The sequence below is a fragment of the Taudactylus pleione genome, unplaced genomic scaffold, assembly GCF_031769625.1.
Source record: "Taudactylus pleione unplaced genomic scaffold, aTauple2 ptg000036l, whole genome shotgun sequence".
NCBI classification, from domain to species: domain Eukaryota; kingdom Metazoa; phylum Chordata; class Amphibia; order Anura; family Myobatrachidae; genus Taudactylus; species Taudactylus pleione.
In genome coordinates, this window is record NW_028284438.1 from 4971904 (window position 1) to 5043992 (window position 72089).

Here is a 72089-nt window from a genome sequence, read left to right on the forward strand (position 1 = left end):
GTGGCGATGTGTGTGTTAGGACCTCTCTCCCATAATGCAGAGCGGTACCGAGCAGGAGGACGGAGATGGAGGAGCAGCGACAGGAGCAGGGATTCAGGTAAGCCTGTTTTTTATGTTTTGTATGTGTATGTCTTTGTGTGATAAGGGGGACCACTACTGGGGGGGCACTGTGTAAGGGGCACTAATGGGGACTGGCCTGCATAAGGGGGATCACTACTGGGGGGCACTAATGGGGGTCTAGCTGCATAAGGGGGGGTCACTACTGGGGGCTCTAATGGTGGCCTGCATAAGGGGGACCATTACTGGGGGGGCATTGGACACTAATGGGGACCACTACTGGGGGGGCACTGTGCAAGGGGCAATAATGGGGGCCTGGCTGCATAAGGGGGATTACTACTAGGGGCTCTGGACACTATTGGGGGCCTACATAAGAGGGACCACTACTGGGGGCACTGTATAAGGGGCACTAATGGGGACCTGCATAAGGGTGACCACTACTGGGGGGCATTGCATACTGGGGGTATTGTATAAGGAGCACTACTGGGGGCCTGCATAAGGGGGACTGTATAAGGGGCACTGCATTAACGGTGTAAATTGAATGGAATGTTCCCAGAGTGACAAGAAAGGGGTGTGTCATGTTGAACATTTTCAGTGGCCACGCCCCTTGTGGAATGTGGCTACGCCCATTTTTCAGCACGCGCACATGGGGCGGGCTCCTTTTTTAAATTTGCCCTGGGCTCCAAATACCCTAGTTATGCCTCTGCCCCCAGTAGTGCCCCTTATACAGTGCCCTTAGTAGTACCACTTATACAGTGCCCCCAGTAATGCCCATTATACAGTGCCGCTAGTAGTGGTCCCCCTATGCAGTGCCCCCAGTAGTAGTCCCCCCTATGCAGTGCCCCCAGTAGTGGTCCCCCCTATGCAGTGCCCCCAGTAGTCCTCCCCTATGCAGTGCCCCCAGTAGTAGTCCCCGCTGAGCAGTGCCAGACAAAGACACACATAAAAAAAACCCACTTACCTGAATCCCCGCTCTTGCACCCGCTGTCGTCCGCTCCTCCGTCCTCCCGGGCTGGTCCGCTCTACACTATGGGAGAGACGTCAAGACATCTCTCCCATCACCCACTGCGGGAGCCAGAAGATGGAGCTCATGAGTGAGCTCCAGCAGCGCAGCAGTCAATGAGAGTCTGTCTGACTCTCATTGGCTGCCAAAACAAACACACTGCCGCCGGGTAGTACGAGCCGGCAACGGTGTTTGTTACTGTGTAGTGCACTACACTGACCAGTGTCCTGGACCGCGACCACCGGCGCCCCCCCCACCCGATTTTGCCCAAGTTACGAGCCCTGCTTGATCCCCCCTAGATGTGCCACTGTTAGGAACTGATTGGTAGTAACTTTATCTCTCACGATTTTATCTCTCTTCAAGCTTTGATAAATAACCATATGTTAAAGTGTGGCTGTGCTACCTCTCAGCACGGAGAAGACACTGGGGGAGATGTATTATAGCGGCACGCATTGTGCCGCTATAACTCTTCCTGCTTTGTCTCTTTACCGAGGCAAAACAGAACCGATAATATGTATTAGCATATTTTCTGTTAGAATGGGGGAGTGAAAACTTCCCCCTCAGGCGATCCCCGTCTGAGCACACAGCGCATCAGCCTAGTGCTCTGTGTCACCCTTTCCGGCCGGCTCCACAGAGCATGCGCTAGATCTCTCAATCATCGTGAGAACTCACAGCAGCTGCCGCAGTGGGGACAATGCTGTCCCTATTGTGGTGATGGGGCATCAACAGCTGCAGCTGTCGAAATTGATAGACCGTTCATACATTGCCCAGTACATCAGTGTGCTATATAGTACATAGAAGAGCCGATAATGACAGGGGCGTATAGCACCACTATCATTTAACACTGAACCCCACAATAATACATGGGGAAGAAGCAGTATCAGCGTGCATAACGTGTGTTGATACTGCTTCTTCATACATCTCCCCCACTGTTCTCAGAGTCTGTATGGACAGAGAGTTGCAGGGACCTAATAGAAACCTGAGTCAAAAGATAAGGTCACAGTGGACAGGAAGCTAGGCTAGTTTCGGCCCGGGAGAAAGCCTATGTGACCCTCCTCCTCCCAATGTCACTGACACACTGCCTGCCCCCACACATACAACGGTCTGACTGAGAGCTCATGGGAGACCCGCCCACTACCTGCCCATCATATGGCAGCGGCCAAAGGGAACGGCGGCTGATACAGGCCACACCCCCGCAGCGTCATGCACAGGTGAGCGCCCGGCCGGAACACAGGAGACAACAACAACACAAAGACCAACAATTGGGCGGTGTCACGTGCTGCGTGCGTCCTACTGACACGCACTCAGGGAGAGGAGAGACGGTAGCGACGGGGACAGTAGTGTCGGAGTCACCGGGCAACAGGAGTCAGACACGGCAGCGGTCTCTGTGTGACAGACAGGATATCCCCGAGCTCCTCCTCTCGCTTCCTGAAATCAGAGAGCGGCTCCGGCCCTCCCCCACTCCCACCACCCCCGGGCTCCCAACACGTCTTCTCCGCTCCCGGCTCTCACTGTACGGAGAGGGCACCGGAGGATGATGGGCACCTGTATGACCCGGGGCTGCGCTCTCCTGCTGTGCCTTCCACGCCGGGTGCTGTAACGTCCCTTCATCCCGTGCCGCTGGGGTACTCATGGCCTGGGTGAAGCTGTTCCGCCGCCAGGCGGGGGGGAACCTGGGGAAGGTCTACCAGCCGGGCAGCGTCCTCTCCCTGGCCCCGGCCAAAGGCCTCTTCAACGAGCCCGGTCAGAACAGCTGTTTTCTGAACAGCGCAGTGCAGGTGAGCCGCTCCTATCTACCTGCTGTGTATGTGCCTCCGCTGCTCACCCCCGGGGCGTCCCTGTGTCCGTGCACTGTGCCTCCTAGTACATGTGTTCCGTTATGTCACTCCTTGTGTGTGCTCCTTCACCGCTGCCGTGTGTGTATTGCGCTGTATGTAGCGTGTGATCCCTGCTGTCATGTGTATTGCGCTGTATGTAGCGTGTTTTTCCTAACGACTGTGTGTACAGTGCTGTACGTAGCGTGTGCTTCCCCACAACCGTCATGTCTGTGTACTGTGCAGTATGTAGTGTGTGCTCCCCACTGCTGCCATGTGTATATTGTGCTGTATATAGCATGTGACTACTGCCATGTGTATACTGTGCTGTATATAACATGTGACTACTGCCATGTGTATACTGTGCTGTATATAACATGTGACTACTGCCATGTGTATACTGTGCTGTATATAGCATGTGACTACTGCCATGTGTACACTGTGCTGTATATAGCATGTGACTACTGCCATGTGTACACTGTGTGCTGTATATAGTATGTGACTACTGCCATGTGTACACTGTGCTGTATATAGCATGTGACTACTGCCATGTGTACACTGTGCTGTATATAGCATGTGACTACTGCCATGTGTACACTGTGCTGTATATAGCATGTGACTACTGCCATGTGTACACTGTGCTGTATATTGCATGTGACTACTGCCATGTGTATACTGTGCTGTATATAGCATGTGACTACTGCCATGTGTATACTGTGCTGTATATAGCATGTGACTACTGCCATGTGTATACTGTGCTTACTCACTGCTTCCATGTATTTACTGTGCAGTATGTAGCATGTGCTCATTCACTGCTGTCATGCATGTGCTGTATGTAGTGTGTTCCCTCACTACTGACGTGTGTACTGTCCAGTATGTAGCGTGCTACTGCATGTGTATGATCAAGTTTGTTCTGTGTACTATCCAGTATGTAGCATGTGCTTCTTCATTGCTTCAGCGCTTGTCCACAGTCACTACTTCCATGTGTGTAAAGTTCTGTATGTAGCGTGTACTCTCGGTTGTTTTTTGGGCAGAGATAAGTAATGAGCGCTCGGCATAGAAATTCAATTGTTTTGTCGATCGAGAACAACTGCATTACTTATCCCGCTTGTCGTGTCCGAATGCATCTGGTTTAGCCGCATAAAGCCCTTTTTAGATATCCGCTCGCCACCTCATGAGGTAGTGAGTAGAAATCTGGGTGCCCGATTGGCGCGACAATTAAATAGCACCGTCAGGGGAACTGATTAACTGATGTGAATTCCCCCCAACTTGTGTACTGTGCTGTATGTAGCATTTCCTCTGTTACTGCTTTCCTATGTATTGTCCTGTATGTAGCATATCCCAAGTCACTGGCTCCATGTGTGTGCTGTATGTAGTGTTCCTAGACACTGGCTCCGTGTGTAATGTGCTGTATGTAGCATGTCTGTACTGGTGGTGTGTAGCCATCCACAGTGAATGTAATGCAATCTGTCTAATTTATTTAAACTGTATAGCTTGAATCCCATATAGATATGTGATATTACAATCGTGTAGACTAGAATTATAAAATGTGGTGGATAAGTGAGATATATATATATATATCTCTAATTTTTCAGCATTATTATAATTGTTTCCTCAATTATAGATTTGTATTCATTATATTTTCTGTTCCTTATTGCATCGTACAAAGTCACATCCTTTTGAGGTAATTTTCAGCTCAGCACTTGTATTTCCAGGTTTATGAAGAAAGCACAATAGACCTCCCTTTTCACCAGAAAACATGCTCTGATTGAAACTGTAAAGTTTCCCATTGCCCTGGTCCTTGGTTCATAGCTGTTCCCTGACCTAGTTGTGGACACACACCGTAGCCTAGCTAGTGACAACCTAATACAATAATAAAAACCACCTGTTGTAGCTTGGTATAACACTCTTTGTATTCTTATTACAGTATATTGTATTGCCTTTGTTGTAAGTAATTATGTAAAAACTGATTTCCTTGATTAATGCATATTGTCGTCAGATCAATAATGCTGTTTACCTTCTTAAAGATAATCTAGGTAATGATCACTGTTTTTGTAATTTCTCCTTAGCTTTTTTCCACATCGGGATACGTGTGTCTACACTAATGACAAAGTGTGCACATATTAAGTATGTTTAGATATGAAGTCTTTTTGCTGGAATCTGCTTTGCTTCTAAACATGATGTAGGTCAGAACTATATTGATATTTGCATATGGATAGGATTGGAGGTTAATGCTTAACTGGATGGGTGACATACCAACCATACCTTGTTGATGTTATGTCATAAGGAGCACTTTTCCTGCCAAGGTAGTTCAGGTTGCGAGTCTGAAGTTTCAGCACGTTTGTATTTTCTACTGTAATTCTGAATAGTGCTACAGATGAAGCAGAAATATACTACTGTTAATGGCAGTTTGCCGCTAACCCATGATAAATACCTCTTGTACGGTGGGCAAGGAGTTATGCTGGGCATACACTATACGGGAGGCAATCGGGAAGCCGACTGCCTAAATACCGTCAGCCGGCTTCCCGACTGCCATTTCCCGTCAAGGGTGAAATGCCGGCCGTCTAGATGTAGACGCCCACATTGCCCGGCATCCTGATCGTAGGGATGCCGCGCGCCGCGAGCGGACAGCCGTGGGGGGGAGGGTTAGGTTTAGGGCTCCCGGGGGGGACTTAGGGTTAGGCACCCCCCCAGGAGGGTTAGGGTTAGGCACCCCCGGGGGGGACTTGGGGTTAGGCACCCCCCCCGGGGGACTTAGGTTTAGGCAGCGGGGAAGGGGGTGGTTAGGGTTAGGCACTTAGAGGGGAGATTAGGGTTAGGCACTTGGGGGGTCAGGGCATAGATGAAATCAAACTTGTCTGATTTCACTGATATGCCGATCATGATCACAATATGATAGTGATTAGCATATCATGGATTTTTAACATGTAGAATTTCACAGATTCCCTGTCCGCATTTCTAACCAGTGAATCGATGTGTCCGATCGGTACCCTTAGAAACACATTTTCATTGATGTAAGGAAACCTTAAACATTCTGCTTTAATATTAATGCAAAACAAAAATAGAAAAAAGTAGAAAAGCGTTTAGGTGCTTTACAAAAATCATAAAAAAAGCTTCAGAGTAATCTAATCAAAATCAATTGGGTTGTTATCAAATCTGTTCTTAAGGTGGGTATCCACTACCCGACAGTGAAAACACCTGAATGATAATGATATCGTTATCGTTCAGTCATTCACTACACTGCAGGGTGCAGTGTAGTGTAATCCTCAGGTTGACCAGCATGTTTGCACGATGATAGATGTCTAAAAGACCAGATATTCGAACGATATCGTTATCGTCCAATCGCTCATTTTAACGTCTAGTGGATAGGCACATTTAAGGTGCATACACACGTAACGATTTTTTGAACGATTTGTCGTTGACGTAATCGTTAAAAAAAAAATTCAGTTTCCGAGTTATAACGAGGAACGATAATCGTTCAAGCGCGCTCCCATTTGTAGTTATTATTCATCGTCCATTTCAGACTGTCCAGCATAATGATTTTCGTTAAGGGAAGGTACATTTTTCATTAATCGTTGTAAAAATCAGTCATAATGGTGCATACACACGTGATAACTATTTTAAAAATCGTTCATATCTGAAAGAAAAATCTGCAATGTGTGAAACGATGAACGATATCTGCCATCTGATGTTTGCAGTCATCTTTGGACAATTTCCATTAATTTTAATATTCAAAAATCGTTAAATCGTTTGCAAATTGTTTGATCGTTCATCTGACACATCTGACTGTGTGTATGCACCATTACACTTCAAAAATCGTTCACTTTTCAAGGGAAAATCTGACAGAAAATCGTTGGTTACAAAATCGTTACGTGTGTATGCACCATTACTGTAGTCCTGTTGTGATCATGGTAACAGATCACTCTCAGACATCACTGGCCAAATCAGAAAGGGAACTAGTCATATTTGTTGGCATGGTTTATCGTAGGAAAAAAGAAATGGGTGCTAAAATTACCAAAAGTTAATTAAAAAGTTCTATACAGTATGTAACTTCAAAGCTTATAATTTCAAATACCTTGGGATCAATTCAGTTAGAAGCGATCTCACATCGCTCGTAATGGCAAGATGTAGTGAGGTGTGCAGTGAGTACAAATTCCATGCATACGGTAGGCATACATTGTGTGTTTTCTTGTGCACCCCGGGCTGCATGTTAAGATGGGCTATGTAGGATGCAGTTGTCTGTATTCAAACACTGGCACTACATACATACATAGTGTTCCCTCTAGCTCCGGCGGCAGGCAGGGCGCCGGAGCTAGATAGGGCGCGCGCGTCCGAAAAGGGTGCGTGGTTATGAAAAGGGGGCGTGTCTATAAGATGCGTCCCCTTTTTGTCATACTTTGGGGCGTGCCCGGCGCTTACGGACATGCCGGGCAGCCCCCAAGCGCTGCAGAAAGGGAGAATAGATGCCGGGCGCACGCGCCCGGCGTCTATTCTCCGGCGATGACCGGGTCACCGCATTTTTGTCCACCCGCGGGACACTGCGTCCCGCGGGTGAGAACGGCTCCCACAGGCTGTTAGGGCTGGGCGCTTTTTGCCCTCCAGAAGGAGGGCAGGGCGCCGCGCCCCGCTAAAACAGCCTAGCGGGAACGCTACATACATACATACATACATATATATATATATATATATATATATATATATATATATATATATATATATATATACACATATATACATATACACATATACATATATACACATATACACATATACACATATACATACATACATTGCAGTACCACTACAGTTGAACTGTCTTCAAACGGAGTGGCTGAAGTCGATACCATGTTTAATGGTGCGTACACATGTAGTGTTCTGCCAGCGATACGATATCGCTGGCAGATCGTTATGCACCCTCCCTGGTATGCGGGATGATCAATATCGATCATCCAACACACCACCAACTTACCGGCGACTATAGCAACCCTCGATCGCGGGTCTCTATAGTAACTTGCTCGAAATCGAGCAAGTTGACTGGCATGCACGACCGATGGACGGTATCGCTATCGTCCATACGTGGCCGCGCATCGCTAGTCCATTTAAAACAATTTGAAAGATAACGATATCATTATCGTTCTTTTAAATTGCTAGATGTATACACACCTTGAGATCACAGTCCTGGAATACAGTCCAACTTGGAAAGATTAAACAAAGTAGTACATGATGACCTTGTGAGCCAAGTACTTAAAAGTACAGTTTTGAAGAACACTACGTTTTTGTTTAGACATAGTTGATGGTTATTTTGTGTGCACATAATATTGCAGACAATACAATTTTTTTTTTTTTTTGGGTGAAGCAGCAGCTTATTGTAGTAATATTCCTTCATTGCCTTTGTCTCAACAACCTGTTTCTTCCACTATGCTACAATTACATGTCCATTAATTTATTAACCTTAACATTTGTTGCCCATACATTTGAAATGCATCTGGCACTCTTGTCTAAAAAGTACAGATAAGAGTTAAATAATCTATTGCTGTATACACACACATGCATATTTATTTTTGTTGTGCTTGCGCTCTTATACAGTTAGTTCACAAATGGTAAATATATCTGTTGCCATGGCTTTACCAATGGGAGATTGCAACTAATATCATCTGAAGATGGTTTGTTACTAGGGACAAGATCTGATAAGATAAGCTTTTAGAAGCTTGATAACGGGTAATTTTCCCGTCCCTATAGAGATATGTGGATAATGATTTTGGCCATTAAATCTCTGAAAAATCAGTGATTTATCTGGTGCTAGGATTTCATTAAATAGTCATTATCTTAATTGCACTTTCTCCAGTGAAAACTGCAGTTTTTCGATAGTTGGGGTTCAATAAATGTCTTCTATTTCAAATACAAATAACCATATGCCACATGATAGTTTCCCTTTGACATACTAATTAGAATACTTTGTGTGAAAGTGACAGATCCAATGTAACTTATTATGAAATTGTATATAGTATTGTTTTTAAATACCTTCTGAAATGTATAGCAGCATTCTGCTTTTACTTCTGTACTAAAAGGTTCTTGACTGAATAGAAACTGACCTGTTGATAGGTCTCGCATGGACCTTTCAAGTAAGGAAGGAAATTCTTCTGAACCCCAATTGACTCTGGAATACATTTCCATTATGAGGTTAAAGTAGAAAATGTTTTCTTAGCAAATCTATTGTTATAACCACATTTCTTGTGTATGTGTAGATCTAATAAAGTTTGAGAATGAACTCCGATATATGAAGAAGTGTTTGGATAAAAATAGAGCAGAGCAGTAGGTATTACTTTTTGGAAACTTGCTCACATTGCCAGTGACAACGTTTAAGTATTTAATTAGTCTTTTGAATGCTTGTTTTATAATGTAATTGACACTCTGTTAAGCATTTGGCAACCATGTTTTAGTATTGTAAGCAGATTGATTCAGCATTAAAACAAAACTTTGTTAGCTATACACTATTCAACGTTTTCATTAGACCAGACAACTGAACAATTTTATGATTACACAAAACTAGACTGACCAGGTTGGGTACAGGATGCCGGCGGTCAGGCATCCTGACTGGTTTCAAATACCAACAACAGTTGGTAAGTACACTAAACCTCCCCCTAGTCCCACCACTTACCATAGTGGTGCTGATGCCGCATTCTGACTGGTGTCGGGATTTCGGCGCTGGTATCCGAACAGCCGGTATTGACACCATCTGCGTATGTGTATAAAAACAGAATATAAATAAATAATGGGGAAAAATAAGTGTTGCGGTACCCCCATACTTATTATCCAGCACGGGTGCTTTCAGCCCATTGCTTGTTACCCCAAAATCATGAGAAAAATCAATGTGGGGACCCCCTGATTTCAGGATAAACCTTATAGCGCTTGGGCTGGTGGAACTATAGAGGTTCCCTTTCACCATGATTCCAACTTGCACCAGGTCAGTTACCACCAGGGCTGGTTTTCCTAAGGAAGTGGAGGCAATAATGATAATGTACATATGTGATCACAGAATTCGGCAGTTAAGTCAGCCAGATATGAAAGCTGATGGGTTATTTTGCAACAATTGCTGTCCAGGAGGTCCATTTTAGGGGTCAATCCAATTAGGTGCAAATTGTGAGGTATGAGTTCTCTTCAAATTCGCATAGCGAATTCTTTTTGCAATGCAATTAGCACTTAGCAACTCGCACTGAACCAGTCAGACTAAATTTGCATTTTTCCATTTGCACCTGAGGGTGAGATGGAAAGGAAATTTTTTATTTTAAGGTTAAAATGTCAGGACACTGTGCTGAACCCCCGCCCGTACCTTCTTAATGCCGACAAACAGCCTTCTATGTGGTCCTGCTAATGGAATTATCAAATTTGGGGGCTCCAGGTTGGTCTACCCACTGTATCATGCACTTCTCACGTCGCATTTGGCAGTTAATTTGCAAACCTCTGCTGTGAGTACCGCGAATAGGAATTTTTAATTGGATTGGAGAATTCTCGGGAGTGCAAAGTCTGCGATGTTCAAGAAAAAAACTCGCAATTCGCACCTAATTGGGTTGACCCCTTAAAATAAATTGATTACCTTTTTTTTCGACCTGCAGAGTAGGTGGTGTTTACACTGATCCAGTTCAGTGTTTTTTTTTGTTTGTTTGTTTTTTGCTTTTTACAGAAGTCTAGTCAAAGTAAGGTAGTCCTCTATTAGTTTGATGCCAGGATCATCCTTAACAAAGTATTTTGTATGTGTTGTTAGCCTGCAATAGGTGCATGCAGTGAGTGACTAGAGACTTCGCTCAGCTCTCTATAGAGTGTCTAGGCTTGAATGGCTGCTACTGAGACCGTACACTGGTCTAAGATGTTATATTCACATGACCGAATCATTACACAAGACCAAAGGATATCCTCCTGAAATCCATTTGTTAAAAAAAGATTTTTGGTTTAGAGAGGTACGGTACATTTGGGTTTGTCCATGGGTCAGTAGTAGAATGGTATTGATATAGTACCCAAATAGGCAGGGGTGGGTACAGGGATACCTGAAAGCTCCCAGAGATAAAACCTGGAGAGCATAAATGTTTCATTTGGAGATACTGAGATGATTAACTCCCTAGGGTTGTATGTATTGAAGTCAATTTGTCTACTTTTTAAAATATATTTGAAAATAAAAAAAATCAGCATCCATGTGTAATAGTGTCAGAGCTCATATTTTGGTAAAGTAAAGGGAAGTCGGAAGGCAATTTTAGGGCACCTGTGACCCAAAAGAAGAGCTTACTTTGGGATTTTAAATGGCATGCCTAGTACCACTGATGAGTAAATATAGATAATTATGTCTAGTTGACAAGCAGCATAACATTGATGCGGTAGGTATGAAGACTGCCAAGGGACCAGATTTTTGGTCCGTTTCCTGCTAAATACCTGTTTGTTTTTTTTGTTTTTTTTTGTTTTATTTAGTTCCCCAAACATTTGAAAACCTCTTCCTTTTTTTACCTTGCCCACTTAACAGGGAAGCAAAATATTTTAGTACAAAAACAAAATGAGGCGACATTTTAACTCTAGGTTTTATGACAAACTACACAGGTTTATTTGATTTTTACAATAGGCTTGGTGTTTAAACATTTAGAAGCAAACACTTTAGAGTAAAGCTGGGTACACACCGGAGCGATGTCGGGCGATGTTTGTATGCGCAAAATTTGCGTGCCCACAGTTGCTAGCATCGTTGTTAGGTTTGACATGCTGCACATCAAACCTGACTAGATCACACGCGACCTAATGTATATTAATGGAGGACTGAATGAGTGATTGTTTAGTCGTTCATTATTCGCTGTATAGTGTGTATCGGCAGTCATGCGATGTCCAGGGACACCCTGGACATTGGTACGATTACCGGTCGTCTCAGTGTGTACCCAGCTTAATTTTGGCCACAAAATATTTAATTTTCTTCCTATTGCAACTAGAGCTACAACAGTGGTTTTCCCTCTAGCCCCTCACCTTTTTTTGCAAATTTAAATTTTTAATATTGAGCCAGATGTGAGCTTTCTATTATATGTTAGTCCTGCTATCTTATGGTAATTTTTATATTCCTATGTGCTTATTTACATATGTTTTTGTGGGTATCTGGATGAGAGGTGCAAAAGGTCGACACACCAATGGTCAACACTTTTTTTTTTTTCTTAACATTTTAAAGGTTAGAGTGAGGCGCTGTGTGTGTGTGTGTGTGTGTGTGTGTGTGTTTTCCCCTGTTGATGGTGTGCCACAAGTTGAAAATCACTGTCACTGGTCTAGAGAATACAATTCGAGGCAATGGCCATCAGTTGGAATCTGTATGAATGACCACCGGACTACAGCCCGGCTGCTCAAATCCCGGCGCCGGCAGTCTGATGGTTCAAAACCCCAACAGCGCAAATAAGTATACTTTCCCTAACCCTCCCTTAGGGGTGCCTAACCCTAACCTCCCCCTGTTAGCGTTAAGCACCCCCCCATCCACGGCTAAGTTTATACTTACCCCCGGCTGAGGACAATTGGTCCGGCGTCCTGTCGGTGTTCCGGCGTCTGGATTAACATAGGCGTCAGTATTTAGACGCCTATGTTAAATCCCTTGCCGGGATTCCTGTGTCGGGATCGAGACCTACATCCCGATCAGTCCACTTCAAACGCCAAAATAATAAGTTAGTGTACTTTGGGGGGCACAAGAGGAATGTGGATAATCCAGTAGAGATGATGAAATCTCCCAAATGATGGTGGCAATGTTAGAGGATAAGAAGTGAGTGAGCCAGGCAGAGAAATGTTGAAGAAACAGTTGAGCTCAGAGAATAGTTTGAAAATCTAGAGAACATGTACCTTTTTTAAAAGATGTGAATGTGAATAATTGCACATTCACAGCACTAACAGATGTCCCAAGTGGGGAAGAGAGAAGTCCATCTTCACCTCCATTACGATCTCCAGGATAGAAGGTGTGGGTGAAGTAGAGACCACACATGTGAAAGGGATATAGGTGAGGCAGTGTCTGATTATGTGAGCCTTGTTTTTGTTATTGCCAGAAAATTGAGGTTTTGAGATGAAGAGTTCTCATGGATATACGTCAGTTTGTTTAAATAACCAGCGTGCATTCCATAAGGCAATATTTGAAGCAGTATTTCTTAACCCTGGTCCTTAGGACCCCTAAAGGTTCTTATTTTCTTGACTCCTTACAGGTGCACAGGTGTAGTACCAACTGTCGCCTTTTAAAAATACCACAGGTGACCTGGAAAATATGAACTATTTGGGGTCCTGAGGACTGAGCTTGACAACCATCTGTTTAAAGGATTTAGACTTGAGGGTGATGAGTTTGAGGTTTGTTGACTGTAGGATGTGTGCGCTTTTATATACCAAAGGTTCTCAATTGTATAGGAAACCGGTGACTGGAGGTCATTGGAGTACAAGGAGCTCCTTTTAATTTTCGTATAACCTGCTTGAGATTACATGCTTAGTGTTCTTCTGATGTATGTAGCCTTTAGAAGATAGGTAGACTGTAACAATGCTCTATTGGTATTAGGGAGCCTACTATGTGGTAAGCAATCATTTCCCACACCATTACTACTAAGGAAGGATTGATTCATGTGGCATACATCAAGTTCTGACCCTAGCACTTGCATTTTGTAGCAGAAATTGTGATTCATCTGACATTTTTCTACTCTTCACCTGTCCAGATTTGTTGAGCCTGTGCCCACTGTAGCCTCCATTTCCTGTGCTTAGCTGGCAGGAGTGTGGAACACAGTGTGGTCTCCTGATTCTGTAGCCCATCAAATATAAGGTTTCATGTTTTTTTGTTTTTTTTGTGTACTACATAACATTGTAACACATTATTATTTGAGTTACTGTCAGCTTTAATCAGTCTGGCCATTCTTCCCTGACCTCTATCATTAACCTGGCATTTTTGCCCACAGAACTGCCAGTCACTGGATGTTTTTATTTTGCGCACCATTCTGTTAACCCTAGAGGCTGTTCTCTATTCTGGTGTTTTGCTCTGAACAACAAATCCACCTCTTCACCATGTCTGTCACCACTGAGTGAATATCATGGTGGAAAACCAGAACCACTTATTTCTCATTTTAAACTAAACTACTTTTTCAATGTTAACGAACATTTGCAAACTGTTCATTCTGCAGGTTTTATGGCAGTTGGATATCTTTCGACGCAGTTTACGCGGACTGACTGGACATGTCTGTTTAGGGGAAGCTTGCATATTTTGTGCTTTAAAGGTAATTTTATTATGTTTACGAATATACCTTAAAGTGAACCAGTCGCTTTCATGTTCTGGCAGATTATATTTAATGTAGCTTGTAATTTCTTGGACACTGTTTTAATTGGCTGCAGTACCAGTGTTTTATAAAGGGTTTATATACTGTTTGACATTCAACGCCCATGATGGAATCGTGCAAGCTGGCATAATAAATTAACTATAAGAAATTAATGGGTTGAAATTAATTTGAGACTTGTGTTGCCGTGCAAATGGTTTTAAAGTAGTCTTACTATTTTGTTTGTGCCAAAATGTTAATCTTCTGAACAAACAGAATTTAAATTATATTGAGTTCAGAAAAATACATTTTTGTAATGTTATGGTTAACTAAAATATTGAGAGCTTATTTAATAAAGTTATTGGAGGTAATTCAATTGGTTTTTCAAATGGAGCAATTCAATTGTTGCTCCGATTAGGCCTGAGAGTCACCAACGTGGACATTTCTGGGCGCAACCTCCTAAGGTGGTGAGCAAAAATGTCTGAAAATTCTGTTGTTTTAGCCTCCAAATAGTAGTAGTTTGGGTGCCCTAACAGTACTTTACATGGGTTTAGCCGCTCTGCGCAGCTAAACCCAGTGTGTGACAAAGGTGATAATTAATGGGCACCCAAGATAATTGAGTTGCTTTGTCGGGTCCCCATTAATTATCTCCATTTAATTTCCGAAACCCCCCCCCCATTGTTTTCCTATGAGGACCTAGGCCCAAAGTGCATAGTTTATAGTAGTATGCAGTTGAACTTTACTTAATCTCATTCTTGATACCGTTAAGTTCAATCTATTTGAAACCTTAAGCCAGTGATTCCCAACCTCGGTCCTCAAGGCACACTAACAGTCCTGGTTTTAGTGATATACATGATTGTGCACAGATGGTTAAATCAAAATAACTGAGGCACTAATTAAGTCACTTGTGCTCAAGTATGGCTATCCCTAAAACCTGGACTGTTAGTGTGCCTTGAGGACCGTGGTTGGGAACCCCTGCCTTAAGCCCTTGGATAGTATATGATTTGTAATTTAATTGTTTGTTTTTTGGTGTTTTTTTTACACTTCTAGTCAATATTTGCACAGTTTCAAACTAGCCGGGAAAAGGTGCTCCCATCAGATGCCATGAGACATGCTCTGGCGGAGAGCTTTAAAGATGAGCACCGCTTTCAGCTCGGCTTCATGGATGATGCGGCAGAGTGCTTTGTGAGTCACGTTTTTGTGCTTTTTATCTGGTTTTATATTAAACCTCTTTGTAATGAAAGAAAGTAATCTTGGGTAACTTTCAGGCATATTATAATGCTAATGATCCTAAAACTAGAGCTAAGATATACCCAGATGTATTTTATCTTTGTGGTACTGTTTTTATGGGTTGGGTACGTGATCCCAGCAGTCAGAATCCTGGCAGCGTAAACCCAACTGTGGAAATACAGATGCTTGCGTACCTCTAAACCCACAATTCCTGCAGCCTAACCCTCACCCTCCCCCTTTTTGCTGCCTAACCCTAAACCTAATACTTATCGTTGGGATCGTAGCTGCCAGGATTCTGACTGCTGTCGGGAATCCATCGCCATGATTCTGTCCACCGGCATTGTGCGCGCTGAGATGCCGACTACATCCTCTTTTTATGTAGTAAAACTGAGCCTTATTGCAATTTCACATTACTGAAATAAGAAAATGCTGTTTAATTTTAATAAAAATACATGTCTGTACCAGTATACCTACAATGCATGATTTTCTATCTAGAAATTTTCAAAACCTCTTTATATTTAACGCTTATAGTTTTCTGTATTTTAATTTTATTTTTTTCAGGAGAACATACTGCAGCGAATTCATTTCCACATTGTGCCAAATAGTGAGGGTGATATGTGCACCTCAAAATCTTGCATCACTCATCAGAAGTTTGCAATGACTTTGTATGAGCAGGTAGGAAGATTCCATTACAGATAGTGGTAACATTTTCCATTTTAAACTGTTTTGAGAATATGTATATTTATTTTTGTTTTCAGTGTGTCTGTCGAAGTTGTGGAGCATCATCTGATCCTTTGCCTTTTACGGAGTTTGTGCGTTATATTTCCACTACAGCACTTTGGTAAGTTCAAGAGGATTTTGGTTACATTGGTACAACAATCGTGTACCCAGTGATCAGCATTGGTATTTAAATAAATAAATAGACCTCAATAGAGACCAAAGGTATAATTCCTAGCTAGACTGTATGAAAATGAGTTACAATTTAATTGTTTATTCCCCTTGCATTACATGGAAGTCTGCAGGTGGAAGCTTGATTAAATGGTACACACTCGCTCAAATGCTGTCCTCCATAATACTGAACCTTCCTAATGCCTTTTAAGCTTCTTGTCTTGCTATATAAAAAAAAGTGATTCATATTTGCTTTGTGTCTTTTTAAATACTATTAGCAGCTGGTGCTAACCATTGACGCTTGGTAAGGTATAATGGAAATGGATCGGAGCGCTTATTAAGTATATTTACTTGCAGGGAAGGTTTGAGCATGCCTTAATGATCCATACCACTGTAAGGTATAACTGCATGTTCCTGAAGTGGTTGGTCAGCCTCTTCCCTCCCCAGGGGCCACTCAGGTATCCAGAGACTCCACCGCATGCTGCCTTCCATGTTTACAGTAGTACCAGTGTGACTGGATTCTTTGATGTTTAGTAGACTCCTTACAGCTATTTACATAAAACACTCATAGTTTGGAGGGTCAGGATACTTATTTTTTCCTATTACATATGGCTATGCATATTTTACTAGTGTCACTGTTTTCCTCCCGCCTGTTTGCTTCAATGTTTCCCATCTCCAGTACTCGGGGAACCCCAACAGTGCATTTTTCCCATACTCTGTGCAGGAGTACAGCTGTATGCATTACTGACTGACACATTTTTAAAGATATATTATTTCACTGCGATGTGACCTGAAAAACATGCACTGTTAATGTTCCCTGAGAACTAGCATTGTGAATAACTGCACTAATTTGTTCTTTGTTTTAGTGTACATTTGTGTTTTCTAGTTCAGGGAGGCGCACATTTTTTATCCATTGACTTGAGACATTAGTTTGCCTTGTCTCATGATTTAGAATCCAGGTAGGGGAAAAAATTGGTAAATGAAAGCAGATATGTGCTCCAAACTCTTTGCTGTAAAGCAGTTATACAATCTGAGGGAATTTTCATGAATATCAATGGGGAACAGTGTTTCTTCATGATGAATCTGCTCTCAAAGCACTTGTAAGCTAAATAAGGAGATTGTCTTGCAGTAGAATGTACAAATGTTGCTTGCAGTAAGTAGAGTTATTGCTAATGGTGGTAAATGTATTGCAGTGCTACCTTTGCGCTGTGGCCATTTATCCCGGTCTAGGACACACTCTTTCTGAAGCTAAAATCTAGGGTCAGAAGTTAGGGACTCTGCCGTGGACAGAGGCCCTGATTCAGAGCCGGACTCTCTGACAGGGCGCTCGCTCTGAATCGGGGCCGGGCAATTTTTTTAAATTTTTTTAGAACGGCCTCCTGGCTGCTCGCATTGCTGTGGGTGACCACCCACAGCTATAGCGAGCGGCCAGGAAGATGGTCAAGACCATCGCGACCATCGGGCTTGCGACAAGACCCTTGTGGTAGGGTCTCGTTGCTTCAAGCCCCGGAGAGATTTCGGCTCTAACGGAGCCGAAATCTCTCCCACTGACATCACTCATGGTGTCAGTGGGGCCGCCCCCAAACAGAGGCGTTCACATGGGAACGCCTCCGTCTGGGCAGCCAACCCCTCCGGCCCGCCCACCAAAGGGGGTGTGCTGTCACTCAACATCGACAGCACGCCCCCTTTGGTACGGGACCCGGAGCGACGGATTGCCCGTCGCTATCCGGGTCTCACGCATGCGCACGACGGAGCCGGCTATATATATATATATATATATCTCCAGTTTCAGCTTCTCCAATTACATAAAAAAAAACATGCCTCTGCAAAGATATGCAGCATTGGTCATGCCTGCCATCAGTAGTCACACCTCTGCATCACATCGTGGGTCACACCACATGTGGCAGCACACAATAGGCCCTTCTCAAATGTCAGCTCCAGGCACATGCAGACCTTAATCTGGCACTGCTACTCACAGAATCACCAGTGAAACCATTAGCTCCACTTGTGGATCTTTTAAAATATCAGTGAGTAATGAATACAACTGTACACCTGCAAGGTGACCTGGAAAACATGACCTGTGTGGGGTCCTGAGGACAGAGTTTGAGAACCACTGAGTTAGGGCTATTATGAAATTAATATATACAGTCCAAACTATCTGCTAGGTACTGTCCACCACATTAGACCAGAACAATTACCACCACATAACAGACAATAAAATCCTCCCTCCTCACTTATTATAGCAGCCACCCAACCAGTGTACATACATAAGCTTATGCATGCTGATCACATCCTCGTTTACATAACTAGTAGCTGCCGACACTTCACCGCGTTAGCAGATTTAATGAAGACATCAGTTTTTGAAGTAACTGGCGACCGCCAGCACTCATTTAGCCGAATGGTAAATTGTATTCTGCTGTTGTCAAGGTTATCTTCATATATGAAGTAAAAGCGATTAGGGACCTGAAAGCCTCAAACGGCTTTTGGAAATATGACACGTTATTAATGTGAAAAGCAGCGCACATTACTTCAGCCTTTCATATGAGTGGCAGGAAATGGTTTCTCTCTACATTCTTATTTCAAGTGAGTCAGAGGCATTATAAGCTTTTGTTAGGAAAAGTTTTTCCAATCTTCAGATAAATAATGCACAGTTACAGAGCCGTGGGAGGTTTCTAGCATGTTAATGTTCTATTTAAATTGCAGCCTTTTTTTGAATTGTGACTCAAGCTGAAAGGTGCACCATGTTATTTGGGCCCAGGGTTCCAGACACAAGCAGATGTTCTTTCTGTGGCTGCTGTGCTGCCTCATTGTGTTTTTTTTTTTTTTTTTTCTTCAATTTACATTGAACTATAAGGAGTGTTTAGCTTATAAATGTTGACTTCCAGAATGGAAATCGCTTTTGCTGTCAACGTTTTCAAAAACTACTTACATCGTGTCTGAATAGATCATCCACAATTTAGCTATTGTGCCACTTGCTAATGTGCTCTAACCTTTAGTAGGTATGAGCACATAAAAATATAATTGTATGGTAGTGATCTGTAAATGGCTTCTCATGTTGTGTTGAAGCATGTACTCACATACTCCTAACTATACTGCTAAAGCTGTTGCAGGCTGCGGTGGTACTGTAGATCACTTCTCTAATCAAGAGAGTTCAGTAAAGTGATGCTGTCATTTATTGTGTGCATTTCCTAGATTTGTGAATTATTATTTAGTACATTCTTTTACACTTTTTTTTTTCTCATTCTGTCCTATACATACACTTATATACACACACTCATACTCACTCTCTCTCTCTGATATCTCAGGTTTATATTTAATATTCTATTTATAGCGGTGCGATTCTTTGTCCCATTACTCCTTATGCTTGACATACAGTCTATAATTTTGTTGCCTATCTGCCAGATATAATTGTGCAGTGTATTTCCACGAGCAACCACAAATTATCAGTATTAGACTGTGGAGGACAAACTCCACAACAAGGGGCAAAATAACAATAAAAACAAACTTGCTTGTCCCCCACCAGTCCTAACAAATGGTGGAGGCATCCAGCAATCCTTTGGTCGGATCGGGATGTGACAGCAACGCCACTTTTGGAAAAAAAAAAAATTGTTGTGGGGTTTGGGGAGTTACATTAAGTCCCTCTAACTCCCCAACCCCACCACCTAAGAAGATGGGTACCCTTGTTTCAAAGAGGAGATTCGCCTCTTAAAATGTGTGCCCACATAAAAGCTAATGGGACTCCCCACTTTCACATTTTGTGGCCCACTAGTTTCTATTCTTTGATCACCAAACTATTACCCTTCACTAAGAAAAAGAAGTTTTCCATATATGGGTGGTAGTATATTGCGCCCATAATCTGTAAATGTGGGCTACTCTCATATGAAAGAGGGTAGTCCCCACTGTCAAATGTTGTGGTCGTCCTACCCCCCCTTAACAGCTATTGTCTGGTGGTCACCAAACAATATCACCCAGCAATATGTAAAAATTTAGTTTACCATAGAAGGGGAAAGGCACAATGTGCCCTTCCATCTCCCCCATACTGTCCCGCACACACAGGGGCACCCTAACTTGAAAGGGGGGAGTCTCTTCTCACAAACTATGTGCCCCCTTAGTAATTCTTGTCTGTTGATCAACAGAGAATAACGGAAACCGTACGCAAATGTTGTCTAGATTTTAAAATGGTAGGCCTTGTTGGGCTTACCATATTCTTTCTGCACATCGGAACCATTTAAATCAAGCCAGCAAATTGCTTTATTTATTCATTTCTTTTTTTTTTTTTTTTTTTTCTTTTCTTTAAATATGCTTTTTTTCATTTCAATTGCAGATTTTTTTTTTTTTTTTTTTTAGTCATGGCCTACACACAGAATCCTGCTTGTTACTATTTTGGTAAGGTGGATTATTTTGCAAAACAAGAACCACAATTTTATGGTGTTTAGAAGACGGCAGAATAAAAATATATATTTTTTTCCCTTAATTGAATTTTCAATAAGAGACTCCTTTTTTTGGCCATTCGGGTTCAATTGTATAATGTATTAGAATGAGTAAAAGTTCTAATGGTATTTTCTGAAAATACAAAGTCCTGAAAAAAAGTATGATTTGTGTGGGTACCGCATAAAATAAACATTGATGTTGGAATGTGATCAGCACAAATGTGAAAAAGTTACTTCCGCACAAGGGTGCGAAAACCCTCAGCAGCAAAGTTGTTAATTTCGATTAGACATTTATATGTTTGCTTTCTAAACTGTTTGATTCCAATTCTGGTTAAAGGTCAGATTGTTAAATTGCTCTCCATTTCATTCTGGATGTAACACAATAGGAAACTGCAGAAAAAAAGTAAGGTGCTTTAGGGATTACTATGGTAATACACAGACTGTAATGGATGCATTGATCAAACATTTGAACATATTTTCTTTGTCACCTATAACTCCTGTGTCCCTTACTTTATCCAGTAATGAAGTTGACCGAATGCTAGAGAGACATGAGCGCCTGAAGCCTGAAATGTTTGCGGAGTTACTGCAGGCTGCAAACACAGCAGATGACTTCAGAAAATGTCCGGTAAGTCAGTTGGGCCCATGTCCCGTTATTTGTAAAGTCTTTCACTGTTAAGTCTGCCTTCTATCTATGTGTTGTGTGGTGATCACAATAGTATTGGCTGTTTTATATTGCTAAAAGAGCATTTGTGTAGTTGTATTTATAGGCTTAAAATAGCTTTACTAATATGCTTTGCCTCTTCCGGCTCTAGTTAATAAATAGAAAACGGCATAACCGCTCCATATTTAAATTTTCTATGGGTATTGGGCTAGACCTAGCGGTAGAGGTCTGTCCCGGCAAGGAGGTAACAGTCCAGTGCATCTTTTCCCTTTTGTGAAAGACTGCATTGCCCTGTGTGCATGAGCCTCCCGGTGAAATGGGCACAATGCAGTATGGGAGAAAGTGGGTAGAGAACGGTTCCTGTTCATCTCACCTGAGATGGTGGTGTATTGTTTAGAGTGTGTGTGTGTGTGTGTGTGTGTGTGTTTTTTTTTTTTTTTTTATATTAGAATGTTTGCGCAGCCCTATTGAAAGCTTCAGGGGCTGCAGTGCTGTTATTAGAGATGAGAAAAGGTGGAGAAATCACTGATTTCTCTGCACTTTACCTAAAAAGTGAAAAATTAAATAAAGGCTTTGCCAGTAAAATACTTGAGGAAGCCTTTTATTTAATAAAAAGAACCGTTTCTGCTGTAGAGGGGAAGGGAGTGCGCAAAAAGACAAATTGCAATCGGACAATTGTGAGTTCACATTAGTCCTTTTTAAAAGCTCCAACCACCCCCCCCCCCTTTTTTCTTTTTTTTTCTTTTTAGTTGTTGTAATTTTAATTGATTAACGTAAATGTGTTGCTGTTTACATAAAATGATCTATAGAAACCCTTTCCTCAAACCTACATAAATCCTGCCTGCACGTCTTCCTATTGCTAACTGAACGTAATTACTGTATATCTAAGCGGCATCTTTCTAGCCTGGTAACAAGTGCTATATTTTCTTCAGGTTTTAACAATTTGAATCTATATATTTTGGCATTCTTTTACTAATTTCCTTTAATCTATAGTCTCTTGTCTATATATACTATGTCCCACTTTGCACTCCACTTTTCTGAAACCTTTTCAGTTCTGTAGCAAAGTGGTAAGGTTAGACATGCGTGTTTTTTTTTTTTTTTTTTTGTTTTTTAAACTCTTCAAGCTCTGATCGTAATGTTTGTATTTATATTTAGAGCAATTGTGGACAAAAGATCAAAATTCGTCGGGTGCTAATGAACTGTCCAGAAATAGTAACCATTGGTTTGGTTTGGGATTCTGAAAACTCTGATTTGACGCAAGATGTTGTTCGGAATTTGGCTACACAACTTTACTTACCTGGGGTATGTTTCTTTGTGTGTTTCTTTGCCCTCTTTCTTCCCTCCACATATCCTTGCCAGCCAGGTTAGATTTATGAAAACCCAGTTTTATTAGGGAATGACTAGTGTTTGACTATGTACACACAGGCTCATTGCTTGGGTTATTCTTCTGGTGTTGTCTATTGCATTCAAGCACGTGCTTACAAAACGTTGGGCTAGAAGTCTTTGACCCACTGTGAAGAACATTAATTGACCTGACACATAGAATTTACAGAATTGTGGACCGGCATTGTATGCAAATAATCTCTAGTAAAAGCCATCTGTATGGACTATGTTTGTTTGATTATAGAGATCAATAATCATTTTGTTTAGCAGTTTTCTAGGTGTTATTCACATTTACTTATAGCATATTTTGTTGCGCTTTACAATTGAGAGCAAAACCTTTATATACAGTAGCACTAGCAGACACAGAGCACCTTATGGGAATGGAAATTGCATTTGATTCCTCAGCTTATGTTACATTTGACTGACCTCTTGGGTATTGAAAAATTTATGAGCAAGTAGTATTCCAAAAAGCACTAGCAGGTAAAAATGCCAGTGGTAACACTTCAAACAATGGTTCTAGTTTCACACTGTTTGCATGTGGTGTTATGAAATGTTTTTTTTTTGTTTTTTTTTTATTTCACATGTTGTCTTGTATTCATATACATTTACTGTTACTATTTCATTCTAAGTTTATTCTTTAACATATGACAATTTTTTTCCCCCAGTTGTTTTTTAGAGTGACTGATGAACAAGCAAAAGAGAGTAGGCTTTACCTCGTGGGTATGATCTGCTACACTAGCCATCACTATTGTGCCTTTGCCTATCATACAAAAAGTGCCCGATGGATTTTGTTTGATGATGCTTCTGTGAAAGAGGTAACCACTTTCTGTTTCCTAAAATTTGTATTTGCATACAAACGCAAAGCTTTTGTGGTGATCACTTTACTAAGATGTCCCTTACTGTGTTAAAGCTTCGTGTTTGCTTCCTTGCTAATGTAGAAATCTTCTACCTCCCATAATGCAGTGCTGACATTTGAGAGATAGAGATAGAGATAGAGATAGAGATAGAGATATATATATATATATATATATATAAAAAATTTCTTTCAATGGAAGCCTGGCATTCTGGATAATATAGACATCGCAGGGGTGCCTTCCTAAAAACATGTCTCCAAATGTCTTTTTGCAAAAACAAGGCGGCACTCCCAATAATGATGTACACAAGTGTATTAAATTATTTCAGTGACACATAATATCGACATTTCAAAGTCCTTAGACTTTTTCATCAGGATGGGTCACGCATAATGTGAATAAGACAATCAAACTTGTCTGTGTGAGTGTCTTACCTTATACAGCTAGGATTCTCCTCCCCACAGCGTTGCCACCTGAGCATGAGGCGGGCTATCCATCTGACCGGAAGTGATGGATGAGATGACACATGCGGTTGCCTAGCAACCCCTGCAGCCAAACACCTCTCTGGCGGACAGCGCTGCATAAAAAGGAGAAAAAAATGTATTATACTAATGCTTCAGACCATGTAAACAGCACATGGAATTCACAAGTGAATTATACAGTGGTGCAAGTGATACATTAAAAAGGAGGAAAAAATATATACAGTGGAAGCTTCTATGTTATATACATATGCAACAAGATCAAAACATATCATTGCCATATATATCCTAAAAGTCAAATCCTAGCTGTATTAGGCACGAAGGCTTAGTCCCTAATCCTAACTGGGAGGATGTGGGGTGGGAAGGGTTAGGCTACAAGGGAGGGTTAGGGGAGAGGGTAAGTATATTTAGGATACCAACTAACAGGGGTCGACTATCAGGATTTCGGTATCGTGACAGGAGGCACCTCGACAGCCTGCTAATATAAATATATATATAATTTCTACATCAGGGTCCATAGGGTATCTACCTTGGGGTATAGGTGATGATGTCAGGCATCGGGCACCATAGAGTTAAGTTTTCAGCCTCTTAGGATGCACTAGGGTCCCCCTCCTATACCCCGCCCCCGAGCCAAGGCATCCCAGTTTCGTTGGTGCCCGGCTCTGAGTCGGAGCACATGTTTAGAGGGGCAGCTGTGGCTGCACATCTGGGAGTACAGCATGGACAGTCACGTCCATGCCGTCTCCCCTACACCCCGCCGGTACCAGAACGCCGGTACTGATCCGGGGATGCTGGTAAGTATCTGGGGTCACGGCTAGCGGTGACCCCAGATGCTTCGGACCATGGCCGGATTCAAAGGGAGCAAGTAAGCAGCGTGGGTCCCGCGGTGGGTTCCTGCTGAGAACATGCTCCACAGTCCTCAGGCAGGGGGCTCCCTGGGGACTGGCTGCAGCGTGGAGCCAGGTACTAACCTGCGCTTCCACTATCCCCCTGGGACAGCGGGCCGCAGCTGAGCAGCAAGCGCTGCGGCGTCCCAGGGGTTAATTGCATGCCAGAGGAGTGCGCCTTCACTGTATACAGCCGGCGCCTCCCACGCTGCACACAGCCCTCTCTGCGCTGCCGATTGGTCCTGTGGCAGCGCTCCTCCCTCAGGCCGGCCTCCTCTCTGCTCCTCGGTGGCCATCTTCGTATGGTGAACGCTGCTGGAAGCTGTTGACTGGTGGCATCGCGGTCTGGGTCCCCCGGCATACCTCTCCTCCGTTGGCTTAAGGTCAGTGTATGCAGCGCTGTGTCCTACCAGACTCTGTATCTGTGTAGTTGAGAAACAGTGCTGATAGTGCAGGGATTAATTTCTTCTGCATTGTATGTGACTTCTGCTAGCGCTGCTGCCTGTACTTTCACTTTCTACTGTCGGCCATTTTACTGTCCCTGCTCTTACTCTGCTAAAGCCCGTGCGGTGATTGCAGGGTGTTTCTCCCACTATACTAACGAGTATCAGTGAGAGGGGTCACATACTTACCATCACGTCTAAGAGTGAATTTCCTCTTCAGCTTATGTGTACTAAGTGCAATGTACCAATAGCGGAGGGGCTATGTCGGCAGTGTTATTTATTGGCGCGGCCAATTACTGTCATGGCCCCGGTACAGGAACCTCCCTGGGCTTGTTTTGCTAAGGCGCTTACAACCTTAGTGGGCCAGTTAGCTCCGCCACCTGGGTTTTCCCAGATGGGATTATCCCAGCAGTCAGTGGTGTCGTCACCCATGCAGGGTTTCCCGAGACAACTGATGGTACCCCACAGTCTCCCTATTTCCCCTCCCCAGGTTTCACAGGAGCCTACGTGGGTTAATTCTCTGACAAATTCAGTACAGCATTTGTCGGAGGTGTTAAAAGGGGAGTCTGTGTTGCAGCCTGTGGCGTCCGTCTGCTCCTTATGAGGATGACGACGTGACGTCCGATGATGGGGAGATTCTGGATCTATCTGACCAGGAACCTCTTCGTACTAAAGAGTCGGACGCTAAGTCAAAGGTTTATATTCCTGGCCTTATTCGGGCAGTCCGCACGGCTTTAGTTATTGAGGAGGATGATCCTCCGGTGTCCAAATCCAAATATGCCTTTTTCAAGGATATTAAGGGTGACGCCACAGTGTTTCCTCTTTCTGGTCAGTTAGTAGACCATTTAGAGGAGGCGTGGAAACACCCCGGAAAACGGTATCAGTCTCAGAGGCGCTTAGCCGTGGCTTATCCATTTGCTGACAATTATTTTCTAAGTGGGAATCCCCTCCACAGGTGGATTCTCATGTGACACGCCTAGTCAGAAGTGCCACTTTGCCCATACCTTCCATGTCCTCCATGAAGGATGCTACGGACTGCAAGGTGGAATCCTGCCTAAAGTCCATTTATTCCCTTGCGGATTGAGCGTCCAGACCAGCTATGGCCGTGTGTTTGGTAGCCAGAGCTATGGAGCGCTGGGCTGATAGTTTGGAGGCGTCTTTGGACTCTGCCCATCAACTCGGCCTGTTCAGCCGAACAGTCAATCTCCGGGATTCGGCCACTTACATCAATGAAGCGGCCTTGGATATCGGTATCCTCACCTCTAGGATTTCTTCTGCAGCTGTTGCTGCTCGTCGCACCTTATGGTTGCAATCTTGGAAAGCGGATGCTGATTCCAAAAAGGGCTTAGAAGGTTTGCCTTTTAATGGAGAAGTCCTATTTGGTCCGGATCTGTACAAAATTGTAGCCACGCTGGCAGCAGACAAATCTGCATGTCGACCGTCTACTGCGGTCCCTTCAAGTTCTGGTACGTTGTCCTTTCGGCCTTACAGGGCCCAGGGTAGGCCTAAAGCACAGTCTTTTCCTCGACAGGCTGGGCCCAAGAAATCGTCCAAGCCCAGGAAACAGGCCTGGAGTACCAGACGTCCGGCCCCTAAGTCAGATGACAAACCTGCGGCCTGACGGTCCGGGCCTCCCTTTGGGGGGATACCAAAGTGGGAGGTCGCCTGCTTCAGTTCGCCCAGTGTTGGTCGATAACTACGACAGACAGTTGGGTACACGAGGTCGTTTCTCACGGGTATGCCCTCTCCTTTCGACACAGGCTGAAAAGCAAACTTTGGCAGGTTGGATTCGTATGGCTATTTCAGAAGCTTATCTTCATGAAGGCCTTCCGGTTCCATCCTCTGTGAGGGCACATTCCACTAGGTCTACGGGTCCTTCGTGGGGAGCTCGACGTGGTGCCTCTGCAGTCCAGATCTGCAAGGCTGCCACGTGGTCCTCTGTCCATATCTTTGTGAGGTATTACACTTTTGACACCTTTGCCTCTCAGGATGCTTCCTTGGGGCGGCGGATTCTCCTTTCAGCGCAGGAGCGTCCCCACCCTTAAAGGATACTGCTTTGGGACATCCCCAAGGTATCCTGTGGATACCCTATGGACCCTGATGTAGAAAATGAGATGGTAAGAACTTACCTTATCTCTATTTCTACGAAGTCCATAGGGTTCCACAGGACTCCCACCCTGTCGCACCTGTGCTGCAGATGGGCTTTGCTCTGGTCACCGTTTTTTTCCGTCTCCCTCTGGTGAGTGTGTGTGTGTGTGTGTGTGTGTGTCCAGATCTTTCTTCTCTCTTCCTTCTCCTCCTCCGGCCTATGGCTTGGTACGTAACTGAGATGCCTTGGGGCGGGGTATGGGAGGGGGACCCTAGTGCATCCTGGGAGGCTGAAAACTTAACTCTATGGTGCCTGACTTCATCACCTATACCCCAAGGTATCCTGTGGAACCCTATGGCCTTCGTTGAAATAGAGATAACAAAGATAAGTTCTTACCATATCTCATATTATATATAATGTAGAAAACCGCACAACACCTAAAGTTCTGATAGCAGGTGCAAGGCCAAACAAATGTTAATATAGCAAACCATCCACTTGTAGATCCACCAGGGTTGCTATAAAGCCATTTTCTTGGATTTAATCTGATACTAATTGAGTGCTGGCCTCGTCTCTGGTTGAGCCCTTGGTGGATCTACAAGTGGATGGTTTGCTATATTAACATTTGGTTGGCCTTGCACCTGCTATCAGAACTTTAGGTGTTGTGCGTGTGTATGTGTATATATATATGTATGTGTAATATATTATATTACATTTTTTCTTTTTTTTTCTTTATACCATAGTTGTGAGTCTTTTGGAATACAATAGCTTATTTTAAACTTCTGCTTTACTGAACAGCAAACACCGTAATGGAATGACATGAAAGCAAATGCTGTAACATAATACACATTTTATACCCCTTTTCCACCGGCCAAAGTACCCGCTTATTGCCGTGTCAACCCGGGTCGCGGCTCAGTGGAAAAAGCTCCTAGGAAAATATCTCGGGTCTCTGCATTACTTCCCGAGTCTCAAGCAGTTTTATGCGAGTAAAAGTCTGGTCAAGCACAGTGGAAACAAGTAACCGAAGTCCCGTTTACAGAATGGTGATTGGATGGTATTTGGAAGTACCCGGGAGGGAGAGATTACAGCCTCCCCGTATGGTCTGGACTGTTACCTGCTTCATACGGGGAGGCAGTAATCTCTCCCTGCCAGTCTCCCCGGTGACAGCTGTGGCTGCAGCCAGCCTTCCAAATGACCCTTCCTGGAAAGGACCACCTCCCCTGGTCGCTGGTCCCCTCTGTCTGGAGTTTCTGGCTCTTGGAGATGACAACTCAGTGGAAATGGGGTAAATTTCGGGTCTGACCCGGCTTGGAACAGTGTTCCAAATCCCGGGTCAGACCTGGAATTTTGGTGGAAAAGGGCTATTAATGGTTTTGTGCAGGCAGTTCTAATTGGAGCATCTTTTATATAAATTAGTTGTCTTGACATAAGTGATGTTTTCTTGGTTATTCAGGTTGGGACTAAATGGAAAGATGTAGTCACAAAGTGCATTCGGTGTCATTACCAGCCATTGCTACTGTTTTATGCAAATCCTGATGGCACAGCGGTGACTACAGACGATGCTCTCAGGCAAGTCATGCACTGGTCTCACTACAAGAGGATTTTCAACAGTGATGACACAGGTGTGTAGTATTGCTTCTATATTGGTAAAGGAACGAAAATAGAAGGAAATGGCTTAACTGCAAAGCTGTAATGGGGACTGGAAACTGCTGCTTTTGATGTCCGTGTATGTTTTTTTTTATCATGGACCAAATCAGAGCACTTCAAAGCTCTGAGTTTGTCCATGATGAAAATAAATGCTACAGTTAATACTTTATGTACACTACCTGAATATGCAGCGGTCAATCTTTTTATTTTAATATTACAAACCTGTATACAGGATTTCTCCAGCAGTGATTTTGCTTGATCAAGACATCCTCATTGTCTACCCTAGAGTTCCTTCAGGGAACTGTTTAATAAAGTTGTATATGTTTGTTTTAATGCTGCATTTACTAAAATGTAAAATGTTTTCTGTCAAAGTAGTATTGCTGTGGTGTGAAATATGTTGTTTTATAAACATAACTTTGGTTACTTTTGTAGATAGTGTTTCTGAAATTAAAAATACATAAAAATAACTTACCTTTTAATGTTTCCAAAGCAAATGAACGGATGTCAGCAACATCAAAAAAGACAGATTACAATAGAGATCGTGACTTTGAAGAACACGTCTATCAGAACAGTGGTTACAAATATCAAACGGATGATTCTGGATTCAATCGGGGAGTTGTTCAGTCAAGTGCTGGAAGAGGGCCAGGTTGGTTTCGCTATAGAAAAAAAAAAAAAGTTAATATTTAGACAAAGTGTAACACGATAGTTACTAATATTTTATCATATATAACAGTCAAAAGAAAATAGAATGTTACTGTTTATTTTACATAATAATGTACTTGGTAGCCAGGTCATGCCACCTTTATGTAATTATCCTGTATATCTGGTTTGAATACTAATCCATCAACTTCTGAATGTTTACGGGGAGGACCCCAATAACCGTAAGAGAGTCTGTATTTGCTAGGTCAGATTTACAGATTCACAAGGTAGCCTGAATGAACAGAGGGGGTGTATAGAGATGTGGGTTGTATCATATGGGATACGTTAAATTTCCTGACAGCGGGTATTCTGGTGGTCAGAATGCTGACGCCGGAATACCGGCGCCAGCATCCCGACTGCCGGAATCTCGAAGGTAAATAGCGGGGGTGGGTTAGGGACCCTAGTTGAGCACTAGGTGGAGGGTTAGGTTTAGGGTACAGGGAGATTAGGTTTAGGCACCGGGCAGGGTTAGGTTAGGATACTTGCCTACAGCCGTCGGGATGGTAACCTAGTTGGGATTCCGAATGCCGGCATCCCGTGCCAAAATCTTATCATGTAGGTGGGCTGATGGGTTGCAAATCTTATGTTGTAACATTTTATTGGTATTAAGTTAAATTAGGTCACAGTGATCATCAGGAAAAAATAAAGGATTTGTCACGAGAATGTGCCCAAAGGGTGAATAACCTAAAAAGTGCAGCAGCTGCATCATCCTCTCACAGAAGAATTGTGGATAAAACACAGAGGAAAGAACTCCCCAGACCAAAAGGTAATCCAACATATTTTCATGTTCACAATAAATGCTTGGCATTTTATTAAGACACGGTTGTTTATTTTTTGAATTGTGTGTTTTAGGTGTATAATTGAATGTAGCTAACAAACATAAATGGCTTCAATCCAGAGATACATTTTACTGTTTGGGCACAAAAATATAAGATGTTTAAAATATTTAATAAAGTATTTTGTAATGGTACAGAGCTAAATTTAAATGTGTTTAAACTATTTATTTATTTGCTTCTCATTTAAAATTTCCATCTTGATGTGTTTTGCAGCTCTTTCTGTGAAACTTTTTTTGCATGTTATAAATTGTGGACTACCCAAGTGAATGATGGTTTTGTAATTTTTGGAAATAACTTCGTTTCTGGAAACAGTGTGATGAACATTTAGCAAATCTATTATGTGTATTATGCCTCAACAGATATTTTGTATGTCCCAAACTGAACTAAATTCCAAATAACTACTATATGGTTGCCAGGGAGGGATGAGTGCTAATTTATACTAAGGTTATAAAACAAGGGATAATACAGAACCAGTTTCTTTCCAAATATAAACTGATTAATTGCTCCATGATTTACCCTTTGTCTGTAGGTCCCACTTCCAGATTTGATGGAGACTCTATAGGAGGCAGGTTGGGTTCTTTGCCCCAGAACATCTCCCTAGCTATAAGATTGCCTTATAGTGGTCCTCGTCTTCATAATATGAACATCACTTCAGTGAGGGTGGCTTGGGAAAAAAGCCCTTTCACTGGGGATATGGCAGATTCCTGTGCCGTGACCTCCGGTGATTTAGTTATCCATTAGTCTGTACTAGAGCACAGAAACATTGGTGTTTGAGACATTACAAACTTGCCTGAGTTGGCCTGCCAAAAACAGGTTGTCTCACAGGCTTGACCACTGCCTTGTTGGAGCAAGCCCCTAATACATAGCCCTTATAATTAGAAAGGAATTCCTGTTGCTGATCAAGGGCACCATGAAAGATTCTTTTTATATGCGTAGTCCCGTGATATATGCTGGGGCTAGTTAGTGTATTAAGTAAGTAGCTTTGTGTTGGAAAGCTACTGCTAGAAATAAATGATGTATAGTTTTTTAGACTGCTGCCTGAACTGTAATTGCTTACCCATGCAGTGGGACCTAGTTTTTTTGCCAATCCCTAGGGGGGTATAGCCCACCTGGGCAGTTACGCAATAGTATAAAAGTGCTTTAATAAAAAATAAAATTGGGTCAGTCCTTTCCCCGTCTGTATAATGCAGCCTGTACTTGGGGCCCAGGAAAGATAACTTCCTGGATTTATTTCACCTTTACTGAACTTTTAAACTGCTATAGATGCCTAGATCCAGAAATGAGGGTAGAGTCCTGTTTGGTTAGAATGCAGCAGCTACAAATGTATCAGTGTATTGCAGAAATAGGTTAATATAAGAAAAGTAGATTTAATAATTGTAAGTGAATTCCTAAACTGACTGATTACACCTACACTGACTGATTACATTGTCTTTTCTTTTAAGAACCATCATCTGGAGGTGTGGCATTCCATTCAAAGTCCTTTTCGGGACCACAGCAAAAATCTGTCTCTCCTCCACCTGTTAATGGCTTCAGGCAGTATCCCGATCCTCACTTCTTCAGCAGTCAAGGGAAAGGTCCATATAAGCAACAGAGACAGGAGCAGCACTCAAAGCAAATGTCTTCACCCAGTGCAGGCCACACTGCAATTCCTGAGCCAAAACCATTATCCAGAGTGAAGAACCATATTGCAACTGGCTCTGATACAGATAGCAGTCTTGAATACAGAGAAAAGGGAAATGGCAGAAGTAAAAAACCTTGGCGGCCTATGCGAGAGACTCTTAATGTGGATAGCATCTTTAGCGAAAATGAGAAAAGCCAATTGAGCCCACGGCATTTAGCAAACTCTAATGGTAAACACCAAACAGTCAAGGATCATAGCCTCAACCACTGCTCTAAAGAGAGTCCTAAGAAAAAAGCCATGATGACCATTTATGAGGATGAGGTAAAACAGGAATCTGGCAGCAGGAGTTCTTTGGAATCTCTTGGGAAAGGTCCGATGGACAGGAATAAACTTAATCCAGAGTCCAAGATGTACCATCTTGACAGCTGGCAGAGGGCGGAGTCTGGGTACGAAAGCAGTGATCACATCAGCAGTGGGTCAAGCAATCTAGATTCTCCAATAATTGAAGGAACTAGCTTTGCTGATATGAAAGGTCTTCAAGAAACTAATCTGAGCAGGTAAGCTTAATAATTGCACAAGTGTAAAATAGTCTTACTAACTGTCTAGGGCTTGTTGCATTAAACCTTTAGTGGAGTCCTTTGAAAAGAGAGAAAACTGACTATAGACCTTTATACCTCGTGGCTATTTCACAACCCGCATTGTTTTCCAAATGTCCAGTGTTGATCCCTGTGACATGCCCCTAAAATGATAGCGGAAAGGATACAAATAATTTTTTTTCGTGGTCCCTTCCTATCTGTTCTGTCTGTCTTGGCAGTGTACGCTGCACAACATAAGGATCAATATACAATCTTGCAAATAGTGTACTCTATGTTGTTTAATGTATTCAAGACCTCCACAATTTTGCGACATTGTTTACCTTAATCGAGGAGAAAGTTGTTGCAGGCATAGCGTTTAAGGAGATCATATAATTGTGCACAGTAGGTTCAGACTGTTACATTTTACAGTAGCTTAAGCAATTGTACTGGTGCTTATTGGTTGCACCCCATTTGTGCATATTGCATCACTTATGCAAATTACATTTGGGATCACAATCAGAATTGTTCCTAAATGTGCTAGCATTATTTCTGTCAAACAAGCTTGGTTAATTAGATCATTTCTGGAGGTTTTTTTTTTTTTTCTAAGAAAGCAATATTAGAATATAGGGCTGAATGTAATAGGGTGAGATTTCACTAAAATGTTGATGATTTTTTTTTTTTTTGGAAATGTTTGCTGTGCGATTTGAAGCAGCAATTGTTATGATTTTTTTTTATTTTTTTTCTAACAACCCTGCAAAACCAAATCGTTTAGCTTTCGTTTCAGTGTTGTACAAAGTTTTCCAGGGTTGTTTTATCCAAATAGATTTGTTCTAGAATTACCACTGATGAACACAGAGTAGTCTGTAATATCAAACAAGAAAAATAAATGAAAAGCTTAATACATTTAGTAGACCATTGACCATATAACTATTCAATTTTTTTGTTTTGGTAGAGACGATTAGAGCTGTGAGTCTGTTTGTTTGGGTAAAGCCCATTCTTGCTCTTTATAATCTGGTAACCTATTGCCCTCTGTACATGAATTCTATTTTGCTCTAACTTTCTTCAGTTAGATTGTGGTTTGTCGTCTGGGTCATTTCATGCCAAGTCATCACAAAAAAAGTAACTTTTCAACCTGACCGTCTCAGATTTTCATGAAATTGCAAAACATGACAAAAAGTGTAAAATTTATGCTTGCAAGGTCAAATAAAACGAATCATAGAAGCAAAGTTAATTGTGGTTGAACTTTCATGTTGGTCTTGTTTTGAGCTAAGGGACCAGAGTTTTCATAAAAAATAGTTTTATATTTAAATATTGACACTTACATTTCAAGGTCACATGCTGTGACCTTTTGACCTTGAATATCTATAAGTATGTTTAAAAAAAAAATTGTACATAAAGTATGTTATACCAAACAGAGTGTATTTAATTGTATAAGTTTCATTTTGGAAACAGGAGTAAAAATAAATATTAAGTACGGCAGTTGAACCCTTGCACTAACCATTCAACTGGCAAGTTCAGACTTGTCTTGTAGTGTCTCTCTCTGTGTTCTAGGGATGGCCATCAGTGGTTTTCCATTGATGGTCCCATCGGTGATAACCATTGATGGTACCTATGGTGACCCATCGATGGTTTGCACACCACTTGATGGCCACTGATGCCGGGTGTCTGGCAAACCGAAAATGTGCTTATCGGACATCCAGGGGGAGTGGCTGTTTATGTCAAAAGCAGAAAAAAAATTATTGGGTTCCACTTTGCCATCAGGGCAGAAAAGATTTGGCTCTCTGCCATCGATGGCAAAACCATCAATCGGTAGCAAACAATCAATGTTTGTAAACTATTGATGGTGAATGGCAATCTTTACTGTGTTCTTAGGGGGTCATTCAGACCCGCTCGTGAGCGGCAGGACGCTCGCAAGCGGGTCGATGTTCCCCACTGCGCATGACGGAGGGAGCTCCGTCGTGCGCATGCGCGAAACCCCGCGAGCGACGGGCTCACCATCGCTCCGGGTCTCGCACCGAAGGGGGCGTGCTGTCGATGTTGATTGACAGCACGCCCCCTTTGGTGGGCGTGCCGGGGGCGTGCCTGCCAGACGGAGGCGTTCCCATGGGAACGCCTTCCGTCTCAAGCCGGCCCCACTGACATCACTAGTGATGTCAGTGGTAGTGATTTTGGCTCTGATAGAGCCAAAATCACTCCAGGGCTTGCGGCAGCGAGACCCTACCTCAGGGTCTCCGTCGCAAGCCCGATGGTCAAGACCATCGCGACAATCATAATGGACGCTCGCTATAGCTGTGGGTGGTAACCCACAGCTATGTGAGCGTCCATGAGGACGCTCCAAAAAAAGGTAGGAGGGCCCTGATTCAGAGCGAGTGCTCTGGTCAGAGCATTCAGCTCTGAATCAGGCCCCGAGTCTGGCTGCACCTTCTGCATGGAGAACTAGTGATGGAAGGGACTAAGACAGTTTACCTAATACAGTTTTTCAGTGAATAGTGGTACAGGTTGAGTCTCCCATGTCCAAATATTCCGAAATACGGAATATTCTGAAATACGGAATATTTTTAGCATGACTGAGATAGTAAAACTTTTCTTTCTGATGGTTCAATGTACACAAACTTTGTTTACGGCACAGTTATTAAAAATATAGTATATAATAACATTCAGGCTGTGTGTGTATATGAAACAAATGAATTTCATGTATGTACACACACTTGTTTTGATGCACAAAATTCTTAAAAATACTGTATAAAATTACCTGCAGGCTGTGTGTATATAAAACATAAAAGCATTCTGTGTTTAGATTTGGGTCCCATTCCCAGGATATTTCATTATGGTATGCAAATATTCCAAAATACGGAATATTCCGATATCCATAATACCCCTGGTCCCAAGCATTTTGGATATGGGGGACTCAACCTGTAGTTTGATCAAGAGCATAACAAATGGATAAAAAGTACATTAAGGTATATATTTACATAGCAACCAATCAGTTTCTATTTATAACCTTCTAGAAGATAATGGCTAGAATCCGATTTGTTGCTGTGGACAACAACTCCACTTCTAAAAACCCGCAGATTAGTAAATATACCCCTAAGACACTCTGCTGCTGCCACACTGCTTAAACTTTCATTTAATGACTGCAAAGCTGATTCAGGCCTGTTGCCACTTCTGTGTCACTTTCCTCAACAATTGATGTGCTTGGTCCTTCCTCAGCAGTTAAAGAATCCCTTTTAATTTGTTTCCTACAGTTGTCACAAATCATTTGATCACTATTGACATGTGGCTGTATTTTAATCATGCATGGTAGCATCCTTAATTGTTTACTGCTGCTGTCCTTTTAATATCAAATGGGTTGCAGCACTAATGTACTTCTTATCCATTTGTCACACTCTTGATCAAACTACCACTACTCACTGATACACTGTATTAGATAAACCATAGGTTCCCAAACGCGGTCCTCAAGACACCCCAACAGTTCAAGTTTTAGAAATACTATGTTTAAGCACAGGTGGTTAAATTAAACTGACTGTGGTCAAGCATGGATATCCTTAAAACCGGGACTGTTAGGGTGCCCTGAGTACAGAGTTTAGGAACCTCCTGGGATAATCTGTTTTAGTCCCTTGTATCATACTCTTCCGAAACGACTGGGAGCCTCACAAAAATCGGGTGGTGCTCCCAGCCCCCCACCCTGGAGAAGCAGACAAGTCCCTCCCGGACCCCCTTGCAGCACCCACACAAAACCCCACAGGGAGGGGCCGATGGTGCGTATACTCATGGCCCTGCCCCCTGCTTCACAATGCTGTTAATCTCTGCAATTAGCAGCTGCAGCAGGGACAACATGACACAATCAAGTGGTCATGCTCCCACAGCACTTCTAATGCCGGGTAATATTTCTAGCCCCATTGCTGTGCCACGCCCCCGCTATGCCGACCTGGCTGCCCCCTCCCGAAGGCAAGTATCACTAGTTCTCAATGCAGAAGCTGCAGCCATACTGAGTGGTGCAATTATTGTACCATCAATGTTTATCACCTATGGCACCATTGATGGTGACCATCGATGGAAACCCACTGATGGCCATCCCTAAAATACAGACACACACTATAAGACCAGTCTGAACTTGGCAGTTGCATGGTTAGTGCAAGAAGGGTTCAACTCTACCGTACTTTGTGTTTTTTATTTTTTTTATTTTATTTTTACTCCTGTTCCCAAAGGCTTCCCAAAATGAAATTTATACCAAAGAGAGATTGCATTTAAGTGTATAACATACTTTATGTACAAAAAAATAAACATGCACTTTTTTGAGAGATTCAAGTACAAAGGTTACATCATGTGACCTTGAAATGTAAAAGTCAAGATTTAAATAAAACAGTTTTTTATGAAAACTATGGTCCCTTAGCTTCAAAACAAAACCAACATGAAAGTTCTACCACAATTAGAAGCAAAGTTATGGTTCGGTTTAGTAGACCTTGCAAGCATAAATTTTAAATTTGTCATATTTGCAACCCTGTTACATGAACACAGTGTGTCAGTGAGGGCTAAAATTTTACATATGAAAGTTACTTTATGCCGTCTATCATCCTACCAAATTTCATGAAAATCTGAGACTGTCGGGTTGGAAGCTGTGATGATTTGGAATGGAATGACCTTTCTGTTGGTGTAACACGGATGTTGGAGTGGTCTTAAAATGGGCTATTAGAGCTCATAATCACATAAAATAGTTTGGATGTGTTAGTATGTAGATTGTAGGGCTCCAGCAAGGCTTATGTTTGGGGAGTTGTTACTCCACTCTAATATTCTCTAGGTATACCCAGAGACCTACTCTTTTTCTATATTGGGATTTAGATAAATGTGTATATACCCCCAGAATTGTTAAGTCTACATTATTTGCTGGTTAGTCACTATCGGTTATTTGTACTTTTTATCTGTTTTACAAAGTAAGCCATAGATTCCATCAAAATGGTGTTCTATCTATCCTTCTTTTTCTATTTTCAATGAGATTATGGATTTGACTAGACTGCTCCAGGAAATGCATGTTTTGTTATCAGCCATACCATTGTGGCTTTTGCTGTATGCTGTGTCACTCTCCAAATACTAGTTCTTTGCAGACTGTAGGTTTTCCTCCAAAAGGTATCTACATCTTGTACCATCCAATTAGTCCTCCATTTTTACATTTACTTAAGAATGGGTGTTACCCCTAACCTTTTTCTAAAATGGCACACATTTTTAATCTCCGTAACAATTTTAAGAAAATACATTTAATCACATATATACCTATACTCAATATTTCAGTAGCAGTTTTAAACAAGTGTTGTAAGCTATAACAAATATGACAAAAATCCAAAAAAGCTGGGGCTGCTCATGGAGGCTCACTTGTTGCTCATCAGGGACTTAAATCTGTAAACTGTGACCTAAAGAAAACAGTTATGGTCAATGCTTTAACTTCACAAAGGGATTGAATACTTCCCTGCTTAGGACTTGTCCTAAGCACTACAGGGATTCAAATGGGGGGTGACTTACCTGTTTCTTCCCCCTCACAGTTGATGATGTTGCTTGGACCAGGAAGGGAGTGGTGCTTAATGACCAATTTCCTGACCCAAGATGACTTCAATAAGCTCTACTGCTTTTCAGTATAAACATTGCAGAGCCTTTTAAAGTCCAAGAAATATGGGGGGAGTATATTAAAAATAAGTATACTGATGCTATTTTTTGGAAATTCAAAGTCTTCTGGAAAAGAAAATCGATCAAAAAAGTTATTTGTGTGGGTATGCATAAAAGATTTATACTGATGATTGATTGTGCCCAGCCTAAAAAGCAGCAGCTTGATTAACAATCATTTGGTTTTTATTTGTTGACACAAAAAATCTTTCATTCAAAATTTAAAACAAAAAGCTGTGGAGTATTTTTGTTTTGTTCAGTGGTTAGGAATTTATAATCTTGTTTAGCTATTACTCTGCACTCTTACTAGCTTTGGTGTTTTGCAGCAGTCATTAGCAGTTTCTATGACTGTTGAGCTGTTTTTTCACTGTAGAACAAAGCTAACCTTTTTTATGATGGGCGTTCACCGAAGAAATGTTTACTAGTATCATAGAAAAAGGAGAGCATCAAGATCAGAAGTGAGTAGAATTTAGGTAAAATCAAATGTTAATATTTGTGCGGAGCCTGTATCAGAAGTTTAGATTGTGTTTAAGTGTTGTGTTAGCAGTGCAGGAAACGCCTAAGTGCTGATTGTTTGCAGTTCCTGCTGATTAAGTTGTAGGCGTAGTTTGATCAGCATGTCAAGCCGCAACTAGTGGATTTCTGCTCACACCCTCCTAGGGTGAGAGTGGAAACCACTATTCACTGGTTTACAGTGGGTAAGTCACGGATAACTACATCTCCCGACTTATGTGCCAGGCGCAATGCAGTCAATTGAATAGCTTCGGCACTTATCCCAGGAGCTACAACACCTCACTTCTAATTGAATTCCTCCATTAATAAATTGTCTGTCACCCCAAAGAACCACTTCGAAGAATAACAGTTGGTATGTGGAAGAGTTGTATATTTCCCATCAACTTTCTCACTTCTGTTCTGTTCTCTAAGCATAAGTGATATGGAAACTCTGGTTTCAGCAGACAAGGCAGGTTGTAAAGGCTGCTAAAAAGTTTAGTCTAGTAGTGTTCACTGTAGGATTTTTAATTTTTCGGCAGCGTGCTAATCACCGAGGAGGGCACACCTGCGTGCGCCCATAAAGGAGCATAACCCTGTGATGAGGGGGTGTGATCTAGTAACATTCCTTCTAGGGCATTCCTTAGCACTCCCGGAGCTGCTGGGCTGCCCCCAGGCTAGCAGGAATGATAGTTTTCATGCTGTAAGCATCATGTACCCAGCATAGTGTAAGTGCAGGGTACATATGTCCAGGGATCGAGCTGCACTGTACACTTATCCAGGGATGGATCTGCAATATACATGTGCCCAGGTATGAGGCTGCACAGTAGATGCATTAAACATGTGCCCAGTACTGTGTATCACATGGGTATCTGGGGATGCCTGGCACATGAATGTGGTATGCATCTTGGAGGTACAGGGAGAAGTTGGGATGCCACTCTATATGTAACACGAGACAATGGGGGTGTGCTGCAGTTCTTGCTCACCCTTGGTGTATCAGAAGCCTTTACTCTCCCAGCCAAGATGCACACATCCCCGGAACATTGCTCGGCCCAGACCCCACCTGTAATCACGCAGTCATCTGCTCTTGGCAATGAAATGCGGCTCCTTGAGGTTTGTCCAAGGCTTGGCCGCATCCAGCAACTTCCCTCCGGTTCCCGAGCTGACTACCGGTGAGGTCATAGCTGGCGGCTGCTGCTCTGCAGACACTATAAAGAATTCAGCAGAGCAGACAGCTCTGACCAGCAGCAGCTCCCCACCAATCACAAGCCAGGATGGGGAATTCGCAATTGCGTCCCAAGGTGAGAAACACTGGGCTAATGCCTGTCAACCACGCGCAACAAGGACAGGGTCAGGTTCAACCCTAAGTTTTGTAGAGAGGCTGTGTCAGGCACTGTGAATGTGCTAGCAAATTGGGCAGGGCACATATTAACAGTTAAAATCCAGGCAGGGCGGTTAGCCCTGCTAAAACAGCCTAACGGGAACGCTAGTCTTGGAACATTAACGCCTATGAACATTGTAAGAGGTATTTTAGCTGTGAGTTGGCCATGAGGTGCCTGCTCAGGAGCTATTGCTCAGAGAAATAGGAGGATCATAGTAAAGTCTGTTCAATCCTTAAGAAAAATAGGATATAGTACATGTTGATACTAATTTTTCAGCTGTGGTTTAGATGAGCTTGTTGTCTTTTAGGATAAAGACTTGGCCATGCAGCCCCTTCATTGTTCTCAGTCTCTTTCCTTGTCCATAGAATGAAGGATTTGTGGATGCTTCATAGTAGACCATTTTAATTTTAATTTAATTTTAAATAAATAGTGCAAGAGGAAGTGTTTGCATTCATTTATCATGAGTTTGGAAAAAGGAAATATTGTCTAAAACATGTGCGCACAACCTTCTTTAGCCCGAGGGCTGCATTGGTAGATGGCACTCTTAATGGGCAGCAGTAAAACTTTACTAACTTCTATATGTCAAATGCGTGAAAATATGTACAATATAAGCCCATATAATCTCCATCTATCCAAAGATAAATCAGGAAAGCTTTGTCAGATAGATATACCACCAACAAAGGCTAGCCAACCTTTTAAGTGCAGAAAATAAATAAAAATGGATTTATTCTGCAGGGGAAAGTAAAATTAATTTTAACCTATTAGTAGACACCCCATACTGTGCATGTTAGTGTGTCAGTGACTCCCAAACTTTCAGTTAATCACCCTTACAGTCTCAGAATTGTTTAGTTGCACCGCTAGGCCAAGGAAGAGATTCAATTTAGCATTATGGATCTAGTGGAAATTCTCATGCTAATGTAATACTAGCAAGAGCAAGTGAGGTTCTCTTACAATAACCTCTTGTGTGCATAAAACGTACACATGCATACATAAATACAGGCAAGGAGGGTCACACATAGGCAGGCATGCATGCTTACAAACAGGGAGGGTCACACAGACACAACCAAATAGACAGATTGAGATACCTCTTACCTTGATGTGGGGCCATCGGTACCTTCCATGCTGCCAGAACATGTCACTGTAGTCCCACCCTCTGCTGGGGTCAAAGGAACATGTGTTGAGCTCCACCAACCAGGGTTCAGCACACTCTCCTCCGAACCCAGTGTCTCAACATAGAGCAGTAGGAAGAAAGGACTGGAGCTGCTGCTTTATACCTCACACCACCTCCTGGCTCTTCCTTAATGCGGTTCTCCCAATATTGGGAGAATCGCATGGCCCAATAGACTGGGCTACCTCCCTATAGACTGATTAAAAAAAAAAAAAAAATGTTAGAAAAAAAAGTCTTGCGGTAGCCTGTCCTTGCACGGCACCATTGTAAGTGTGCTGCGGCATCCCTGGATTGGACGACATATTGTCTAGTGTGTACTCTGCGTTATACTGCATGTTGTGGTCATGTGTATGTAGCCTCACAGTTGTGGAAATAAGCACCTGAAGTGATTTAATTCATGCTTAAGGGATAGTTTATATCTTATAGCTAGATACACCCTACACAATTATTGGTTCGATTTCCAATCTGAAAATAGTTTCTTCTATTTGATTTCATCTTGTGAAGTACGAATATGACATTTAAAACTGTTAGCTCTTTGTTTCTGAGATATTGCCCATTTATGTTGATATAGGGTTATTTCGTTAATTTTTAATGAATGAATTTTGATGTCTAGAGAATATATACTCTGTTTAGATGAGATAGAGGAGGTTGAGTTACTTTAAAGAATTACTTTAATGCACCTCAGTCACTTCAGCTAGCTTTTCAGAGCATGTAATAGAACCTTACCTACCAGGATTTGTCAAGCCCTGTTTTAGATGTAAGGAAACTTACTATATGCAACGATCGGGAACGGCAGTGGGATTCAACTCTGGCCCCGGCCTTTGCTAATTTATACATAGCAAACTGTGAAGAGACCTTTCTTCCAAAATTCGGACAACGCTGACATTATTTTTTTTATTTTTTTTACTGTGGCAAGAATCGGATGGCTCATTAAATGATATGGTGGAACACCTAAACAAAATGGAGCATCCTGTTAGATTTACACAACATATCAACAAAAACTGTGTAAACTTTCTAGATCTGTCTTCTGTGATGGAGATAAACTGGGTACCATCCTCTTCAGAAAACCCACTGATCGGAATCTATTTCTATTGGCCTCTAGCCACCACCCAACGACACTAAAAGATATCTTACCCATTTCTCTCTACCTTTAGAGTACTACATAATACATATCTACACATGCAAAACATACAAGTGGCCGAATTGACTCAGAGATTACTAGCAAGAGGGTACTCCAAAACTCTACTTGGCAAACGTTTGGATAAAGTTCAGTTCATGAATCCAACACAAAAAAAAAAAAATAACTATTAATATTAGTCTAGGAATTTAAGTACTTGCAAAACATATTTAGAAATCTGTAAAACATTGGCCTATCATCAAGTCACACTTCATTACCCTTTTCAAATACTCAGACACCCATGATGGCATATAAAAGAGGTCCCAACGTCAAGCAACTTCTTCTTCGTCCAACTTTTATATCCTGACCAGAGTAAAATTTATTATTGAAATTATGAAAAATAGGCCAGGGAGTTATCGTTGTGAGGGCTGTGTAACGTGTAGTTCTGATTCCAGGTCAATCGATAGCTCACCTGCATACGGGTAAAAATAAAAAACAAATGGAGACTACATTGTAAATTGGATCATGTAATAGTATAAGCCACAGGGACATGTAAGCACATCTATGTTGGACTCTCATCTATAAATTTCAAAAGACAACGGCGAACCACCAAGCCTCCATAAGGGCAGCGATACAGACTGGGATGTCAGACAAACCGGTAGCAGGACATTTTGTACAAATTGTACACAAAGTGGCTAGTCTTAAGTGCAAACTAATAGACTCTGTGCCCCCATCCGATCAGGGAGGAGACAGGTTACTACAACGTGTGAAAGCTGGTGTATCTACAAATCAGACACTGTTGCTCCCTGAGGATTAAATGAGAACAATCCATTGTACATTTTTCTCTAATAGTGCTCCCGTATAAGTTTTGTTTTCCAGTGCAGGTCCTGGGTCTCCCTAGTATAAAATAGTTTTTGGTTACTATCCATAAAAATGTTGTCTTTTTGGGTATGCAGCTTATAAAGGGCTGGGTATGAAATACCAGCACTTGGGATGCCATCTGTCAATAGACCAACAGCAGCATCCCGATGCTGACAATCCCGACAGGGAAACGGCAAGTAGTGTAACCCTACCCTGTTCACCCACTAACCCTCCTTACCCCGCATCCTAACCCTCCCGGTTAGTCCTTAAACCTACCCCCCCCTTCCTTCGTGCCTAACCTCACCCCCCCCCCCCCTTTCCGTAGTCCATCCCTAACTCCCCCCAGCCGCTAATGGCTAACCCGCCTCGCTATACTTACGATCTGGCTGCCGGCTGTCTGGATTCCGGCGTCTGCATCTCCACTCATGTCGGGATTCCAGAACCGTTGGTCTTCACGCGGTTAGAGATTCCTGCGCGGGCATACCAGCTGTAGGTTTATGAACTACATCCCGCTTAGAAATCAGTCAAAAGTAATCTTTATTGTCACAATAAATATATAATTTAAATTTGTGGAATCGGCTAGATGGTTTTAACAGTATACCTTTAATGTAATACTATGAACATTTATAACTTGATTTTAAATTATGGCACCAATGTAGAATCCACATACTAAGTTAGGCCACATCCACTGTTGTATAGTTAGCACTAGAATAGGATACACATAACATGCCCCACTTCTATTTTTTTTTTCCTTGGATGCATGTAGTTCTGTTGCCCTGAACTTCAATATTCGCTTAGTAAAGCCCGACTTCCATTTTTTTTTTCCGAGTCCCGGTGAACTACTTCGGTAAAATATAACGCTGCTAAATACCATTTTGGAGGCATAGTTATCATTAACAGAGCCACACAGGAATTGGAGCTACTAAGGGGTTCTCCTAGGAGACAAGGGACTACCCACCAGGTAATACTGTACTCTATAAGAGGCACTTCCGGTCGCGAGCCATGGGCGGTGACATGCTTCCGGTCCCTGGCTATTTAATGGCACCAGGCTGTGTGAAGTATCTCACCAGCATGCTATAATCCTTAAACCGCTGTAGGCAGGTAAAACCATATTGGATTACACTTTAATATAATTAAATGTTAAACTGTTTGGATCTGCAGCATAGCAATCCTGATTTGTACAGCGGGTAAAATAAGTACTGAACACACCAACATTTATCTCAGTAAATATATCTGTAATGGGGCTATTGTAATTAAATTTTCACCAAATGTCACCAACAACCCATGCAATACATACATGGATGTCTATACATTAAGTTATGTGTAATAATGTGAAATGACACAGGGAAAAAGTATTTAACACGCTTACTGAAATTTATTTAATACTTCGTACAAAAGCCTATGTTGGTAATGACAGCTTCAAGACGCCTCCTGTATGGAGAAACTAGTCGCATGCTTTGCTCAAGTGTGATTTTGGCCCATTCTTCCACACAAACAGTCTTCAAATCTTGAAGGTTCCGTGGGCCTCTTCAGAGCTCATAGATCTTTAGTTCTTTCCATAGATTTTGAATTGGATTCAAGTCAGGTGATTGGCTGGGCCATTCTAGCAGCTTTATTTTCTTTCTCTGAAACCAATTAAGTGTCCTTGGCTGTGTGTTTTTGGATTATGGTCTTGCTGAAATGTCCACCCTCGTTTCATCTTTGGCATACTGGTAGATGGGGCAGATTTTTATCAAGAATGTCTCTGTACATTTTTCCATTCATCCTTCAATCATATCAAGTATGCCAGTACCATATGCTGAAAAACAGCCCCACACCATGATGTTCCCACCTTCAAACTTCACTGTTGGTATGGTGTTTTTGGGGTGATGTGCCCTGCCATGTCTCCTCCAAACATGGTGTGTATTATGGCATCCAAAGAGTTACATTTTGGTTTCGTCTGACCAGACTATATTCTCCCAGTATTTCACAGGCTTGTCCAAATGTTGTGCAGTAAGCTTTAAATGAGCTTCAACATGTTTTTTCTTCAGCAATGGAGTCTTGCATGGTGAGCGTGCCTACAGGCCATGCCAGTTGAGTGCATTACTTAATGTTTTCTTTGAAACATTGTTCCTGCTAATTCCAGGTCTTTCTTAAGCTCTCCTTAAGTGGTCCTTGGCACTTGGACAACTTTTGTGATTCTTTTTACTCCTCTGTCAAAAATCTTGCGAGGAGCACCTGGTTGTGGCCGGTTTATGGTGAAATTATCTTTCCGCTTCCGGATTATGGCTCCAACAGTGCTCACTGGAACATTCAGAAGTTTGGAAATCCTTCTGTAACCAATGCCATCAGTATGTTTTGAAACAGTAAGGTTGAGAAGGTCTTGAGCGAGCTCTTTGCTTTTACCCATCATGAGATGTTTCTTGTGTGACACCTTGGTAATGAGACACCTTTTTATAGGCCATCAGTTGGGGCTGAACCATCTTATATTTTCACTTACAAGGGGCAGGATTGCTTTCTAAATACTGATAGATTTCAGCTGGTGTCTTGGCTTTCAATGTCTTTTCCCATTTGTTCATGTGTTAAATACTTTTTTTCCCTGTGTCATTTCACATTATTACACATAACTTAAAGTATGGACATCTATTGCTGACATTTGGTGAAAATTTTATTACAATAGCTCCATTACATATATATTTACTGAGAAAAATGTTGATGTGTTAAATATTTATCTTACCTGCTGTATATGTATACTTATATAAGGTATTAAATAAGATTCATATAAGTATAAACATTAAGTATTTAATATGGCCCCATGTGGGAACAGTATTATCCTTGGCAGATTATAAGCAGGTGCCCCAACTATATGTTTGAGATATTCGACATCGAATAACAGCAGTTAAGGTTATACTGAACTGGGTTTAACTGTCTGGCTGACATTATAATTTATTTTGTTTCTGTATATCACCAGTGTGTTTTTGTAAGAAATAGTAGAGGGACCTGTGAGACAAAATATATGCTTACATTATCCTGTCTACCTCTGTTATAGGAAGTATGGAATATTGATGTGTTGATAAAGCCTTGACAAAGATTATTGATGAATCGAAACGTTGGCAACATATTTGGCATGCATATATCCAATAAATTGATAAAAGAGCTGAAAAAAATAAACTGTAGAGTGCCTTTCTTCTTATATAAGGAGTGTGAAAAAAGCCTATTAATGGGACATTACTATAGTCTCCCTAAAGAGCAGTAGGATGTCTATAATAAAAGGTGTGAGTGCTGGACTTTGTGTGTGTGTGTGTGTATATATATAATAAAAAATTATGTATGATGCTTTTATCCAACAGTACTCAGTCTCTCTACAAGCATAAAAAGCATAGCACAGAGGTTTACTATTACAGCAAAAAAACAAACAAACTGAAAAACAATGAACTTAATGCTGGCTTAGTGCAGCCATATTGGGTAATAAACACCAGAGATTACATAACCCACCCACGAAAGATACCAGAGGCAGCCATTTCGGGTGCACTACATCGCTTACCCTGGGTGGAATAAGCAACTCCTAGAAGTGATTACACATAATGGGGAAGTTCAAGTGTACTAAAGGTAGAAGCTGAGCCATTACATAACCATCAATTCCTAGTATTTTTCATCCCACCCACGGGCGTGCCAATCGAGGCGCATATATAATATATTTCTGCCTCAAGAATCCACATGAGAAGATGGCAGAAGGGCAGTAGATCCATATAATAGCCTCCCAGTAGTTGTGGAGGGAGCTCTTGCAGTAAAAGTAATAAAAAAAAAAAAAAAATTAGTACAAAATTAAAGAAACTCCACTAGTTTAAATATTTTTCTTTGTGCCTACCCATCCCCTTTGAGTAGTGGAATCATTAGTCCTATGCCCATGACACAGTGGTTGGGAGAGACTAACTGTGGGCTTGCACTGCCAAAATCCCCCTGACATTGTAGACTAAAGCAGCTCAAATGCAAATGTCTCATTTGGAAAATAATTGTACAAGCCTTAGAATGACTATAGCAATAACTGCAGGAATCCAGGCTTGGTGGTTTCACTAGTTATCGGGACAAAGAGGTCAAGAAGGAAACCATTTAATCTGCAGTTTTTTTTTTGTTTGTTTTTTTGTGTGTGTATTTCTAACTTATTCCTGTCCTAGTTTCATAACTTTTTTTATAAAATGAACAATACGCATATTGTTCTCTATATAGCAAGTAATGTGTGTGACATTTTTTTTATAGCTTAATATAAATATTTATTGCAATATTAGTACTTACATTTGATTGAACGGCTGATATGTCTGCCAGTGTATACCCAGCATTAGACGTATGTCCCGCATTAGCTATAATTTTCTATTATTTTTTAGTTGCAACAAAAATGGCTGAATGGTATTTTGTTTTATGTGTAATCATGTCTGTTTCATGTCCTGCTGTAACAGCAGCTGGCATGTGTAAGTTTTGTAGGCTAGTGAGTGTCCACACGGACCACAATGATATGTAGATGGTAGTTATGTCTGTATTAACTTTATCTTTACTAGAGTTTATAACCCATACTGAATAGCCTAAAGTATTAATGCCATATTTATTTCAGTGATCAACAGCCAGGAAATGGATATCTTACTACCTTGCCACACAACAGAAGTCAATTAAACGGTAAGCTGTGTGTAATATACACCCACTGATCAACTTCATGAGTATAGAAATGATTGGGTCAGCTTATGTGGAAAGATATGTCACTTAATTGTACTTTTACGCCTGGTGCTCCACAACACAGGAAATAATAATAAAGCTAATAAAAAAATAATAGACTAATAAAGCAAAATTAAAAAATAGACTAAATAACACACTTGGGTTCAATGTACATATGATCTACCTTCTTACATAGAACCCTATAGATTTCTACACTATGCAATGTCGTCTTTACTATCTTGGTTTTCTCCAAGGCCGTCGCTGGATAATTTAAGGACACCATATGGACACCATTTCTGTGCTGTGCAGCATATTGTCACCACCATTTTCATTAGTTGGCAATGACTGGCACTTTGCACTCAGCAGCTCCTACTTAATTTAGTAGAAATTTTCAGTATGCTGACAAACTGGTTTCACCATATGGTATTGCAGTAATGAATTTTGCTGAACTATGGAAGAGTTCAGTAAGAATTTCCATCATAAAGTTAACCACATGTTGGATGGAGTTCAGTTGTTTATAATGTAATAAGGTTTGGTGGTTATTTGTAGATCCAGTGCCCATCTCCATTTTCTGTGGTGTTGATGTCCCAGTCTAAAATTGGATACACACTACACGATGTGTACCCAGCACGACATCGCCGATGATGGGACGCTGCATGCAGCAAGTGCATACACACTTGCCAATGTTTGGGGGGGGGGGGTGGGGGGGGGGGTAGGAGATACGTGACATGCCGAATTCTGCAGCATGGCATCGTTAGCAACCTCCCCTGTCGGCCCTTCAGCAGGGCTAACTGGATGTCGCTAGGCACCTGGGCATATCATGGGTGCATGCTAGATGATGTACCAGATATATCACTCTGATTCGCAGGATCGGACGACATATCATCTAGTAGTGTGTACCCAGCTTTAGAATGTCCCATTTCGGCAAGTTCACAGCGGCTTGCATCAATATCGCTGTTTGAAACTTTCAAATAGATGTAGTAGGGCATTACAGGGGAATATAGTTTCTCCGATTAGAAGTTCAGTGTTCTGGTATAACATTGATTTTTCAGTTTTGAGTGGAGACTTCTTATTTTATTTTTTTTCTCTTTTTTGAGCAAAATATTTTGTTTAGAATCCTTATTTGTTCACAATTTAATTGGAGCAGACTAAAATGAGGTGGTGATTTTGCACATTGTCCCAACCCCCTGTTAATAATGCTATAATGATTCTACAGGACAGAACATGAACATCTGCCATATTTAGTTTTGCAAAGATCCCTGGGCCAAACGTCTCAACTGAATCACTAGCTGGTTTTAGCCATGCATGGTTCTGTGTCAGCCAAAGAGAAAAATAACGCTTCTATTTTTAAATGAACTGGAATCCTGAAGACAAACCCTTCTGGTGTCGGTGAACATTACTCACTTGCAGGCATCCACTCGTTATTAAGTGTCTTTGGTAGATCATTGCTGCCATCTGCTGTGATGATCACACAACTGCCTATGGATGTTCTCTATAGCAAAGCGTTTATGCGTTTTTAAATAAATTGTCACAACATCGTAATTTTGGAAAAGCTTCAGCATACAAGTTTATGTTAGAATTGTGTGTGTGTGTGTGTGTATATATGTGTGTGTGTATATATGTGTGTGTGTATATATGTGTGTGTGTGTATATATGTGTGTGTGTGTATATATGTGTGTGTGTATATATGTGTGTGTGTGTGTGTATATATGTATATGTGTATGTATATATATATATGTGTATGTATATATATATATATATATATATATATATATATATATATATATATATATATATACACACACACACGCTTAGATGTGATGGACCTGCTGTATTTGTATAAACATGCTGGTGAGATTAAACCCCATTACTATTTTGTAGGTAGTGAAAATGTTTGTTGCGATTGTTACCTGTGAATTTCAGTTCAAGGGTGCAAATTGGGCTTTATTGTGCTTGTGCTACAAACCTAGTGATGGAAGCTGATGCTCATTTGTGCCCACCAAGTTGGACTTGTTTTGATGTAAAATAAGCTGTGTATTTTTATTCTTAAGGCTTCAGCAAAGATTATAATGGTTTGGAGCGTAATAGATGTGACGATAGACTATCCCCAGTTCCACGTGACTCCTCACACAGCCCATCTTGCCACAGGTACTATATCCTTTTTTATTTATTACTGTATATATTGATGTGCGAACAATTCCCGAAGCAATGGAATGTAGCCCTACAAAGGTTATTATGAATGTTATCAGATTACTATATACAACTTGACAAAGTAACAAGACTATTATTGTAATTAATACAGTAATAATTTATCATCTTTGATATAGGAAGCAAGCTGGAGACTTTAAGAGAGATGTTCGCTCACCAACCCTTTCATCACGTATTAAAGAATACAGCGTTAAAGAGATGCAGGTGAACAAACCGGATGATGCATGGGAACAGTCTCATCGTCTGACTTCCTGCTCTTCAAAAAATTGCTGTTTGCACCTTGAACATTCATCACTGGCACAGACAAATGTGCTAAATACAAATAGACTAACAAATCTTTTGCTTCAGCCTTCTGCCAGTTCTTCACAGACAGTCTCGCAGTGCAACAGAGTGCAGTACATGAACACTCCAAGTTCTGCTTCTGATGAAATTCAGTCCTACAACAGAGAAGACAACTGCAATTTAAATAATCATGACTTTAACAGTATACCACCCCCTCTACCCCTGAAGATGTACAATCGAAGTGCTATACCAAGAACAGAGCAAAACTTTGCACCTGCAACTAATGCACACCTGGGAACATTGTCTCATGTCCATTCAGCAGGTTCTGAGAGGCTTTCACCTGGTGCTTTTGTGAGACCAGACTCTGATTCAGACTACTATCCAAAGAATGATGCATTTCACAGTAATGGATTACAAATGAACACAATATATGACTGTCGGTCAAAGATGGGTCTACAGACTCTAGCATTAGATCCAATTCCCCATGTTAACGATACAGTTGCACTCACTACATTTTTTTCTGTAGACAACTGTATGACTGACACATACAGGCTGAATTACCATCAGAAGCCAAATGTCTATATGACTGACAGACCTGCATTCCAAAGGGAACCTGGTCACTTAAAGCTTGCAGGAACATTTATTGAACCATCATACACCAGAACCATCGATAATGCTCACCACTCACTATCGCAACCAAAAGCATCATTTGGGAGTGTACCTTGTAATAGGTAGGCTATGGGTTAATCACTGTAGTCCTACTACAAATACTCCATGGAGAGGTTTTAACTCTGAATTTTTTTGCAATTATGTACTGTACAGGAGAAAGCTGATTTTAGCTGGTGAGCATTAATTTTTCTATATAACAAAAGAGAAAAAAAATGAACTGGCTTTTGGACCGTCCACCTACCTGGAGATTCTCGAACCACGAACTACATAAATATTATATAAATACGTTATTGATATTTTTGCACATTGTCTAGCTACAGTTGTCTAGTATTGAATACTTTTGTTTGAGAATAATTGTGCATCTGCAAAACTGTTTTGTAAGAAGTATTAGTTCGCTAAGTTCAGGGAGAGACCAACTTTTTATTTCTGTTAATAATGAACACAGAACCTTATTGTGCTTTTGCTCAGAGGTCAAGCGAAATAGGCACTGAGCTTATGTACACTCTTCTTTGCAGGTTTCCCAGTGATTACCTAATCAGGTATTGCTACTTTTTTTTGTTATTTTTTCCCCCCACTCACGTACAAATGTTTTATGTTTTTACTACTAATCCGCAGGTAAATGAGAAATATATCAAAATTTTGATAAAGTAGTTCTATATTTTTACATGGCCTTATATATAAAATGTCATTTATGGGATTCTACTAAACCTTTCCAAAACCTTACAGCTATGACCTTCAAAAAATGTTTCACATTAAATACTCGATTAAAGGTATTTAAGCTTTCTGCTTAAGAGCGTAATCACAATGCTGTCAGCAATTTAGTTGTCTGAATTAATATACATGAGAATGTACTTGCAATGTCACCGGTTTCTAGTGAATGGATCATGAATGCTATGTGCACACAGTGTCTCCACTGTGTATAAGGAGACAGCTGGACTTTGAGATAATTATGGCAGCACCCAGTTAACATTTTACATTGTAAAAAAAATGTATGGATGCATGCCTTGCTCATGTCATATTTTAATATGAATTTTATAGACTTGTAATTTTTCTATATTCTAGTACTACCTGATTTTGGAGACTCGGAAAGCCCCTGTTTTAGAGACTACAATTTTGCCTGATGTTTATAGCTTTTACATGTAGAGAAGGATACTACTGACTACTATATAGGTATATATTCTCATTAAGTTTCACGGATATTTGTGACTCCTTGCCTAGGCCATGCACACACTTAAGTCAATGTGGTGTAATTTGGAGGTGCTGGCTGCCAATGGCTACCTTCCTGCCAATTGTTCATTCTCCCACATGTGGGTATTGTATCTCCAGTTACCATGGTTATAACCTTGCAGTGCAAAATACTTCATCGGGTGACTTGGAAATCTTGCTGAATTCAGCCACTAAAGGACCACTTATACATTTTCATCCAGCAAACTGTATTGGGATGCCTGCCAGTGCTTGTAGGTACATTTTAAGCTAAACTAGAATTAGATTTTCTCAGGAAATGTCAGGAATATCATTGCATTCAGGAAACATCCCATGGGTTGTCCAGTTGTTAGGCAACTAACCTTTTTATATGTAGGTGTCCTCCCTGTATAGTATATGGGTAAAACCACCTTCCTCAAATTTATCTGAAACTAAATCATAATGCAGGTAATGGATTTGCTGTGCCTGGCAAATTTATTACATAGTTTACAAAGGTGGACATTCTCTTAAGTGCATATATCCATTTTATCTCGGATCCATTCAATTTATTTAGATTATTTTATAGTTTTTTCTTTATTTTATTTTTTATTTTTTTATTCTCAACCTATTTAATTTACTATTGCCCATCCAAAGATATGTTCTCATGGAAGCTTCTGATAGGTAGTTTAAAGCTGGGTACACACCTAACCGACATATCTGCAGATGATGGTTGTTCATACACACCGGGACCCGCTGGCTGGGGGGCGTTTTGTGCCCCCTCCCGAGGCCTCTGCTATAATTGTACAGGCGGTTGCCTGACCGCCCATGTACACAGAGCGGTGCCCCAATATATCAGCAGTGTCATGTGATATGTCTGGGTGAACGATGTCGCTAGTTCACACTGGCTGACGCACACAAGATACATTAGCCGATCAATTGTGTGTGCCCAGCAATAGAGTTTTGTAATAGATTAAAGCATGTCCCTTTTGTATATTTTAATGCTTTTATTGTGTATAGTGCTACCTACTCATAACACAAGTATTCAAAATTCTGCATAAATATACTTATGATGTACAAATTAGGGGACCTCTTTCAAAATGTACTGTGGATTGTGAGGCATGTGTAATTATTGGTGAAATCTATAAAGGTACTAGTGCTTAAAGGGTGCCACTGCTATGCAACTTACAAATAAGATAAATGTCTTTCATTGGATTGACACTGTTATTACTGTGTACTGTGGCCTTAAGTGAACACTAATTAGCAGAATGGGTATAAAACCATAGGGGTCAATTCAACTAGGCACAACTAAGTACAGTGATATGCCGCACTTACTGTACTGCTGGACTTTTATTCGCAGCCCGTAGGACACTGTGCTAAAATCTGCGAGATCGTAACACTATGGGGTACGTTCAGCTGCCGTAGCCAGTGTTTCTTTCCCCCCTCACGCCTAATTAAATTGACCCATGGTGTTTTTATTCACAAACTTTCATTTTAATATTTCATTAAAGAAATCATGCCCGAATGTTTTAGTGCAAATTAGTAGGTGATTTTTTTTAATTCTTTTTCCCTCTAAAGGTCATGGTTTTTTATAACAGTGGGCTCTTGACTCTATAAAGAGCGTGTTGACTACTTGATGAGGATTATGTCCATTGCCTAAGAAAATTAAATCAGTAGAAACACTCCAGTAGAAAATACTTTTTTTCTTGTAGGCTTCAAATTTACATAATAATCATCCCTATTTTATCTATTCAGAAGTTTAAATAGAAATTCTCTTAAACACCTCTCAGTGTAGAATGTGACCTCTCTAACCCTTGTACGGCTTTTGCTTCTGTGCCTATTTAATATATATTTTGTGTACTGACATGGATATATAGATTTGTACTACAGGAGTTTTATATTTTGAAAACTGCTAGTAAAATAAGAATACTACATGCTTGTCGTAACATTTCTTTTCCTGTGTTGGGTTTGGAATTTAAACTGTTCTGTTATTTGATGTTGATATTGCAATGTGTTTGAATTTACTGGTTACAAATTTATTGTAAACGTTTTTTGTACATTCAGAACTAGCCAATTGATATTGTATTCATATCAAAAGAATGTTAAATGTGCAATATTTTGTGCTGAACTGCTTTATAGAGTGATTTATATACTAACCATATGAGCCTAACAAATATTTTTATATAGATTAATCTGAAGCAAAGTGAAAATCCTTTTGGCAGCATTTCTCCCTTTGCCAGCTATCCAAAAAAGTTCTGTTTTGTCGTAATGAGAAAATGTTGAATAGACCTCTTGCACCAAAGTGTTTCGCAGTAGATGGTTTAAGTAACTTTTCAAGGATGTGTCAAGAATCTTTTTTTTTTTTTTTTTTTCAATGCTCAAACTTTACAAATGTAATGCTGCTGAAGCATCAGGGATATTTGAGAGAGCCTTAGCTGAACAATTTGAGCACACTTTTTTTTTTTTTATTTCCCCTTGTGTATCAGTGTCCCTACTTCAGCTAGATAAACTTCTGAAAACAATTTTTATAACCAGTTTTGGAGATGTACATAATATACACACAAATATATACATACCCACAACACTCCTAATTAAAGCTGAATAGACACATGTTTAGTGGCAGGAAAAAGCAGTTTCTGGTCCAAATGACCCTTTCTCATGCTTTTTCCTGGTAATATATGTGTTGGCTACTTTAAGTGCCCATCTACAATTTTTTTATATATATATATATATATATATATATATATATATATATATATATATATATACACACACACACATATATACATCCACATCCCCTGGTTGCACTAAAATTCTAGCACAATGAATGGTTCTTTCTGAAACTTCCACATTGGGCGATGTCTAGGATGCTGCTATTGCTTGTCATCCCCATGTTTCAAAAGTAGTTGTCGTGCAGGGCTTTAGAACATTTGCACATGAACAAGTATTCTCCTCTATAGCAAAACTAAAGAGTTTAAGAACCTACGGCACAAATGTAATAGCCTGCGAGATTTCAACGCTATAGCCACTGGACTAAAAGCGTCAGGCAAAACCAACCCAGTCAGTTATGTCCTAACACAAAATGCCGCATTAAATCTAGTAGATACATTGCTGAAATCTTGCCGCTGCCTGCAAATTACAGGCTGTTACATTTGATGTGATAAAGTTCAAAATATATCACCATACAAAGGCCTAAGAATAAAAATGGCATGCCTATTTTCTAACTGCGAATTCTGCATTAACATTTTTCATTCTTCCTGTATGAGTTCTATGTGAAAATGTATATGTGAAGACAATCAAAGAACAAATTAGTGTAAAAAGTTATAATGTAATTTTAAGTACTCTCTGGCACTTCATGTGCTTCTAACGGTTATTCTGCACAATAAAAATGTTGTATGAGAAATATTGCAGTGTGCTGCTGTAGTCTCTGATATATTTGGACTACTTGAATATTTAAACACTGGTTCACAACACATGCCCCCTTGGAAGTTTTTTGCTGTGGTTATGGGGGCTTTCCGAAACCCCCAGGCAACTGAAGTGGTACTCTGTATTTGTGAATGAGTTTCACTCCGATCTGTTGCCAGGGAAAGTAGTTAGGAAGCCGATGTTCGAATGCAGACCGCCGGCTTCCCGACACTGAAATCCCGGCATGGGACTAATGATAGGCGTCTAAATATCAACGCCTATCATTAGCCCCACACCAAAATCCTGACGCCTGGCATACCGGTTGTAGGTAAGCCGGGCGTCGGAGTGGATAGCCCCGGGGGAGGGTTAGGGGCTCCTGGGGGGACTTGGGGTTAGGCACCCCTGGGGGAGGTTGGGGGGGGGGGTTAGGGTAGTTACTCACCTAAGTTGGGATCTTCCTCTTCCTGCGTCGGGATTTCATCCTCCAGGCTGAGGTCCGGCTGTCATCCACACAGATTCCGTTGCCAGACTGTTACTGGGGAGCTCAAATGCCTTACTACTGGGGATAGAGGGGTAAGGTGTTGCTACAAGAAGGGGTAGGGCAGTGATTCCCAACCTCTGTCCTCAAGGCACACTAACAGTCCTGGTTTTAGTGATATCCATGATTGAGCACAGATGGTTAAATCAGTCTGAGGTACTAATTAAGTCACTTGTGCTTAAGTATGGCTATCCCTTAAACCTGGACTGTTAGTGTGCCTTGAGGACCGTGGTTGGGTACTCCTGGGGTAGGGTATGCAGTCGGGAAGCTGGCGGACCTAATCCCGACAGCCGGCTTCCCGACTGTCATATCCCGGCAAGGGTCTAAAGACAGGCGTCGATATGCAGACGCCTGTCATTAGACATATGCCGGGAGCCCGGCATTCCGATCGAAGGGACACCGAGTGCGGATAGCTGGGGGGAGAGTTAGATTTAGGGTTCCTGGGGGGGACTTGGGGTTAGGCACCCCCCCCCCGGAGGTTAGGTTTAGGTGGTGGGGAAAGGGGTTAGCGTTAGGCACCCTCAGGGGGGACTTAGGGGTGCCTAACATTAATCACCCCCCTTCCCCGCCACCTAAACCTAAGGGAGGGTTAGGGGGTACAAATAGATTGGTCAATACTTACCTTAGGACTATTGGGATTTCCTCCTCTGCTGGGATGCCGCTGACAGGATTCCAACCGCCGGGCGGTAAATCACACCAATTCCGGGGATAGAGGGTGGAAATGTGATGACTGTCTGATGATTGAACATTTAAAAATGTGTTTATCCTAGAAGTGCTGTCTGAATATTTAGCATTACTCTAGAAGTGAGCAAAGCAAATTGTGCTCATGTAGAGGATGCAAATGTATATATTTTTTTTTTTTTTCAAGGATGGGGCAGGCTGTTAGGGGGGTTGTCAGCAAAGTCAAGTACAGTATTGACATGTTTTCCAAAGTGCATCTCATGCTGATCACAAGACTGATTATGCAACTTTTTGGAGCTGGATCACTTTTATGTTAATACTATATAAATATTGGTGCTGCAATATTTCAATCGCTGCAGCATTAAAGCATATTACCAGTTCATCTTTTTTAAGCACTTGCCTGGCACAGTCGTATCAGATTTATTTATTTATTACCGGTTATTTACATAGCGCACACATATTCCGCAGCGCTTTACAGAGAATATTTGCCCATTCACATCAATCCCTGCCCCAGTGGAGCTTACAATCTATATTCCCTATCACATGTGCACACACATACACACTAGGGTTAATTTGTGTTGGGAGCCAATTAACCTACCAGTATATTTTTGGAGTGTGGGAGGAAACCGGAGTACCCGAAGGAAACCCACGCAAGCACAGGGAGAATATACAAACTCTGCACAGGTAGGGCCGTGGTGGGAATTGAACCCACGACCTCAGTGCTGTGAGGCAGTAATGCTAACCATTACACAGTCTGTGCTGCCCCAGATACGACCATACCAGACTGGGCTTTCCCTGACATGGTCGTATCTGATACGACCCGTCAGAAATGGCCACTAGGTGGCTATGGGAAGTTAATCTTCCCATTGCCGCCTATATCAGAGGGACCTTCTGGTCCCTCTACACCCGCGGCTCCCTCTCCTTTGTGTCCCGATCACTGCTGGCCACAGTGATCGGGCACCGTCGGCAACCCCCTCCCGACGATCTTCCATGGGCTAGCAACTTCCAGCAGCCAGGGCTTATGTAGCCATGGCTGCTGCAGTGACCCGATCACTGTGGCCAGCAGTGATCGGGCAGCCGGACCCACCCCTTCGAAGCAGCAGCCGCGGCTCTAGTAGCCGCCGCTGCTGCTCTGTATCTGGGCCGCCAGCGGGACACCCTCCCACAGCGGCTACGGCTCTACAGTGATCACTAGGTGATCACTTCTGTGTAGAAGCAGCAGTGGCGGCTCTGGTAGTCGCCGCTCTGCTCTGTATCCGGGCCGCCAGCGGGACACCCTTCCGCTACGGCTCCAGCTCTACAGTGATCACTTCTGTGTAAGGGGGGAGCCGCCGCTCTGCTCTGTATCCAGGCCGCCAGCGGGACACCCTCCCGGCTCTACAGTGATCACTATGGGAAAGCAGCGGCGGCTCTGGTAGCCGCCGCTCTATGTTCAGGAGCCAGGGCCACTCCCTCCGCCCTCAGCAGCTCCTCCTCCCTAATTATGCCCATTTGCATAAGGGCCAGGCCATTATATATATGTATGTGTGTATATATATTTCTATAGATATTGCAGAGCCTATGATTAGGAATGGCAACTGACCATCGATGGTTTGTAAACCATCGATGATCTGACTGGAAAACAAGTGGTTTGGCATTGCTGGTGGCCATCAATGTTACACCATCTATGCCGACCCTCAATCGATGGTTTTGAAACATCGGCAGTTGTGGTCTACACAGATCTCGACCAATCGCTAAACAATTGATGGCTGCTAACGATGGTTGAACCATCGATGGTACAGCTGTCAATGGCCATCACTGCAGTATAACATACAAATTGCTATTTTTATGGCATACTGGGGGAGATGTACGAAGCCCAGAAGCGGTATCAGCGCACGTTATGTGCGCTGACACCGCTTCTCCCCGATGTATGATCGGGGGTCTGGGCGGTAAATGACAGGGGCGCTATGCGCCCCTGTCATTATCGGCACTGCTATCTACAAGATAGCAGCGCCGACGGCAGGGCTATGTATGAACGGTCATAACGTATGACCGTTAGGCCGGCTGTAGCTGTCGTTATCGACAGCTACAACCTGGCGCTGCCCTATCTCCACAGCAGGGACAGCGCTGTCCCTGCTGTCGGCTCCAGGCTGCACGCGGGGATCTCGCGATACTTGCGAGATCCCGCGCATGCTCAGTGGAGCCGGCCGGGAAGAGACACAGCGCATCAGCACTAGGCTGATGCGCTGCTGTCTCTAGCGGATAGCGCCGGAGGGGGGAGTTAACGCTCCCCCTCTCCGGCCGATGAGATGTTTATACATCTCACCGGTAGTGCTTCCTGCTTCGCCTCGGTAAAGAGGCGAAGCGGGAAGCGTTATAGCGGCACGGTAAGTGCCGCTATAATACATCTACCCCACTGTCTTTTAAAACAAAAGTTTTTTTTTAAATAAAATAGTGATGGATAAGTTTAAAATTATTATGTTCTTGACCTTATTCAATCATAAAAGAAACCGACAATTTTGGAGCGGTTTTTGGAAAAAGAATTAGTTAAGTGGTTAAAGAGGAAGGTGACAGATGTGTATTGGTGTGAACTTAATAAAAGCTTTAATTTTGTAGTTGTATAAATTTAATTTTGACATGACTTTGACATTAGCAATTAAGTTTCTGTACAGTTACTATATTGTGTACAGTATTTTAGCATTTACTATTTGCACTGTTAACACAACACCTGGCCTAAACAAGGTGCATATACTACTATTGTCTCCAGGATTAAAGGAGGCTGATGCATTAGTATGTATGTATGTTCTCTACATTTCATTACTTTTTCATTTCATTGAACTAGAGCTGCAGCTCCACCCACCCCATTATTAATTTGGCCTGCTTGGAGGAAGTGCGCGGGTCTAGTCTATGAAAGATTGGAGTGAACTGATGCCTGTTGTTCTCAACAACTTTGGTTTTTGTTCCACTTCACCATCTATTTCACACCTGCATTTCTGTGGGATTCTGTTAGCCTTCCTTAGGTATGTGTGTTAACGGCTATGCGCTATAAAGTGCATCTGTAAAGTATTCACTTGTTCGACATTTTGTTATGTTACAGCCTTATTCCAAAATGGAATAAATTAATTTTTGTCCTGAAAACTTTACACATAATGATGTGTAAAATGTTTTATTTATTTTTTTAGATTTTTGCAAATTTAATAAAAAAAAAAAAAAAAAATTTAAAATCACATGTGCATAAGTATTCACAGCCTTTGCTCAATACTTTGTTGATGCACCTTTGGCAGCAATTACAGCCTCAAGTATTTTTGAATATGATGCCACAAGCTTGGCACACCTATCTTTGGGCAGTTTCGCCCATTCCTCTTTGCAGCACCTCTCAAGCTGCATCAGGTTGGATGGGAAGCGTCGGAGCACAGCCATTTTCAGATCTCTCCAGAGATGTTCAATCGGATTCAAGTCTGGACTCTGGCTGGGCCACTCAAGGACATTCACAGAGTTGTCCTGAAGCCACTCCTTTGATATCTTGGCTGTGTGCTTAGGGTCGTTGTCCCTGAAAGATGAACCATCGCCCCAGTCTGAGGTCAAGAGTGCTCTGGAGCAGGTTTTCATCCAGGATGTGTCTGTACATTGCTGCATTCATCTTTCCCTCTATCCTGACTAGTCTCCCAGTTCCTTCTGCTGAAAAACATCCCCACAGCATGAAGCTGCCACCACCATGCTTCACTGTAGGGATGGTATTGGCCTGGTGATGAGCGGTGCCTGGCTTCCTCCAAACATATCACCTAGCATTCACGGCAAAAAGTACAATCTTTGTCTCATCAGACCAGAGAATTTCAACTGCAGTGTCTATAAGGCTCCACAGGAGACCTTGGGGTATAGGCGATGGCTCTGCTGTCGGGCACCACATAGTTAAAAACTCTGCTCCCAGGATGCATCATGGGCCCCCTCCTATACCCCGCCCTGGGTTCCTTCTGAAAGTGGTATCCAGTTTCCACATTAATGAGGAAATTGTGGTGCCGGCCTTTGATTCGCCAGACCTCTCGGCTGGTGAGGCCTTGCTGGATGTGGTACGGGCTCTAAGAATTTATGTGGACCGTACCAGCTCTATTAGGAAGTCGGGCTCTTTGTTTGTCCTTTATGGGTTCCAGAGGAAGGGTTGGTCTGCCAACAAGCAAACTTTGGCTCATTGGATCCGTTTGGCGATCAGAGGCTTATGCTCATGCGGGTCTTCCAGTGCCATCATCTGCTAAGGCTCATTTAACTCTGTCTGTGGGTCCTTTTGTGGGCAGCTCGTCATGGCCCATCGGCTGTTCAGCTTTGTAAGGCGGCCACGTGGTCCTCTGTCCATACATTTGTGCGCTATTACGCATTTGACACCTTTGCCTCTCAGGATGCTTCCTTCCCGCAGCGGATTCTCCTTTCTGCACAGGAGTGTCCCCACCCTTGAAGGGACTGCTTTGGGACATCCCCAAGGTCTCCTGTGGAGCCCTATGGACCCTGCAGTTGAAAATAACATGGTAAGAACTTACCTTTGTCTCTTCTCTCTATTTCAACGAAGTCCATAGGGTCCACAGGACTCCCACCCTGACGCCTCTGTGCTTCAGTTGGGTTGTGTTCTGGTCACCGAGTTTCCGTCTCTTTTCAATGAGTATGTGATCTGTGTGTGTTCCAGACCGTCTCTCTCTTTCTCCTCCGGCCATGGGCTTGTTACATAACTGAAGGTCCCTTGGCCTAGGGGCGGGGTATAGAAGGGGGCCCATGTTGCATCCTGGGAGCAGAGTTTTTAAGTATGTGGTGCCCGATGGCAGAGCCGTCGCCTATACCCCAAGGTCTCCTGTGGACCTTATGGACTTTGTTGAAATAGAGATAGCAAAGAGAAGTTCTTACCATATCTCCTCTTATTTTTGTTTCTCATGGTCTGAGAGTGCTTCAGGTGCAGGCAGGCTGCCATATGCTTTTTACTAAGGAGTGGCTTCCGTCTGGCCACTCTACCATACGGGCCTGATTGGTGGATTGCTGCAGAGATGGTTGTCCTTCTGGTAGGTTCTCTCTCCACAGAGGAATGCTGTAGCTTTGACAGAGTAACCATTAGGTTCTTGGTCACCTCCCTCACTAGGACCCTTCTCCGATTGCTCAGTTTAGACGGATGGCCAACTCTAGGAAGAGTCCTGGTGGTGAACTTCTTCCATTTATGAATGATTGAGGCCACTGTGCTCATTGGGACCTTCAAAGCAGCAGATATTTTTCTGTACCCTTCCCCAGTTTTGTGCCTCGAGACAATCCTGGCTCGGAGTCTACAGACAATTCCTTGGACTTCTAGCTTGGTTTGTGGTCTGACATGCACTGTTAAGTGTGGGACCTTATATAGACAGGTGTATGCTTTTCAAAATCATGTCCAATCAACTGAATTTACCACAGGTGGACTCCAATTAAGCTGTAGGAACATCTCAAGGATGATCACTGGAAACAGGATGCACCTGAGCTCAATTATGAGTTTCATGGCAAAGGCTGTGAATACTTATGTACATGTGATTTCTTAGTTTTCGTTTTGGTTTTTACACGTTGTCATTATGAGGTATTGTGTGTAGAATTTTGAGGATAAAAAAATGAATTTATTCCATTTTGAATAAGGCTGTAACATAACAAAATGTGGAGAAAGTGAAGCGCTGTGAATACTTCCCGGATGCACTGTATATACTAAAGTGTGGGTTTTTAGAAGTAGAGATGTTGCCTATAGCAACCAATCAGATTCTACTTGACCTATCTAGCACCTTCTAGAAAATAATAGCTAGATTATATAATTATAAAATCTCCCCACACATGTTTTCACAGGACTGTCCCCATTCATACACCCTGGAAGGCTGTGGCCATATAATAATATGGTATTAGGGTAGATCTGGGAGTATCATGTTTGTGTCATGGACATATAGACAGAGTTCTGTGCTATTCTGAGTCTTGTGTACAAAAAAAGGACACCTGTTGCTGGTGAATCTCTTGCACCCTGCAAGGGGTAGGTGTAATTTTACGATACTAATAATGGCTGATCTCTTGCACCCAGCATGGGTAAGGTGTAAGTGATGATGCTAATGAGGGCAGATCTCTTGCACCCAGCATGGAGTAGGTTTAAGTGATGATACTAATGATGGTGGATCTCTTGCACCCAGCATGCAGTAGGTGTGATGATACTAATGATGGCAGATCTCTTGCACCCAGCATGGAGTAGGTGTAAGTGATGATACTAATGATGGTGGATCTCTTGCACCCAGCATGGAGTAGGTGTGACGATACTAATGATATTGGATCTCTTGCACTCAGCATGGAGTAGGTGTAAGTGATGATACTAATGCTAGTGGATCTCTTGCACCCAGCATAAACATATTGAACCAGCCCTACCTCTGCATAAAATCAATAGAACTGAAGCATAAAAGCTTTTGTTCTTGCAATTAAAGCAGTTGATATAATTTAATGGCACTGAGCATCAAGCAAATTGACCTTGTCTGATATAAGTCAATAATTCAAAACGCATGCATATTGTTCTGCCATAGACTTTCATGTCCAGGCTCTGTGCCAGTCATTTCAAATATCCTGTTACGATCAAGCCATTTGCAAGTAGTTTGTACAGAGAAAAGAAGCAGCGATATCCAGGTGCAATAAAGCCCCTGCCCATGCATGCGCTATTTAATACATTCAGGCGGTATTATCACATACTGCAATGCAATTTTAGGATGCTAACAGCGCTCCCAGATCTCATTGATTTATGTGATTATTGATAAATGGGCTCCTATTACTCTGGCTTTAATATATATATATATATATTAATATTAAGTAATGTGTTTATTTTAGTCGTCTTTATTTTTTGGAGATGCATTTCTTCAGTAAGCCATGCACAGGAATCCAGACATAATTATTGAAGCACCCATAAATCACAGGACTAAACCATGTATTAACACAATTCAATAATGGTGGAGCGCAAGGCCACTCAAATTGTGTTTGGGGAGTAGGAACACTGATGGTGGTGGGTGCTTAGAGTCTCTTTGATGACATGGCCTCTCTGTGTTGGAGGAGCATGACCTCTGGTGATGGGGACACATGGCCTCTATGATGGTGGTTGGGGCACATGGACTTTGTGATAGTGGTGAGAGAACGGCCTCTACAAAGGTGGTGGGAGCTTAGAGCCTCTGATGGTGTTGGATGAGTGTGACCTCTCCAATGGTGGAGGAGCATGCCCTCTCCAAAAAAAAAAAAAATCCTCTCCGATGGTGGTGGGGGTGCAGGGTTTCTCCAATGGTTGTTTGGGGGCAGGGCCTCTACGATGGTATTGGAGGATCATGGCCTCTACAATGATGGTGATCAGGGAGTGGGTCTTCGATAGTTTTGTGGACACAGGGCCTCTCCAATGGTGGTGGAGGCATAGAGCCTTTTTTGGTGTTGCAGGAGCATGGCCCCTCAATGGTGTTGGAGACACAGAGCCTTTCTGATGGTTGTGGGGGCTTAGAGACTCTGATAGTGTTGGAGGAGCATGGCCTCTCCAATGGTAGTTGGGGTGTAGGACTTCTCCGATAGTGTTGGTGGCCTCGCTGATGGTGGTGGGGGCTTAGAGCCTCTATGATGTGTTGGAGGTGCATGGCCTCTCTGATGGTGTTGGGTGCATGGCCTCTCTGATGGTGATGGGGGCACATGACCTCTATGATGGTGATGGGGGCACATGGCCTTTATGATGGTGGTGGGAGAACATAGCCTCTATGATGGTGGCCAGGAAGTGGGGCTTCTACGATAGTGTTGGGGGCACAGGATCTCTCTGGTGATGGTGGGAGCTTAGAGCCTCTCCGATGGTGTTGCAGGATCATGGCCTCTTGGTGTTGGAGGCACAGGGCCTTTCTCTTTTTTTTTTATTTTTTATTCTCTTTATTGCACCATTCCATTATATAAATTACATTATTCATTGCAACTCCCCATGAGTTACAGATTATACTTCATACCAGATTATCACATATCAATCTTTCATGACATATACAATATTCAGGAAACTACTTAATATAAAACATTTTTCTTTTCCATTTCTTTTACTATTAAGAACGCTTTTGCCTTTGAGACAAATATCTTGATATCATACTTGACAGGACGTGACTAGAACCCCTTCCCCTTAACTAATTATATTTCCTTCCCTCCGAAAAAAGGAAAGCGAAAAAAAAACAAAAAACCCTATTCATCCAAGCTAATGCTTAGCTGCCCCTGATCATTCCACACAATCCCTGTGAAACATACTTGTATTTTTTCCTGAATTGGTCTAGACAATGTTACCATATATTTACCCCAAGTGTCATGAAACCTCTGAGTACTTTTTTCCTTTTGGATTGTTGATTTCTACCCAATCCATCCGGAACAGGTAGTATAACTTGTCAAGAAACATCGACACGGTGGGTTTTCCTGGGTGTACCCACACTTGTAGTATCGTTTTCCGTGCCGCTGCAGAGATCACCAGCAGTAGCTTATGTCTCCACAAAGTGTCTCTGCTGCCGAACGGTCTTATCCCAAATATAGCCCATTCTGCCGATAGCCGAAACCCCCTTTCCACATACCAGCACACAGAGCCCTCTACTCCTCTCCAGAAGCGTTTGATGACATGGCAGTCCCAAAAACCAATGAAAAAGGTCAGCCCTACGCGCCCCACATTTCAAGCATTTACTGGAAGATAGACCCATCTCACATCGTCTCTGTGGGGCTAGGTAAACTTTGTGATAGATTTTATAGAACATTTCCGCATATGTTGGAACAGGGAGTAGTCTAGATGATTGTTTCAAGGCGCCTAATAGTATATTAACTGAAAGTTGGGGAAAATATTCCCTCCATTTGCTTAACCCCGTCTTAGCTTCCTCATATTCTATCTGTGAGTGAATATGGGAATAATAAAGTGATATTGCCTTTCATTTCAGAAACCTTTGCCCCAACACACTGTTTAAATTATTGTCCCAATCTCGATCACTCAATGCCGTATCACACTATTTTGTATAGTACTGATCCTGAGTGAACACTAAGCCCTAAAACTTTAATTCCTTCAAATTTTTCTCTCACTTGTGCCAAGGTCAATGGTTTCCTACTTTGTATGTTAACCAATTGCCAACCTTGTATAAGCCCATTTTTTTCCATATGGTAAAGGATGTTGCTTCTCCTCCCTGGAATTTGGGATTTTCCATAAATGGCATATGTAGCGACATATGGGGATTTATTTTAAATCTATGATGTAGGATTAGCCACGCTTTCCTTGTAGCCATTAAGAGTGGGTTTTTATCCAGCAGTGGATCTACTTTTCTATCCTGTATATGAAGAAATGCTGGCAAACCCATACCTACAAGGAAAATTTGCTATAGCGACGTGTAGGCATAGTTATCCTTTTCCTCTAACCAGTCTCTAATATAACGTAACTGCGCCGACAGATTATATATTTCTAAATTGGGGAGATTCACTCCCCCATTATTTTTCGTTTGTTGTAGCTTTTCTAAACTTATCCTAGCTCTTTTCCCTTCCCATATAAATCTGCAAAATAGACAATCTCCCGTACATCCCTTTGAGCTAGTATAATCTGAAGTTTTTGCAACGGGTATAAAAGCCTTGGAAAGGATATCATTTTTATCAGATTAATTCGACCAAACAATGATATAGGGAGTGAGCTCCAACCCCCCAATTCTTTCTCGCATGCCTTTATTGCTGCTCTAACATTGATACTATATAACGCACTTATGTCTTTGGGAAGCTTTACGCCCAAGTATGTTATAAATTTAGGTGCCCTTCTAATGGGCAAATATCTTGCCCATGCTGGTTTCCTATAGCCTACCTTAGAATCGTCTGATCTGAGAAATCAAAAGGAGCTAAATTGGAGAAAGAACCATTAATCAAAACAATACCACAAAACAGGAGGCAAGACTAAAAACCATACAATAGAAGAAACTTCTCTTTTGAAAATAATCCTTACAAAATAATAAAAGATTCATATAGAGCTGGACAGGAAACTGCTATAAGAGAAGAACAAATTGACTTCAATTCCCTAATACACAATATATCTCTGAAAAATCAGGAAGGAGAACTGGAATATAGACCAAGAAAATATTAAATGAAAAGAAACCTTCATGAAGAAATTGATGAAGTATATGAAGAAGAGGACGATTTTTTAGATATAACTCACGGATTGAAGAAACCGCCAGAACCCATCTGGAACTCACAGAACAAAAAAGTAAGAAAAAACCCTACATCAGAAAAAGAAGGGTAAGAGGAGGAAAGAAAAAGAAACAAACGAATGATCCAATAGAATCAAACTACAATTTTCAATTTAAGTAAGAAAATTCTAACACCAGCAGAAACATCATTGTTAGAGAGGACTAAAATTTGCACCTCAATCCTGCATTAATAAATTTGAACTTTTTTATCGACGTACATAAATTTGTATGAAAATAATTTTTTGATGCATAATTTTCAAAGGAAACAATGAGTTAATCCGACACATTGTAAAGGCCCACACATCGAAACATTTCAGAAATTGAAAGAAAAGGACATCTCTGCCCTTCCAGATAGACAAAGAACAAAAAGTAATCTTTCGGAAGAGGAAAGAAGAAGTCTGAAAGAATTAAGAGAGGATATGTCGATTATTATTAAACCAGCCAACAAAGGGGGAAGAGTAGTACTTATGGACAAGATAAAATACCACCAAGAAGCAGAAAGATTGCTGGCAGATGAAAATACGTATGATTTGTTGCAGAGTGATCCAACTGTGAAATTTGCAAAGGAACTGGAAGAGGTATTAAATGAAGGCCTACTTCTAGGAATCATTAATAAAAAAGAATATGAATTCATCTGGGAGGAAAATCCTAAAATACCAACATTTTATTTCCTACCCAAGATCCACAAAAATGCAGAAAACCCCCCCGGACGCCCGATAATATCAGGCCTAAAGTCAATTACAAGCAATTTGTCTAAATATATTGACTTCTTTTTACAAAATTTGGTCTCTCAACAAAGAAGTTATCTTAAGTATACTATAAGTATCTTGCAAGTATTGGACAAGTTGACCTGGAATGAAAATTACATTCTAGGAACGTGTGATGTCAAGTCTCAATATACTTGTATTGCGCATGAGACAGGCTGTGAGAGCACTAGACATTTTCTTTCTACAATGACCACCAAAAAGAATCAACAAATACATTTTATTATAGAGAACATTGAGTTTATCCTGACACGAAATTACTTTTGGTACGAGGGAAGGTTCTACCTTCAAAAACAAGGAACTGCGATGGGAACCTCCTTTGCACCTAGTTATGCGAATTTGTTCATCTCAAAATGGGAAGACTTGTATATGGAATAACAACAAGTACATAAAGAATTTAATTTGCTGGAAAAGATATATTGATGACGTCTTCTTTGTATGGGAAGGACCCAATGAAACTTTAGAAGAATTCATCGATTACATCAATAAGAATGAAATCCAATTGGAATTCACAACAACAAGTGCGATAAATGTAGTATTCCTAGATTTGGAGATATATGTGAAAGGGAACAAACTGGAGTCCAAAACACACATAAAAGAAGTAAATGGAAACAATGTACTGCCAGTATCAAGTAATCATCACAGAAACTGGATCCATAATATACCGGGAGGCCAGTTAAGACGAATCAGACGTAATTGTACAGAAGATTCAAGGTATCCTTTGCAAAGTGAGAATTTGAAAAGGGATTTCATCAGCAAGGGATATAAATCAAGTACTCTGGAAAATCAATTGAGAAAAGCAGAGCAAATGGAAAGAAAAGAACTAATTACATATAAAGTAAAGAATAAGGATGAACAACCGGACCTTTCATTTATAACACAATTTAACAGCAACACTATAGAAAATTTGATGAAGAAACACTGGCACATTTTAAAGCTGGACTCAGAATTAAACTCTATACTTCCACAAAATCCCCGTATCATTTATTGTAAGGCGAGAAATATGAAGCAAGAACTGGTGAGAAGCTTTTTTCCTTTAGAAGAAAAAAATTGTTCTGTGAATAAAGAATGCCACTACTGTCTGAAATGTGCAGCTTGTAAGAACTTAAAGAAAGCAACTACGAAACCAAGAAAAGAATTTAAATCAAACCGTACTGGAAAAACATTTCTCATTAGAGATTTCCTATCTTGTGAAAGCGAAGAAGGAATATATCTATTGGAATGCCCATGTGGGCTACAATATGTAGGTCAAATGAAAAGAAAATTCAAGACCAGATTGAGTGAACATATTTATAATATAAAAAGAGGTTTGAAAACAGTGTTTCAAAACATTTTTTAGAAGTTCACAATAAAAATCCAGAAGGTTTGATGTTTACAGCCATTCAAAAGATGCACTGAAGCTGGAGAGGTGGTTATATAGTAAAGAATTTAAAAACAGCAGAAACAAAATGGATATATCAATTAGGGACTTTACAACCCTATGGTCTTAACATAGATATTGAATTGAATGCGTTCTTATAGACAATTTTTTACAACCTTTTTCTTATCAAAATATTAATCATTTTAATATGTACAATGTGTGGCACCTTATTATAATATATCACATTTTATGAAAAGTCTTTTTTAAATATACAGATATTTTTATCATACAAACCTTCCTGAAAACAAAATGGAAGCCGTACACATGGATACCGCTTTTTTACAATCACTTCTGGGAAATGACTTCCGTTTTTTAATGGAATTGAATAAAGTTTAACAAGTATTTAAACCCCCTATAGTGGATCCTATGCCATCCTTGATAAAGTGCCTAGGGGCACGAAACGCATTGGAGGCAATTACCTATGCCAAACTCTGGACACTCCGGCCAAACGGCCGTTCACTCTGCTTGCCGTCATCCGTGTGACGTCATCATCCGCGGCCGCAATCGGCGGTGCACGAGTAACACACGTGGAGACTCAGTCAACACCATCTTTGGAGAACGCCGGCCTCTCTATCAGCCTGGACCCCGCCTGACATACCATCAGAAGGACGGAGCCCGGAAAGGTAGGGACAGTCAGGGTGTTATAAACGGGACAGCAGTGACTGAGTTTTGGAGCCCTATACCAAATGGTCATAAAGGAGCTATAAACATATGCCCTAAATTAACTTATATATATTTTCTACAGGTGTCACATTATATTATACATACAGCGCTCATTTTTTTATTGTGTTTACTACCCTTAAATACATTGCCACTGACTTGTCAAAGTTCACTGAAAACCCTGATACCCTCCAGAACTCTGCCAATTTCTCCAATGGAACCAGAGAAGACCTCTGGTTCGTCACGAACATCAACAAATCATCCACAAAGGCGGTCATCTTAATCTCCCGAGAACCCTCCCCAATTCCTCTAAGTTATTCCCAACCTTGTAGATATTTTAACATTGGATCCAATGCAAGGTTGAATAGTAAAGGGGAGAGTGGGCACCCATGTTGTGTCCCTCTACTCATCACTTTTTGGCTAATGTTCCCATTAATAAAAAGTGATGTAGTCGGATCATCATATAAAAACTGAATGAACTTAATAAATTTCCCTCCACAATCCCTTATAGACAATATTTTATATAAGTATGACCATGATATCGTATCGAAAGCTTTATTAGCGTCCAGGCTGAGTATGATACTGGGGGAAAATGTAGCTCGCTGTGACTGCACGACAGCTGCTATAACTGTTCTTATCCCCTTGACTGAATGGCAACACGCTACGAATACCAATTGATGATCTGTAAATAGATCATTACGTATTGATTGTAACCTATTTGCCATGATCCTGGACAATAATTTACAGTCTAAATTCAAAAGCGTTATAGATCTATATGAGGACTCCAATTGCGGTTCTTTACCTTCTTTTAAGAGTAAAATTGTTGATGCTAGATTAAACAATGGATATATCGGATTGTTTTTATGTATATGCTGGAATAGGTTAAACAATATAGGTGTAATCTCTTGTTATAAAATCTTATAGTATTCTGACAAAAACCCGTCCGGGCCAGAGGCCTTACTCAGCTGTGACGCTGCGAACACCGCCTGTACCTCCTCTATTGAAATATCTGAATTTAACATATCCTTTTGTACTTGAGATAATTTTGGTAAATTTGCCTTTAATACTAATTCATTCATTAGATCCTCCTCTTGTGGAGAGGCTGTATATAATTTTGAATACAATTTTTGAAATAGTTTCATTATTTCCTCATTATTTATTGTTGACCTATTATTCTCTCTATCATAAATCTCTTTTATATGATTCCTTGATTTCTGGGATCTAGCCAATGATGCTAAAAGCCTACCTGATCTATTACCCCATCTAAAAAAATGATTTTTTGAATAGTCCAATGAAGTCTTTGCCTGCGCTAATAAATAACCTTTGAGTAATTGTCTATTCTGTTTGTATTCTATGAAATTTACCTCTGACGGGTCTGCAATATAGATCCTAAAGCTCTCTGATACCATGCTGCTCAGTGATTGATACTTTTGTCTATTTTTTTTCCTGTAATTACAAATATATGCCATTATATGGCCTCTGATTACCGACTTTGATGTTTCCCAAAATAATATAGGATCCTCTCTATGTTCCCTATTATCATCTTGAAACTCTGCCCATTTTACTTTAAGGAATTTGTGGAAGTCCTCTGATTTATATAGAAATGATGGAAATCTCCATCTATATGTTACTTTGATCACCTCCTGGGATTTTAATTTTGATGCTAATCAGGGCATGATCTGATATCATAATCTCTGTTCTCTCTGTCCATAACATTTGAGACTAGTCTATCACTTATCAAAAAAGTCTATCCGTGATGGAGATTTATGAACCCCTGAAAAAAAATGTATATTTACGACCTGAAGGGTTCACCAAGCGCCAATAATCCACAAGTCCATGCATGTTTTTAAGGTTAGCTATAGGATTAATTTG

At 41.6% G+C, this 72089-nt stretch overlaps 1 protein-coding gene across 1 annotated transcript; it reads left to right on the forward strand.

The window, feature by feature from the left end:
• Positions 1-2309: 2309 nt before the first annotated feature.
• USP53 (ubiquitin specific peptidase 53) lies at positions 2310-55964 on the forward strand. The gene is made up of 15 exons (XM_088452250.1): positions 2310-2838; positions 14025-14117; positions 15204-15338; positions 15945-16058; positions 16142-16224; positions 21221-21326; positions 22518-22664; positions 23411-23560; positions 28945-29113; positions 29629-29784; positions 30448-30603; positions 32116-32851; positions 48124-48185; positions 50273-50369; positions 50549-55964. Exons 1-15 carry the CDS (start codon positions 2692-2694, stop codon positions 51444-51446), a joined length of 3249 nt encoding a protein of 1082 aa, XP_088308376.1. The 5' UTR covers positions 2310-2691; the 3' UTR covers positions 51447-55964.
• The last annotated feature ends 16125 nt before the right edge of the window (positions 55965-72089 follow it).

Coding starts and splice junctions, on each gene's coding strand:
- USP53 (XM_088452250.1), top strand. CDS start 2,692: ATGGCCTGGGTGAAGCTGTTCCGCCGCCAGGCGGGGGGGAACCTGGGG. Junction 21,327..22,517: donor ATGACTTCAGAAAATGTCCG/GTAAGTCAGTTG, acceptor ATTTATATTTAG/AGCAATTGTGGACAAAAGAT. Junction 30,604..32,115: donor AGAACTCCCCAGACCAAAAG/GTAATCCAACAT, acceptor TTTTCTTTTAAG/AACCATCATCTGGAGGTGTG.